Source organism: Juglans microcarpa x Juglans regia, chromosome 3D (genome assembly GCF_004785595.1).
Source record: "Juglans microcarpa x Juglans regia isolate MS1-56 chromosome 3D, Jm3101_v1.0, whole genome shotgun sequence".
In the NCBI taxonomy this organism is placed as follows: domain Eukaryota; kingdom Viridiplantae; phylum Streptophyta; class Magnoliopsida; order Fagales; family Juglandaceae; genus Juglans; species Juglans microcarpa x Juglans regia.
The window spans coordinates 12,989,413-13,061,132 of NC_054598.1; the positions used below are offsets into that span (position 1 = coordinate 12,989,413).

At 36.1% G+C, this 71,720-nt stretch overlaps 5 protein-coding genes and 1 long non-coding RNA gene across 8 annotated transcripts; 4 read left to right on the forward strand and 2 right to left on the reverse strand.

Moving 5' to 3' along the window:
* Positions 1-7,852: 7,852 nt before the first annotated feature.
* Positions 7,853-26,087, forward strand: LOC121254759 (probable AMP deaminase). Its single transcript, XM_041154907.1, has 19 exons — positions 7,853-8,555; positions 10,033-10,235; positions 10,706-10,859; positions 11,821-12,002; positions 12,145-12,196; positions 12,332-12,459; positions 12,548-12,727; positions 12,896-12,963; positions 13,134-13,276; positions 13,837-13,898; positions 20,386-20,499; positions 21,586-21,726; positions 23,400-23,552; positions 23,713-23,766; positions 23,845-23,955; positions 24,178-24,351; positions 24,416-24,496; positions 25,480-25,578; positions 25,673-26,087. Exons 1-19 carry the CDS (start codon positions 8,036-8,038, stop codon positions 25,736-25,738), a joined length of 2,685 nt encoding a protein of 894 aa, XP_041010841.1. The 5' UTR covers positions 7,853-8,035; the 3' UTR covers positions 25,739-26,087.
* Positions 26,088-28,303: 2,216 nt separating this feature from the next.
* Positions 28,304-34,836, forward strand: LOC121254760. The gene is made up of 4 exons (XM_041154908.1): positions 28,304-29,177; positions 29,293-29,474; positions 34,081-34,155; positions 34,239-34,836. The coding sequence occupies exons 1-4, from the start codon at positions 28,490-28,492 to the stop codon at positions 34,635-34,637; spliced, it is 1,344 nt and encodes a 447-aa protein (XP_041010842.1). The 5' UTR covers positions 28,304-28,489; the 3' UTR covers positions 34,638-34,836.
* Positions 34,837-36,867: 2,031 nt separating this feature from the next.
* On the forward strand, positions 36,868-45,257 carry LOC121254762 (thioredoxin H2-like). 2 transcript variants are annotated; one of them, XR_005938710.1, is made up of 4 exons: positions 36,868-37,088; positions 37,186-37,308; positions 37,405-37,607; positions 45,229-45,257. XR_005938710.1 is itself a non-coding variant. In XM_041154911.1 (3 exons), exons 1-3 carry the CDS (start codon positions 36,966-36,968, stop codon positions 37,534-37,536), a joined length of 378 nt encoding a protein of 125 aa, XP_041010845.1. In that variant the 5' UTR covers positions 36,868-36,965; the 3' UTR covers positions 37,537-37,754. The 2 variants fall into 2 exon arrangements, 1 of the variants encoding a protein (XP_041010845.1); XM_041154911.1 differs by lacking the exon at positions 45,229-45,257 and having other exon boundaries at positions 37,405-37,754.
* LOC121254761 (dnaJ homolog subfamily B member 1-like) lies at positions 38,889-42,567 on the reverse strand. Of its 2 annotated transcripts, none has more exons than XM_041154910.1 (2): positions 41,783-42,567; positions 38,889-39,687 (listed from the first exon to the last, which is right to left on the reverse strand). In XM_041154910.1, the coding sequence occupies exons 1-2, from the start codon at positions 42,298-42,300 to the stop codon at positions 39,243-39,245; spliced, it is 963 nt and encodes a 320-aa protein (XP_041010844.1). In that variant the 5' UTR covers positions 42,301-42,567; the 3' UTR covers positions 38,889-39,242. The 2 variants fall into 2 exon arrangements, with proteins under 2 accessions (XP_041010844.1, XP_041010843.1); XM_041154909.1 differs by having other exon boundaries at positions 38,889-39,690; positions 41,783-42,564.
* A 13,476-nt stretch (positions 45,258-58,733) lies between the features above and the next one.
* On the reverse strand, positions 58,734-62,394 carry LOC121254763 (uncharacterized protein At4g15970-like). Its single transcript, XM_041154912.1, has 4 exons — positions 61,803-62,394; positions 61,252-61,617; positions 59,326-59,807; positions 58,734-59,197 (listed from the first exon to the last, which is right to left on the reverse strand). Exons 1-4 carry the CDS (start codon positions 62,091-62,093, stop codon positions 59,134-59,136), a joined length of 1,203 nt encoding a protein of 400 aa, XP_041010846.1. The 5' UTR covers positions 62,094-62,394; the 3' UTR covers positions 58,734-59,133.
* Positions 62,395-64,361: 1,967 nt separating this feature from the next.
* On the forward strand, positions 64,362-66,307 carry LOC121254764. Its single transcript, XR_005938711.1, has 2 exons — positions 64,362-64,588; positions 65,977-66,307. It is a non-coding gene; the product is annotated as an uncharacterized LOC121254764 (long non-coding RNA).
* The last annotated feature ends 5,413 nt before the right edge of the window (positions 66,308-71,720 follow it).

The following is a 71,720-nucleotide window of genomic DNA, read 5'->3' on the forward strand; positions in this document are numbered from 1 at the left end:
TACAATAGCCAAATTTATTTTTGTACAAACAAAGATAAAAAAATTACATTTCTTTGCAAGCCACTTCTTATATTGGAAACAATTCTTCTTCAAATGACCATCCGTTTTGCAAAAGTAACAGGCAGAAACCTTATCTTGTTCTTGTTGCACAATTGGCTGTGAAGTTCCAGCATTCGCAGTTACCTTATTTTTTTATTCATCTTTCTTTTCTTGGTGCCTTGATTTCCATGAGGGAAAACTTCCATGTGAGCACTTTCTATCCTTTCTTATTTCAATCTCTCTTCCTCTTGCACACAATGAGCAATGAGCTCATGAAGAGTCCATTTCTCCATTTGAATATTATAATTAATTTTGAAATGACCAAATTGTGCAGGAAGAGAAATCAGAATGAGATGCACAAGAATTTCATCAGAAAATTCTAACTTTAGTGTTTTCAATTTAGTAACAAGATTGGACATTTCCATAATATACTCCCTTATGTTCCCTTTGCCATTATACCGCATTGAGACAAGTTTGCTAAGAAGCATACTTGTCTCTACCATTTCCTATGCAACAAATCGGTCTGCTATTTGGCTCAGGTACCTTTTGACATTTTCCTCTTTAGGCATTGCACCTCGAATAGAATCAAGAATAAAATGTTTCATTATTATAAAACTCATGTGATTAGAGCGCTCCCACTTTTCATAAGTTGTCATTTGATCAGCAAAACTCTGATCAGTGGGTTTGAGAGGCTCATCAACCCGTAGCACATAGTCTAAATCAATACACCCAAAAACAATAGTAACATGCTCTTTCCATTTTGTAAAATTTGATCTAGTAAGAACTGGAATGTTGTTCAAATTGGCATATATCAATGATACATTCACTATAAAAAAACAAAAGAAACTCACAATAAATAAACATCCCATTAATCACAAAATAAAAAGAAAAACAAACATAATTTTTTGTCATGCAAACTTTAATCCAATTGAACAATAAAATCAATTAAATAATATGACAAAATTAAATAAAAAAAATGGTTTATAATAGTGGGCCCGTATGAGAGACCTAGTGCATAATTGCAATCAAGTCTTTAGACAATAATTACAACATGCAAGTGGTCCTCTCCTAATAAGGTTGGTTATTGTGAATAATGCAAAATTGGTCTGTCCAAACAATAGCCTTCATTTAGGCCGACTATTGAATGCGTAGGTTAATCCCAAAAATAAATATTTATACAACCTGGCCAAACAACAGTCTTCATTTGGGCCAACCATCTTCATTTAGGCTTATTTTAAAAGAAAAATATGCAATTCACAAATAATCACCTTATACCATCTAAGATCCGACCAAATAACAACCTTCATTTGAGCCAATTGTCATTCGTATGGATATAGATGTAACTTGATGCAACTCATTAAACTGTTATATGACTAAGGAAAAAACTTTTATGACAATGATCACTTAGGTGACATATCACTTTAATTTCTCCAAGTCACATGTATGAATTGCCATTAAATATGTCTACAATGAATGTAGAGATACTTCAGTTTTTTTTTAATAATAAAAAAATATTATTATAATCTGTCAGATCCAGGTTAGGATCCGGATCCGGGTCAAACCGGGTTGGTCAACCAATTGAATGGGTTGGTCAATCAGTCAACTGTGTGGGTCAACAAGGTTAGTGGTTTGGTCTTATACGCATGGGCTTTTTCATTGAGCCCATAGATTTTTCTCAATGACAATTGTCTTACACATGGGTCCAATACTTGGGCCATATAAAACCCAATTCACTTCATTTTCTTTGGACCCACGAATTAGACGAAACAAACCAAGCCTAAGACTTGTTTTAAAAAAGAAAACATATCCAATTCACACCAAAATCCTATCCGATTTCCTTAACCTAATGACACCTAATGACCTGAGTTCTTGTAGCAGAAAGAGACTCCGACGTCACCATTGTTCCAGCGACCATTTCGGCCATCGGTCCGGTCAAAAAAAGAATATTTTCCGGTAGATCTAAATGAGGGGACGCCGATGAGGACATTTCTGGCGTCCTCCCATGTCTCCGGCAATCCTTTTTAGTAAAAAATCGAGAATACAAAATAAAAATAAACACTTTTAGCCACCAATTGTGGCAGTTTTTGACAGTTCCGGTGAGTTACACATCGACAACGACCACATAAACTCATAAACTGAACAAAAACAATTGTTCACCAAGAACTCCAAAACCGAAAGTGTATGAACAGGAGTGGTGAAAAATTACAAAATACGAAAAAATGTATATCACAAATCAAACCTTATTTCCGCATAGATCTGACAAGTTGCTCCGATACCACTTGTTGGATTTTGAATAAAATCCGAGAACACCAATATCTCTTGTCAAATCCATGTAGAAAACATAGTAAAAGTGTGTACCTGTAGCCATTGGATGAAAGAACGCAACGGTATGATCTTCCACGTCTAATATTCACTCTCTGGTAAAAACTCACAATGATGGAATATGTAAAGTAAAAAGTGAATCTGGAGTGGGGACCATAACCTTATGCATATAACACCCAGAATTTCAGTTTTGCCCATCTTAAAAGAATGGAATTACATAGGTCCTTAATAGGTCTCTACACATGCATTGGGCCCGCACCACTTTATACTCATGAATTGACCAAAATCATGGGTTTTAAGAGATGTGTTGGCCCAGTTATGTCGCTTTATTGATAACATTTATTTGGTCTTACAAACATTATCCAAACTTTATATTAGGCAATTATACAATGTAAAATTCCTAATCTATGTAGATCCATTAATTTAAATAATGCTAACACTGACAACTCGAGCTTGACCAGAACTAGAAAAGGTTAACATGTATTTTCCAAGAAATAAGTTTAGTATGTAGCTTCAGATTTATAGTTGATAAGTCACGAGTGACAATGCATTCTATCAAAACGAAATCACTCTAAACAATTAATAGTATACTAAAAATGGCAACTATACCTAATACCAGTATCAAGGAAACTACATTTTTAATAGCAACTTACACATCTCAGAAGGGGAAGGGTGGGGGTGGGGGTGGGAGGTCAGTTAGAATAACACGAGAGCTCGTGAGAAAGGATGACTCCCATAGAAAGGTTTGTGACAAAAATTAACCCAAGACAATCCTCTCCTCGTAAACTTTTGACATGACACTGCCCTCATCACCATCACCACAACCAAGAAACCGCCTCGTTTGAACTGTGTGACTGTTATTAAACAAACTCTGCAGGGAAACTTGGAAACCATCGGTAGAATGACAGACTGAAGGGGTCTCGATACCAACGATGCTATGAAAGCATTGCCTCTGATCAAATTTATGCAACTGCCGAGTGTTCTTAACGGACCTAATAAAAATTTCGAGACTGTTTTTTGAGGTCGACATGAATGAGGGCACCATTAATTTTGACCAGTTTGATAACCCAAAACTTATGAAGAGGAAGCACATGTCCAGATTACCATAGGTGAAAAGCCAAATCAGATTAAATTTAAATCATTGGAGAATGGATTTTCTTTTTCAGCAAGGAATGAACATCGAATCATTGAGAACAGACCACAATGGAGTGGAGGAATTCTTGATTTCTGGAGTGGAGTGGAGGAATTCTCTCAAGTGTATCTATCACTATTCTATAGCTTTTATGTGTTTGGGTGGAACATGGAGAGACTTGGACTGGTTCTTCGAAACTGGTTGGAGGGGGAAGACGAAATGGGAAGAAAAAAAAAAGGAAGCAAAAATGACACAAAAAAAAGGAAGACGAAATGCAGTGGGTTAGAGGGGGAATACGAAATGGGTAGGAAAAAAAAGGGGAAATGGAAAGTGTAAAAATTGTATCTTTATATATACACGCTAGCAGTGGGACTACGTGCTAGGCATGTTTGCCCTGTATATATTTGAGCAAATATATTATATGTACACCCCATTTGACATGGTTATTAAGAAGTAGATGAACATATTTGAGCAAATATATTATAGAAGTAATTGGTTTAGTCTGATTTATACTCCACTTGCCAACACAATGACCCTACTTAAGCTAACCATGCCAACCCAACACACGCATATCGGAAATACCTTGCTCTCTATCTCAAACTTTTGAAATTCATTCACATGTTTACCTCGAGTCAAAAAAAAAAGTCACCCACCATCACTTGCACAAACAACAACTGATATAGATGTAATTAATTATAAAATCTTTAGAAATATTGTGGCATGTATCGGGAGGAAGCAAGAAAACTCCATTTAGAACAAGATATCTTTGAGATTTCAATACTATAATCTTACAACTACAGATTTATCTGGAAATTTCTCTAAGATTCATTCACATGCTTGAGAAAAATATTTGCACCATCTGGTTTATATTCCACATGAAAATGACACAAATTTAAAAAGAAAAACCAACTCCAACCTGGTTGTAATTTTTGCTCAAGAAAGGACCACCACAAAACCAACACCACAACCACCACAAATAGCAAGAACAAAAACATAGGAAAATACACAAACCATGCTCTTCTCAGTAAAATCTAAAGCATACAAAGAAGAAAATCAAAAGCCAGAAACGTGGGAGATCCAATCCAAGCAGCAAGACCAACCCTTTTGAGAGAAAAAACGAAAGCTCAATAGCTAGGAAAAAAATCAAATGTTCAACACAGACTTAGCGATGCTATAAATGATTTGCACCGAAATATTTAAACCCAAAATTTTCTTCCTAGTCACAACACCAAAAGCTATTAGCAGTTAAGCTCACTGAAGCCTTCTGATAGCCACAGTTTTAAAAAAGAAAAAGATTGTTCTAGACTCTATCCTAGAATTCTTAGTGGGCAGAGATTTCTAAAGCTATCTAGAAATTCTAAAAATACGTTTCCTCTAGACTTTTTTTTTTATAAGTAAAATAAATACGTTTCCTCTAGACTTTCATCCCTAGAATTCCTTAGAAGCTAGAGACTTTCAAAAGCCATCTAGAAAATTCCATTTGACATGGTTATTAAGAAGTACATGAACATATTTGAGCAAATATATTATAGAAGTAATTGGTTTACTCTTATTTATAATCCACTTGCCAATACAATGACCCCACTTATGCTAAACATACTAACCCAACACAGGCATCTTGAAAATACCTTGCCCTCCACCTTAAATTTTTGAAATTCATTCACATGTTATCTCAAGTCAAAAAATTAAGTCAACAACCGTTACTTACACAAATAGTAGCTGAAATAGATGTAGTTAATTATGAAATCTTTGAAAACATGGCATGTATCGAGAGGAAGCAGGAAAACTCCATTTAAAAAAATATTTCCAAGATTTCAACACTACAAACCCGAGAGAAATCTTTGCATCATCCTGCTTATGTTCAACAAAAAAATGATACTGATTTTAAAAAAATAAAGAACTCTAACCTGTTTGCAACTTTTGCTTAAGAAAAGACCACCACAAAATCAACACCACAATCACGACAAACAACAATAGCATAAACACAAGAACAATATAAAAACCATGCAGATCAGAGTAAAACCTAAAGCATACCATGATGTAAATCAGAGGCCAAAAACGTGGGAGACCCAATCCAAGGAACCCACTGATTAAAAAAAAAAAAAAAAAAAGAACTCAACAACCAGGAAAGAAAATACAAACTCTTGGATGCAAATGCAACCACAAAGGAGAAAGGAACCAATAGTGACCCTCAAATTCACGCCCCACAGAAAGAAGAGAATGGAGATCGTGAAGCACCGTGAAATAAAATCGCTTGCCCGGTTGAAAGAAAAACAAGTTTTTGTTTGATATAAACATGGCCTGTAGAACAAAAACAAAAAAAGAATGATAAGTTAAATATGCATAATAATTTCATTCCATTTATAAAGTAATAAGCCAAACAATAATAAGTTTAAACAGACCATAAATTGAAGCAAGTTTGGGAAACATTGGAATTAAATGAAGATTAAATTCAAGATTTTTCCAGATTCAAACTGACTTATTGGAAAGTATAATATACCCACCACTAGATATGAACAAGATTTTGCTACCTTATTGGCTATTGGAAAGACACGATATTTACGACTTATTGGAAATTAGGGTAGCAAAGTCTTGCTCATATTTTGTGCTCTGGTATAGTCTAACTTGAATAAGTCAGTTTGCTGCAATCAACTCAATCACAATGAGACAAATGGAAAATAAAAAAAATATAATAATCGAAAATGTAGGTGAGCAAAGCCTTAAGTTGCCCCATAATGATGGTAATAAAAGGTCCAACTCACCAGATTTGAGCTAGCTATTACTTCTATGTATAGCCCCCAAAACATTGATTTCAATAAGGAAAGTATTTTGTATATGACAAAAGTATTCAAACTAAACCCACCACCCCACGACTTTTCAACCTCCACTACATCCATATTTACCAAGTCCAAAACTATCCAATGACCAAAAGCCCCCTAATCATTTCTTAAATTTGCACACGCTTGCCCTTTAAGCCTGGCTTTCCATTTCCAGGCTGCCATCGCCATCATTGATAACTATAATCATCTTCCATTTCCAACAACAACAACAAAAAAGTGAAAACAGAAGTACTAAATAAAAATAAAAATAAAAATAAATAAGATCATTAGAGATTGAAGGAGAACATGATCAATCGAAGAGAATTTGATCTTCCACAACAATCTCTCTGTCTCTCTATTTGCCCAATCCTAACATACCGAGACCAGATTATTTGCCCAATCCTAACATACTGATTCTTAAAAACAATAAACAACTCTAATTTTTTGTAATTTCTACTAAACAAATGACCATTACAAAATTAACGAAACCACCACTAACAACAACAGAAGTAGAGGAACACAATACAAATCATTTATTTCACACTAACATCTAAAACATACTAGGAAGAGAGGCCATAAATATGGGAGACCCAATCCAACCCAGTCATAAAAATACTCCGAGCCAGAGAAATGTTTTCTTCGTATACGCTAGTGTAGGTCCTCGGTGAGAGGAAGTTTTCTTCGTGAAATACGCTGTGAGAGGAAGTTTTCTAACTAGATGTAAATAACCGAACTAAGAAAAACCAAACTCAATGCTCTAAAAACCAAAGAAACGAAAGGCTCACCAAGAAGACAAGAAATAAATAGAACTCTGACTCAGTCAGAGGAGGGGACGAGATCACACTGTAGTGACCAAACATAGAACACAACTCTCAGGGACACATCCGTAATAACAATCGGTTCACACATCATTCTAATAGAAAGTGTAAAACAAAATGAACTATTCATTCATGTTTATAAGAGAAGCCTTTTTTAAATATAAGGATATATATATATATACATAGATATATTTAAAAAAATCCGTGATGATTGTTGGGCCGTTTTAATATTTTATAGAGTTAGAGTATTAGCAATGACTTAGTGACTAAGTCTAAATTTTGATTAGAATTTGAGATTTTGGTTATTATCAAATTTTTTAGAGAGATTAATTCACATTAAATTAGTTATTCTAAAATCAAAATAATAATACAATATTATATATTGTAATAATATTTAATTTTTTTAATATTTTGTAAATACATTTATATTTAATAATTTGTATTAATATTAAAATTTAATATTAAAAGAGAGGTAGTTGAATGAAAAAATTATAAAATATTAATTTAATCCTTGTACAGGATCTCTCCAAATATAGTTAAGGATACTAAATTATTGTAGCTCAAATATCTACAAATGTCCGCTAGTTTAATTCAAGAATTTTAACTAAAAAAAAATTTTTAAATTTAGACTTTACTGGCAATCGCCAATTCGCCATTGCCAATGATATTAGAAAGGGAAGAGACGTTTTATGGGTCCCAAAAGACAAAGCGGCTTGTTCGTACTTCCAGTTCCCACTCCTTAAAGTGGGCTTAAACCCTTGGCTCCAAAGATCGGTATAAAGTGCCCATAGCCTCGTATGCTGTCAATTTTTTCTTCTACTTTGTTTAAATTTTCAGCATCGGTGTCAGCAAATTCAATTCGATCCTGTTCAGGGAACATAGTGTGAATACCTCTTTTTTCGCCCATGGATTCGTCTTCATCTTATACGTCGTCTCTGCACCTAGCCATGGCGGCATTAGTTGGGGCCTCACTGATGGCCATCTCGGCTTTCTACTGCCACAAGCGCAGCGTCGACCAAGTCCTCCAGCGTATCATCGAGATCCGCCGCAAGCCCCCTCGCAGTGCTGGTGACCACTGTGTAGAAGACTATAACTCGGCAGAAGAAGAAGAGGAAAAGGAGGAGGAAGCAGAAGCAGAAGAAGCGCGAGACGATGACGGCGGTTACGGTTCGGACGGAGAGATGGAGGTTGATCGGAAATTTTGGCCCCGGAGTCTGTCGAGGTCACTGGACGAGAACATTCTTCGCTGTTATAGAATTTCGTCTTCCATGCCCAATGTGGCTTCAAGAAATGATTGGCTGCATGAGGACTCCAAGTTTGATCAGCCACTTCCAGGACTTAGGGCTCGAGGTATTGCTTCCTCGCTGGACAAACTCGATTTGATTTCGACGGGGCTTCCACCTCTTCGAATGGTTCAAGGAGACGGTATGCGTTCGATATTCTAATATAGTGATATTATTCTAGGTAGGGTCAGAATGCTTTGAATCAGTACGTTTCGTTGTTCGTGGGAAATGATGTGAGAAAATCACGTGGGTAAGAAGAAAATAATATAATTCTAACAGTTTGTTGTATTTTTGAAACTTTGGAGGTTGGTTGTCAAATACCCAACCATTGATACAAAATTTCTTTGGATATTAATTTCATTAAGCCTCAGTATCTATCAGCATTCAATAGGCTAGTATTCGATGTCAAAAAAAAAAAAAAAGAAAAAAAAAAAAGGCTAGTATTCAATGATTTAACATTATGTCTATTTGTAGTATTAAGGTATTTTAATCCAGCCAATATATCGCCCCTCCGTGACTACTTTAACTTGTAACGTGATCACTACTTTGATATCAATTGTTAAAGACACAAGCATTAATCTAAAAATTTGAAGACCGTTGAATACTAATTTGGTTAACCTTTTAACCCTCCTCATCGCAATGTGGATTTTGGATCGCAAAATGATTTACGCAACATTTTTTACAACACTTTAAATAACTATATTTTAAATGAGGGGTATTTTTGTAAAACATCTTATAAAAGTAACATCATTTTACAAAAATACCCTCATCTTATAACATTGTTGTGAAATGTGTTGTGAAAATGTGTTGTGTGTATATCATTGCTCTATTTTTAATCTCACGTACCTAGTAAACATATGCCACTGAGGGGGAAAAACCGACAAGACACAGACACGTTAAACAACATAGTTGTGCAAACATTTTTTTTTTTTTTTCTGTCTCTTTCTCTTTCTTTACATTTAGAAATTGGCCACAATGAATATCTCAGTAGTTAAAGGCTATATCACCAAATTCTTAGGGTCTCTGTGTGTATATATATAAAAGATATTTTTGAGCTTGTGAACGGTAATAGGCTAATATTAATAAATCTTTCAATAAGTTGAACTGTCTCGAATATCTTAGTAACTAAAGCTTATATCACCAATTTTTTTTTTACTGGCATCGGGTGTTCAGGAACAGTGCCCCGACTAATCTCGGGGGTGATCACCAAAATTTTAGGTTCTGTTGATGAATTTAGCCAGGCATCGCGATAAAAAGCCTAGGCCTCGGGGTCTCATTTTCCCATCTGTAACTAGATGAATATTTGAAACAAGGGGTTTGATTTACTGCATTTTTTTTACTGCTTGAGTTGTTTTTGGAAAGATGTCTGTATGTGTAATACGCATTAGAAGGTAGAATTTCATTAATGACTAAACAGCTGCTGGGCCAACAGGCTTGTATCTTTTGCCATATCTTCCTGAATTTGACTATTGTTTTCTATGAAATTCTAATGAGAAAAATAAACAAAGAAGCTGAATCCTAATTTCCATGATAAATATGGTTGTAATATTGCCAGCATACGCACATAACTGCTTTATGGTGATGTGTAAATGATATCCAAATCATTTTCCTTTGGATAGGAGAGGATCGGTTTGTTAAACATTCTGGTATTGATACAAGGATAGCATCTGTTGGTAGGCGAGTAACTCCAAGATCCCCTGGTGGAAATGCTTATGATAATTTTGAAGATTCTGATGAGGAAGGAACCGAGCTTGCATATGAAGACGACATGCTTTGCAACTCTGGATATATTGATTCTGGAACTGAACTCACAAATGCACAAGTATGCGTAGTTATAGCTACTTATTTCATATTCTAGAATAGGTAAGCTCGAGTAGTAAAAATATGGTATTTGGTTTTAGAAGTTATCCATCAGCTAACAAAAAATAGGTAAAGACGATTTTGAGTTTACCAAAGGTAGCTTTGGGTACTTTGAAAAGTAAACTCCAATCTCATCCTATAATTTGTTTTTTATTGGATGAGTCATGTCAACGTCAAGAAAGTATCTTTGTGTAAGTATACGTTCATTGTTTCTGGTTCTATGTTAGCAAATGAGAAAATCTTTTATGGTTAAGTGAAGAAGAGTGTTCACAGACCAAGGGAAATGAGTGGCAGTCCTCTAGCCAAAAAACTCAGCACGTTGTACTAATACAAGTTTCTTACTTTTTTGTGGTTATACTCATTGTTCATGTACAAGTTGTGAGAAAAAGATTATCCATAATATATCTGTTTTGCTTGTTGATGGGTTTGCAGGATGCAAATTCAAACAACCCAAACTTGGGCACTGTTCCAATGATGGGTGAGGGTGAGAACTGTCTGCAAGATAGGATGTGCAGGGTAACTGTAAGTGAAACAAAAGCTAGTGTAGATCTGCATGGCCATGGAAAGGTGGATACAGCAGTCCATGGTATTTTTGACTTCCCCTAAAGAGTTTAGTGGAGATTCGTTTCTTGTTTCCATCTCTTCTAGACACCTGTATTTATTGGTCATATGGATGTTGAATTACCCATTGGTGGTATTTCATTTCTCTACTTGACTTTATTTAATTGCAATTCCTTGGGAAGGAAAAGTTACCAAATTTGTAAAAGGTTGATATAGATACTCTAATATATAGACAAACACACACACACACACACACGCACACAAGTGAATATGCCAACTCGCCAAGGTTTTTTGGACTAGATGGCTTAAGGTGTGGTCTCCAAATGGGAGAATTAGGTTTGAACCCCCCACCCCCTGTATCAAATATATATATATATATATATATAAATGAATACATTTTCCATTTTATGTCATATGGCTAGCCTAATATCTTCATATCTATCTACTTACTTTTACTTATCAAAAAAATAAAAAATATCTATCTACTTATAAAAAAAATATCTTCATATCTAACCATTAGCGATGGTTGTATTTTCCTCTAACATAGACGCTTTATGTGACATTGGAGCACGGTGTTAGAGAACTTATAGGGACATAAGAGGGAATTGACTAATGATTGCTTGTAGATGAGCATTTATCTTGATAAAGAAAATAATTTTTAAATGCTTTTATGAATGGGATGGGGGTAGGCCGTAATAAATGCTATGCAAATATATCTTACAGCACGGTGATCATGATATGCATTTTCAATTATTTTCTTGTATTTGGATGTCTGTATATGTTTTTGTGTGAGAAAAACTCATGTTGAATATCTATATTTTTATTGTTAAATTTAATTTGCAATTCTTTGGAAGGAAATAACGTTATCAAAATCTATTATTTACAGAAAAAGGTTTTGTAAACCTTTACAAGTGCACAGTTGTATTATTTGAAGGAAATACTAACTGCTCGATGAATATTTCTCTTGTTTGAACATATGGATTCAGAGTCAAAAAACAAAGTAGAAGAGGAAGAAGTATGGACAACAATACGTGAATGTTTAGATTTGCGTAAAAGTTATGTATATCTTGAAATAGTTGAACCATGGAAAAAGGAAGCTGCAGTGGAATCTAGTGCATCAGTGATGAACAGGGATCCGTTTCACTTTGAACCTGCTGAAGCAACAGCTGTGAGTTATTTCATCCTTGTTCATGGAGTGAGATTTCCTTAAGATTTTTTTGCTACGTATTAAAGCTAGCTGTATATTACATTAAAATACAAATTCATATATTTGTTAACCTTTTGTCTGATACTTGCTTTGTGGCAAGCAGCACCATTTCAAAATGGAAGACGGAGTTTTGCATGTTTACGCAAATGAAAATGGTAAGCATTATAAAGCAATTCATAGTGCAGTAAAAGCAACAGTTTTTTATTGGATAAGTGATGAGTGTTCTTTTTTGTTATTTTATAGTTTCTTGATGCTAAGTAAATTTAAGCCTTCTCTGATTTCTAACTCAGATACTGTGGAACTTTTCCCCGTTGCTAGTTCAACTCAATTTTTCACTGATATGCATCACATCCTGAAAGTTATGTCTCTTGGAAATGTTAGATCTGTATGCCATCATAGACTACGATTTCTTGAGGAGGTACCTTTCTGCAACCTTTGTTTTGTACTTCTGTTTTGTATTCTTCACTTTAGCCCATGTTTGTGACATATGTCTGGACATCATACAGAAATTCCGGCTTCATCTGTTAGTAAATGCAGATAGGGAGTTTCTGGCTCAAAAGAGTGCACCACACCGTGACTTTTACAATATCAGAAAAGTTGATACACATGTGCATCATTCTGCATGCATGAACCAGAAGCATCTCCTTCGCTTCATCAAGTCAAAACTTAAAGAGGAACCTGATGAGGTAGAAAATGTTCCTTTTTTTCTTCTTCTTCTAAGTTTTTGTTTCATGAGTTAGGTGTTTCAACCTACATTGGACGAGTCAAAATTAAGCAATCCTGTATCACTATTTTACAAAGATTCTCTCCCTTTTCAATTTCGCTTTGTTGATGCTTGAGTTACACCATGGCAGGTTGTCATATTCAGAGATGGAAAATATATGACCCTTAAAGAAGTTTTTGAGAGTTTGGACTTGACAGGGTACGCACAATTATTCTCTTTGTTTCTATTTGCATAAGAATGCTCCCCCCCCCCCCCCCCCCCCCCCCCCCCCCCCCAACACACACACACACACTCTCTCTCTCTCTCTCTCTCAATATGTTTTCACATATGTATCCTTGTTTGTCTAAACTGAAGGCAATGCAATGCAGGCATGATCTTAATGTTGATTTGTTGGATGTCCATGCTGATAAAAGTACCTTCCATCGATTTGACAAATTCAATCTTAAGTATAATCCTTGCGGACAGAGCAGACTCAGAGAGATATTCTTAAAACAGGAAAACCTTATCCAAGGTTGGTTCACGATAACAGTTTCTGTATGTTGCCTGCATAATCCTCGATGATTGCAAACTGGAAAGAGAATTTGTTGCATTTGGAGAAACTTTTGGAAATGACGCCAACTGTTTTTGATTGGTTTGGTCTTTCCATTCTTATGTAATTGCTTTGTATTCTTTATCCTAGGTTCAAAAGTTTGTGTAAAACATCAATCACACATTATCTATAATCTAGTTTTTCTTCTGCCAAAACCTGACATACCGCATGGATAGCTTGAACTGAATTGTTGTATCTCTTCGTGTGTGCCTAATATGAGTGTTTCTGTATTTACTAGCTTAGTTTCTTCATTTGTGATGTTTCTTGAAACTGAAAATGTGGTCCATAAGGAAATGGTGAACATGAAATTAATGTATTTGACTACTTGGGCTGGCTACATGAATATTTTCTTGCCATTTTATCTAAAGCCATATGAACTCTTATTCTTATTTTATTGTCGTACTTGTTCTATACTTTAAATTGCTCGTATTGTTATTATTAATGTAATTTAGTGAAGCTGAATATTTGAGTTAATATTACAGGTCGGTTTTTGGCAGAAGTAACGAAGGAAGTTTTAGCAGATCTTGAAGCAAGCAAATACCAGGTTTTATCATATATAATATATACTGTCAGAAAGTATGTAATGCCAAATGGACTTATGCATTGTTCTCTTTATTCTTTTTCTATGGATCCTCTGTATCCTTTGATTTATACTATTCTCATATCTGTATATTATGGAATTTTTGGTGACCCTTCTTATCAGTTTTACTGGAAGATCTTGCAGTTGTATACATCTCAGCTTATCTAGTAATCAGTTTTATGGTTTAATGCTTAGATAATATGTAATAGTTAGGGCATCTGCTCAATTTTTGCACCACTTAAATTTAAGCCCTCATTGTACACAGAGTTTGATTTGCACTTAGTTTTGCAAAACTTGTGATTAATTTGACCGGAAGGGAGGGAGGGAGAGAGAGAGAGATCAGTATGCTTTAGCACATTGTAATATTTTAAATCCGAGATAGGAGAGCGTTTTGGTGTTAAAAAAACCCATACATAAATTTTTTTTTGATAATGAAGAAGAATTTTATTATCATGAATAGGCATAGCTCAAGTACACAAATACAAAGGAAATACCTACTATACTCTAGAAAACAGGAAAACTAAAACAGAAACAGATTCCGTACATTCTCATCATTCCTTTCAAAGACCTTAGCCCACAAACTCAAAGTAGAAGAGAAAAAGTTTCGAAGATCTTCAAAAGAGCGCTCCTTGTCTTCAAAACATCTCCCATTTCTTTCCATCCAAAGACACCACATTAAAGACAAGGGAATCATTCCTCATCTGGCAGCAACCTCTTTCCTCACCTCACAACCCTGCCAACATGCAAGAAGCTCCACAACTTTCTTAGGCATCACCCAAAATAAACCTGTCCGACCAATTACCTCATACCGCAAAGAGTTTGCCACCTCACAATGTAGTAAAAACAGATGATTTACAGATTCTCCATCATTCTTGCACATGACACACCAATTGGCTATACACATACCCCGTTTTCTATGATTATCCGTAGTCAATACTTTCCTTAGAGCAACCACTCAACTAAAGAATGCCACCTTTGTGGTTGCCTTCACCTGCCAAATGCTTTTCCATGGAAATACACAACCAGCATGACAATTAAGCACCTTATAATAAGAACTGACTGAAAACCTAAAGTTTCTAGCATCGTCCCGCAATAGCCTATCCTCTCTTCCCTGTATCACTTTTGAATTATAAATCCTTCCCAAAAAATCTGAGACAACATTAACTTCCCAATCATTTGGATTTCCAATAAAGTCAACATTCCATAAACTATTATTATCCGTACATTGAAGATAATCTACCACAACAACATTTTGATCCCTTGCCAGCCTGTAGAGAGATGGAAAATCTGATTTAAGAACTGATTCCCCACACCAAATGTCATGCCAAAAGAAAATCCTCTTCCCTTCCCCCACCTTAAATTTAATATGTTTAGAAAATTCTCCACAACCTTTCCTAATAAACTTCCACAAACTCGCCCCTTGCACTCCTCTAACTTTTTTAGAACACCAATTCTCCCACCCATTCCCATATTTTACTGCGACAACATTCTTCCATAAAGCATCTCTCTCTTCATGATATCTCCAAAGCCATTTCCCAATGAGTGCTTTATTGAACGCCTCAAATTTCTAACTCCCAATCCTCTACAAAAAACTGGCCGACAAAACTTGTTTCAACTAACCAAATGAAACTTCTTTTCCTCTCCTTTTCCTCCCCATAAGAAATTACGATAAATATTCTCAATTCTCCTAGCAACCCCAGCCGGTAAAGGAAAAAGTGAAAGAAAATAAGTGAGAAGATTAGACAATGTACTCTTTATCAAAGTACTTCTTCGCCCTTTAGACACATATATCTTTTTCCATTCAGCTATCCTTTTCTCGATCTTCTTAATCACCCCATCCCATATCAAAATAGATTTGTGAGAAGCACCCAATGGAAGACCAAGGTACTTCATTGGCAATGAAGCAATCTTACATTCCAAAATATTAGCCAAATCTGAAATATTGCCCACAACACCCACATGAACAATTTCAGACTTGTTTAAGTTAATCCTTAGGCCCGAGACAGCTTCAAAACATAACGACAATGCTCTCAAAGTTTGAATATGTTCTTGGTTGGGCTTGCTGAAAATCAATGTGTCATCGGCAAAAAGAAGATGAGATAATTTAATGCTATTCCTTTCCTCTTTTCCCACCTCAAAACCCGACAAGTGCCTTCCTTTGACTACCGCTTCCAACATTCTACTCAACGCATCCATGACAAGGACAAAAAGAAAAGGAGATAGCGGATTTCCTTGTCTCAAACCATGCGAACTATTAAAGAACCCATCTGGAGTGCCATTCACCAAAATGGAAAATCTCGACGTTGACATACACCATTTGATCCACATATACAATTTCTCCCCAAAGCCATATCTCCCAAGCAAATACAAGAGAAAATCCCAACTAACATGGTCATATACTTTTTCCATGTCCAATTTAATCAAAATACTAGATTCGTTATATTAATTCTGCTGTCCACATATTCGTTAGCATCTAAAACTGAGTCGAGGATTTGTCTCCTTCTTACAAAGGCATTTTGCGATTTCGAAATAATTTTTCCCAACACCACACTCATACGATTAGCTAACACCTTAGAGATTATCTTGTAAACCCCATTCACCAAACTTATAGGCCGAAAATCCCACATCTCCACATCCCCTACCTTTTTAGGAATAAGTGCTATAAAAGTAGCATTTAAACTTTTCTCAAATTTCATAAATGTATGAAATTCTAGAAAAACCTTCATAATATCGTCCCGCACTATATCCCAACAAGATTGAATGAAAGCCATAGAAAAACCATCCGGACCTGGAGCCTTATCCCTTGCCATTCCTCTAACTACATCAAAGAACTTCATCCTCATCAAAAGCTCTCTCCAACCAATCTGTACTTGCTTGATCAATGGAGTCAAAAAACAGTCCATCAAGCTTTGGCCTCCAAGCATATTCTTCACTGAACAGCTTCTCATAAAACTTGACAATGTGATCCTTAATAACCTCTTGATCTGAAATGATGTTATCGTTATCGTGAAGAACCTCGATAGCATTATTTCTTCGATGGATATTCGCCATACGGTGAAAAAATCTCATGCACTTGTCACCTTCTTTTAGCCAAAGAACCAGGGATTTCTGTCTCCAAGAAATTTCCTCCCTTAAATATATTTTCTCTAATTCATCCACCACCACTTTTTTTCTATCCAATTCCTCACGGGAAACATCCCCTAGCAGCTCCCTTTCCTCCAAACTCTGCAACTGCTGCATCAAGGGTTTCCTTTTATTTTCCGTGTTCCCAAACTCCTCCACATTCCACTTCTTCTAATCTAATTTTAATGCTTTAAGTTTACCAGCCAGTACAAAGCTTGGAGTACCAGAAAATGAGTATGAAGACCACCATGACCTCACCCTATCCACAAAACCCTCAGCCTCCAACCATATATTTTCAAATTTAAAATACCGTAGCACACTAAAAGTGCTCCCACTCTCCAGCATAATAGGATAATGGTCAGAGCACATTCTGGATAACCGTTTCAGCCTCAAATCAGGAAAGCTAACCTCCCAAGAAGCTGAAACCAGAAATCTGTCCAGCCTAGACCAAGCCCTTCCATTGGACCACGTAAAATCCCCACCAACCATCGGTAAATCAATCAAGCCAAACTCAAAAATCAGATCAGAAAATTCATTCATAGCATGAGAGAAATAATTGTCCACCACTTGCTCACTAGGGAACCGTATAATGTAGAAATCCCCTCCAAAACACCAAGGAACATCCCAACAACAGCGAACACCCACCATTTCATCCCATAAAAAGCTCCTACTATTATCCACGTTTGGACCATAAATCCCCACAAAAGCCCATTCAAATCCGTCATCCACACTTTTGAAACGGCAAGCAACCATAAACTCCCCCACATAATGATCTACTATCTCCACTAACCTCCTATCCCACATAACTATAATACCACCCGAAGCCCCGTTCGAAACTAATTCAATCCATCCCACACTTTGACAATTCCATAAGCTGTTCACAATTGATTGATTAACCAGCTTCAACTTGGTTTCTTGGAAACAAATAACTTCAGCTCTCCACTTTCGGGTCATATTCTTAACCCGAAGACGTTTTCTATAGTCGTTCAGCCCCCTTACATTCCAAGAGATGATTGTTGGTTTCATGGATGACTATAAACAACCCTCTCCTTGCCTTTATCTCTAAAGGCACTTCCTCTCTTTGTATTATAATTATTAGAGCACGATAACCTTTTCAATCCCCTCTCCTTCTTTTGAGCGGATCTAGCTATTAAGAGTGCTCTAAATTGTTCCTCATATCCGATACAAGAGATTCCCACACAATCCTTGATTTCATCCACTTTCCTCGTCACCCGATGATGAATTGGGCTAATCAATTCCTAGAAGGATAGAACACAATGGATCAGGGTCCATTTCATCTTCAGACTCCCTCTGCTCACCTAACTCAGTTGCCTCTACCTTCACCTCCCCTCCAAGAACCATTAACATCTCAGAATTGGACCTCTGGGTGCAAGGGACCCCAGAAAAAAAATCCTCGATGGACCCTGTGACATAACCGTTTGATTCCATATCTCCTTCCACCACAACAACCCCCTCTGAAACCCTCTCAATGCCTCTAGAACATATCTCAATAGGAGTCAATAACAGTTGAGAAAAGAACCTCCCAACCCAGAGATGAGAATCTCCCTTCTGAACATCAGGCTCAGAGGAAGGCAACAAATTCCCCTTCGCCAGAGTTGATCTCGCCACATGTGTATCCTCAAAGAGATCAACTACGACTGTCGTCACTTTCTGTGAAGGAATCGCATCTTTCTAAGCCTTCGAGGGTTTATTATGAGAATCCTCGAAGTTCCAAATCTCAGATCTGAGCAAGAGAACAGTCGCCGTAGGATTAGCCCCTGTCGGAGAGCCTCTCGAAGACTCAACTACCGCCGTCAAGCCTGCCTGTGATGAAAAAGTGACCATCGGAGCCACTGAGCCCTTGGGATTCTTTGCCTGCGATGAAACAACCCTCTCCTTCAACGTGTCCTCCCTCTTCTCCGTCGCCAATGGATCCTCTGCCTGCGATGAGACCTCCGACACCGTTGAAGGGTACCCACCTATCGATGGGCTTGCAAGAGTTGCGTCTCGTCTCGTCCAGACTAGGCTAGCCTGTTTCCGGGTGTTTAACAAGCTCACGGGCTGCGACCCATATCCTGGACCCAAGCCTAGGATTGCCTTTCTTTTGTCTCCTGTAACCAAACCCGTTTCCTGCACCATTTGGCCCTTTGAAAGCTGCCTTTCTCTAATTAGGCCAGATTCCTCCACATTGAAGCCCATATCGACGCCCCTTTCCTCCAAGCCCACTCCAGTAGCTCTTCGTTCCTCTTCACACCGTATCAAAAAGTCCACTCTGTCTTGAAGCATACATAATTGCTCCTTCACGTCTAGCAGCGTGTTGTATACGTTCCCCTCTGCCAAGCCGACAGTAGGCCTGCCACCGCCACCCTCCCGCTGCACAGTGCCTATCCCTATGGTACGATGATCTTTGGCATACCCCTGTCCATTACCCAGACCTGCAGAGGCTCCTCTTGGGACTTCTCTAACACCGCTACCTCCACCCCTGTCACTGGGTTGCACCGACTTCAAAGTTACCTCCAGAGCCTCCCTATAGGAACGATGTTTCAGCTGAGGCACCACCACCATAGGTACTCTACCCTTGTTACGGTTTAGTCCTCTTCCTTCGTTTACAAAATCCCACAATGCCTCCATCATCCTTCTCGATCCCTTCCCCTCCATCTCCTCTAGTACGAAGATGAAACTGCGCCTACTACCACCACCCTATTCCACTATAGCCATGTATTGACCGCGAATATTAGAGCACCTCTATTCTATGAAGCTGCGATTCCTGTCCCGTACCGTGGTGTAGAAATCCTTTGTTGCACCCTTCAAACAATCCTCCAGTGCTTTGGCAAGCCACTGCATGGTGGACAACCCCATTCTCACCTTATTCATCACCTTCCAACTTCTCTCAGTAATGAGCAAGGAACCTCCTTCCCTTGAAAAAGAAAAAACCTTTGATTCTATCAGTAAGTGTTTAGTAGACCCCATTCTATTCACCCCTACAATTCCAGGCTTGCTAAAATCTCGCCATCACAGGCTGTAGGACATCATCGGAGATAAAATTTATAAGATATTTTGAATCATAAACCCATACATAATACTCTATTCTATATCAGTTATGGCATATTTCTGTTGCTTGAATTGATTCCCTTGTATGCAAAAATTTCTGTTGTCATTTGTTTACGTTGGTTTTGGTTTTGCCACACCTCTCTTAGTTACTACCTCCACTTATCAGTTATCCTGAGCATAAGTCAATAGTTACTCCAATTAGACTCTCTTCTCCTCTTTCATGTCTCAAAACGTTGATCACTTGAATGCTAAAGAGATGTTTGTTTTTCATTTTCAGATGGCAGAGTACAGGATTTCCATTTATGGACGGAAACAAAGTGAATGGGATCAGCTGGCCAGTTGGTTTGTTAACAATGAAATTTATAGTGAGAATGCAGTATGGTTAATCCAGGTATTTTACTTTTTCATCTTCTTACTCTGTTAGCTGCTGTAGTATGTGGTTAATTATTTTATGGGATGTTTATATATTCAGTTTTATATTAAAAAAAAAGAGGAATCCAGATCTAGATGTGGTAATTGATAAACATCATTCTGCATGGCGAAAAGATCATACTTAAAAGTGACATTGTATCATTTGACCTTACTTTAAACTTTAGGCAGAAATTAGGTGATGTTTGGATGTAAGATGAGATTATGATAGTGGATTTGTGAATGGTGGTAAAATCTTTTTGAGATGAGGTTTTGATAGGCTGGATAAATAGTGAAAACATTATTTGAATAATATGATAAATAATTAAAATTTTATAGAAAGAAAAGAAAAGAAAAAAAGAAATGCAGCATCCACCCCGTGGTGGCAGCCACCAAGGGGTGGCTGCTGCAATTTCTTTTGTTATGACTGAAAAATATGTTTTGACTTTGAGGTGAGATTTGATTACCCAAACATCACGCAAATGTTTGCATATCTAAACAATTTGGAGATGAATGGTGGTACATTTTTTTTTAACTTATGGCAGATGAACCAGACAGCAAAGATTTAGAGACAGAAATATAGCCTCCACTCTGGCAAAAAGATATTGTTGAAAAGTTACGTTGCACTTCCATATTGCTTGGGACATTATATATTATACTCATCAGAAAAGAAGATTGTTTGGGACATTATACTGTGAGCAGTAATGCAAAATATGCTTGTCCTGCACCCAAATGATCTTGAGACTCATGGTAATTATTTAGAGGTTCTGTAAGAGATCGTTTTGATTACGTATTGGAACCAGTAAATGAAATAACAATATTGCATCAGTGAATTAAAACAATGTGGAGCATGACATTTCTTTAGAACCTTTATTGTCTTACTGGGAATTTTATTTACTTGTTTCTTATTTGTTGGCATTGGTATCATAATTATTTAATTGGTCTTGCATGTTATCTTTTCCAATGCATTGTCAATTGCAACTTTCTTCTTCAATTTTCAATGAGTTGTATAGTTCTATGCTGTTTTCACTAATTTCTTTTCAATCTTTCTATAAACTTTGATATGCAGCTACCACGGCTCTATAACGTGTACAAGAAAATGGGAATTGTTACCTCTTTTCAGAATATTTTAGATAACGTGTTTATTCCATTATTTGAAGTCACGGTGGACCCAAGTTCTCATACTCAATTACATTTGTTCCTGATGCAGGTGGGTGAAATATGTCATTTTTGTATATCCCCTCTTTGATTGACAGTTCTATAATCGATTTACATGGAATTACAATATTCCTCATTCTCTAATATGTTTTTACATATCTGTTCTTGTTTTTTCATTTTTGTTTTAATCTGTGATTTATGCCTACTCAACTCTACTCTAGTAGTCACTAGACTTGATATAGTAGTCCGTCCGGCTGCTCTTGCTGAAATCATTACTCTTCATTCTCCCGTGCTCTAGCAATTGCACTCCCTAGACTGCTACCATGTAGTTAGGTAGGGACAATCAATCTGTAGTGACGGGAATCTAGGAATGAATGGGGATTCCTATCAATAAAAAAATTAAGAATATATAATTAGAGTTTTCTTCCTCTCTCACTCAATAGATGTATCTGGTCTGATAGTACTGGTCAGTACGAGTTGATGGAGTGCAGTGGGATGGATGGTAGAGGGCTGCCTGTTCCTAAAGCGATGATTCACTTGTCCCCTTGTCCTAACATTTTATGTATATTGGCTTATGGCATATTGCCATTATCCAATGTAATTACTTTATGTCTAATGCAAGATGAGACAACTACCAGTTTGTCTTAATATTTGCCTGAAGCTGCTGCTTACTCCTCCATTTGGAGAACAATATGGCTATAATCATGGGACTGATTTCAGAAGTGCCTGTTCCATGTCAGTTGGGAAGGTGTAGTCAGCCAGACAAGTCTAACACTATAATTATTTTGAGTTACTTTTGGCAAATGCCTTTTTTTTTTTTTTTTGGTAATTATCAGATTGGGATAAACCAATGTGAGGTGCTGCAATATATGCTAAAGAACTGTTGAGTTTCCTTATTCGGGCATTCCAAAATGGTAGACATATTTTTATACAATCGCATCTGTGCACGTCGGCATATTTAAATTTGAGTGAGGACACCATAACTGCTGAACATAGCCTTAGTTCTGCTACTTGGGGTCAAGCACAAAATCCTGTCACCACTCACCCCTCTTGATACTTGGCAATCATGCCTTTTCTCATTGTTCACCATCCAATTTTCTCCATTTCTGCTGTCCCTTGGGCCCTCCAAGTTTGAAACACCTTGTTTATATACTGATTACTGATAGGTCCTTGTTACTAATGGTCAAACGATCTTATCTGATTTTTCCATATCTTTTCTATCTTAATGCCATCTCAGGCCTAAGAGGGCATTCATTTATCCTTCTTATACATGGACTTGTATTTGGTGGGAAAGGAATGACCGAAATTTGAGGATTGAGAGCGCTCCTTGGAAGAGTTTAAGAGTTTTTTCTGGAAGACTTAATTTATGTGGGCCATTGTTATAGACTTTAATGGTCTCAACTTTCATGATTTCCTTGTATCCGTTTCTAGTTCCTAACTAGGTGTAATCTCATGTATACTTCCTGTGTACTTGGGCTATGCCTATTTCAATATCAATAAAATATCTTCTTACTTATAAAAAATATATATGGGGTTGTATTTTACCAATTCATTTAACCTCTTCATATTTTATGGAGTTACTGCCTACTGGTTTTGAGACCTTGAATGAAATGAGCGTGGCTTGTGAGGGAACTTCCTCTTACACCATCAAATGTTGCTTCACTTGATCCTTTTTTGTTTGCTTTACTCGAGGTGCTTAATAAGGTTAGTTGTTTTCCTTTTCAGGTGGTGGGCTTTGATATTGTGGATGATGAAAGTAAACCAGAAAGGCGTCCGACTAAGCACATGCCAACACCAGCTGAATGGACCAATGAGTTCAATCCTGCATATTCGTATTATGCTTATTATTGCTATGCAAACTTGTATATTCTCAACAAGGTCATACTTCTTAACTTCAACTTGTTCTGTTATTTTCTAGAATGCTTTAACTTTTTTGTTTATAATTTTGCATTTTTACAAAAAAAAAAAAAAAAAACTTACCTTTCTAAAAAAATAAATATGTAGTTTAAACTGATAAAACTCTATATTTTCTTTTCAGCTTCGTGAATCAAAAGGAATGCCAACAATAAAATTTCGGCCCCACTGTGGAGAGGTTTTGGTCTACTGTTTTTGTTTCGGCTCCTATTCTTTATGGTTATTGAAGTGCTTCTGATTTTTGCAATGTTTGCAGGCGGGTGATATCGACCATTTGGCTGCCACATTTCTTCTGTGCCATAATATTTCTCATGGGATTCATCTACGGAAATCTCCAGTTTTACAGTATTTGTATTACCTTGCACAGGTTCTGCCCACCTTTTTTGCTCCTTCTCTCTCTGCCTCTCTCTTCCGCCCCCCCTTCTTCCATGGCACTAGTGTGATATCCTCCGGATCTCATGTCTGTCATAGTCTGCAGCCCTAAAGTTCATGGCACTATGGAGTTTCTTTTTTCTCTTTTTTCTGAATCCCTGTCTCAATTGTGCTAATGTTACATTAAAATAAATAGTAATTTCCATTGTCTTTTCAGATTGGACTGGCTATGTCACCTTTGAGCAATAACTCCCTTTTCTTGGACTATCATCGCAACCCTTTGCCCATGTTCTTCCAGCGTGGCCTAAATGTCTCACTCTCAACTGATGACCCTTTGCAAATCCATTTAACAAAAGAACCACTTGTGGAAGAATATAGTGTTGCTGCGAAGGTTTGTTGCATATTATTTTCTGTTGTTGCTCATGTTCATTATCTTAACGAATGATATTTTGCAGGTCTGGAAGCTCAGTGCTTGTGACCTCTGTGAGATAGCTAGAAATTCTGTCTATCAATCTGGGTTTTCACATGTCACAAAGGTGAGAACTTGAGAAAAAACAATCTTTGATGTTGGCCATTACATACCTGAATTTGGAAAAACCCATTCTACTGTAAATAAATTTGTGAATCTGAAACTCTTTAAAAGAAAGTTTCTCTAACCCCTAGGGGTTGACTCAAGTGGTAAAGTAAAGGCCTTTGGCTTGGGGTATGCTCCCCCCAGGTCCAAGGTTCAAATCTCCTTGGGTGCAAACAATCTCTAGGGGCCACACCCCCTAGTGAAAAGTCAGTGATTTAACCAGTTCCGTGTAGGGAAACTTCCGAGGGTGCGGTGCACGGAACCGAGGTTTACTCTACAGAGGTGGGTCCGAAGGGCCCTGCCTTGGAGAGGTTCCCCGACATAAAAAAAAAAAAAAAGTCTCTATATTCTACTTTTTTCCTATCGGAAACTATTAAAATTTGTGAAGAGCATGGAAAAAATTTTCAAGGCTTACTAAGAAAAACCACGAGTCTCGTACATGGTCATGCTACTGCACAAGCAAAAGAAAGGATAGAGCTATATTAGCTAGTCTCCAGAATAAGTCTTTTAATTGACGTTTAATATAGGGGCCATTGTTTGGTTGAATGGTCACGTCTCGGGCTGTGTAGCACTACTGCATGGGTTTGAATCTTACAAATTATCACTTCATATCCAAACTAGGAGCCACCTAGATGGGACCATCAGTGGGTAGCTGATCCTATTTCTGTCTCCGACCTGACATTGTGCTGCCTTCATTTAAATACAACTGATAGGAATTGCTTCCATGAGAGGGACCACAAATTGCACAGCCATATTTGGGGCAGAAGGAGATGAAAGTTCTTGCTGTGAATTAGTGGATTTTTTAGTTGCCAACCATCCCCTTTTTATTCTCATTTGGGTGTGCATTTGGCATGGAGCAGCAGAATAATTGCCAGTTGATGGTGGTTTACATATGGTATTAATGTAATGACAAATATTTCTATTATTATTTTGGTCCTTTTGCAGTTGCACTGGCTTGGTGATAGATATCTCATGAGAGGCCCCGAAGGAAATGATATTCATAAAACAAACGTACCCAACTTAAGGATTGCATTTCGTCACAAGGCAAGTTTTACCATTTCTCACAAGTCACAAGAACCATAAAATGCAAGCAGTTTGATGTCTATTGTTTCCAGCTAATTAGGTAGATGTTTTGCAGACATGGAAGGAAGAGATGCAGTGTGTCTATTCAGGAAAAGCCAGGTTTCCTGAAGAAATCGAGTGATGAAGCAATCGACGCAGAATATGAAACGCTGTATTAAGTTCGGTTTGATGTCAATTTTATGCATGGCTTATGTCTACCAAGTACGTACTATTGTCACATTACCCGGGGCGCCATCTTCTAGTCCTCTGCTTCATTCAATGTAAGAGTTTGTAAAGAGTGGCAGTTTCAAGAGGAAGTATTGTTTCAGCTTTGAGGGAGGACCCTTTTTTTTTTTTTTAAAAAAAAGAAAATATTATAGTGGTCTCGCCCTGCAAAAACGTGCTTGGCCAATTTTGTTCAGGTCAAGTGGGTGTTATGATTTGAAAGGGGCGATTCTGATTTGAATTGCAAGCCTTGTTACTTTGTTCTAGTAGGGCATGATCTTCAGAAACTGAATTCCTTTTGGAATATCTACAGTTTTGGATCTGTTGCATCTGCCGTATGATCTGGGCTGGATTCTTGCCTTAAATCTTTGCTGACTTAAAAGTGGAGAATGACACTTGAAAAGGCGTTCCCTCCTCTAGACCGAACCCCTGGGGCACGTGAAGCGCCTTTTGCATATGGAGTGCTCCAAGGGCACTTTTTTATATATTATTTTGTCGTTGAAAGAGCCCCAACAGAAATGCTAGTGTCAAGTTGGGTCCCGACAAATATATATTTTTTTTTCCTTAGTGATTAAGTCTTTTTTTTTTTTTTTTTTCAAACTTAAGTGATTAAAGAAATATTTTTTAATGATGTAATGATTTTTTTTTAAAAAAAATATTTAAAAGTATAAAAAAAAAGAATGAAGAAAATAAAAAAATCTTTCTGCTCTTGTCGGGAGCCGTCTCGTGCTACGGCTCTTGCATAAATGCCCTGTACCTAGTGAGATTCACTAATGCTGACTTGGATATTTCGAATATTTTATTATATTATAGTAATGAAACAATTAAAATATTTTTTTAAATTTTGAAAAAGAAGTCTGCTATGGCTACCGAAAAGGTAGCCCGAATCACTTCACCGAATAATGTGTTTTATTTTTTTATTTTTGTTTTATTTTTATGTATTTTTTTAATCATCAAAAATATTTTTTAAAAAAATAAAAAATTCACAATATTATTAAAAAATACTTTCTTAATCATGAAGTAAAAAAAAAAAAAAAATCTCATTCCAGACACATTTTGGATCTAAAGTATTTCTGTTTGAAAAAAAGAAAGAAAATAGAAAATAAAAATATTATAAAGTTAAAAAAAAAATCTTGAATATAATTTTTATTTTAAAATTTATAAAAGTAATATTGTTTTTGTTTTTTATTTGAGAGTTGAAAAAAATTGTAATGATTAGATAATAATTAGATAAAAAATTTAAAATTTAAAATTGTTTTGTAATTCAATGCCATTCAAACAATAAGATTTCAGTTGGGCAATTAATTTCCGTGTTTACCACCCTTGAAGAAAGGTATATTAATTAACTTACCACTTAAGCAAATGCTTCAGACCAAAGATTGCTTTTTCCAAAGTAGCTAAAACTAGTGCCACGTGTAATTATAATTTTATCCGTAAGATTTATTTTATAAATTTTTTTAATTAAAATATTAAATATTATAATTTTTAATATATTAATATTTAACATGTCAACACATATTATTATATAAATAAAATTTGTAAATATAAATAATATTTTCCTTTAACAAAAGCTGCGTCTACTGTTTAATTCTTGGAAATATAATCCAATAAAAAAAAAAAATTAAAGACAATCTAAAATAATATTCGGATAAGTCGCATAGTTACATCCGATCATAGTCTATAGATTCCCCAAAAAGTTTCATCAATATTTTTCGGAATGATTGTACGCTAGATTCTTCAGAAAATGTTTACTATTTAAACACAATTTTTAAGGGTGCCTCTTTTTAATTATTCTTTTTATGTGATGTCACATAATTAAAAAAAAAATTATGTTTTATTTTTTATTTATCTAACAATCATTTGATTTTTTTTTAAATTATAAAATATCATGTCAAAAAATAATACATTAATAATTAAAAAAATAAAAAATAATATTTTTTCTTTAAATAACATTAAATACAATGTTAAAATGTATAATTGTAAAAAATATAATAAAATACACCCCAAAACTATACAAATCTCTCTTTTATTTTTTGAAAAATTATTTTATTAGTCACTATTCATCATTGAGCAGTGCTACGGCTACCGAAGAAGTAGCCCGAGTAGGATCCCGAATAGTATATTTTTTTTTGTTTTTTTTATGTATTTTTTTAATCATCATAAATATTTAAAGAAAAAAATTCACATCATTAAAAAATATTTTTTTAATCACTAAATAAAAAAATAATAATAATAAAATAAAAAATGTCATTCGGGACACAAATTTGAGTATTTTTTTTCATCATTTTACACTTCACACCTTACAAAAAATATTCACTTTTCCTATAAAAATAGACATCACACTTAAAAGATTTTAAATATAAAATGAGAATAAATAGTAATTAATACATAGTAAATCTCTTATTTTCTATTGTCGCTGCCCTAACTAAAACCCTTATCCAGCACCTGTGATCCGTCCTACTCTCAATTAAATTTAAAAGCCTCCTCCCTATCATTTGCACTCTCTCGCTCTTACCTAAGGCTAAAACTAAAAGCCCTTCCCAAGAGCTGCTTTCGCTGCCTTCCCTCCCCCTACGCCAAAACCCTTACCTTTTCCACCACCAAACCCCGGTGGTGCTCTCCTCTTCTCCTCCTTTTTAGCCAAAAACCCTTCCTCCGATCGAATCCAATGGCGGATTGCGCGGCCTCTGACGTGTCGGAAGGCCCAGTCCTCAGCCTTCTTAACAAGCGCCTCCGAGCCCTGCGCAAGAAACAAAACCGTATCCTCCAGATGGAGGAAGCCATCTCCCAAGGCAAGCCCATCAACAAGGAGCAAGAGGAAGTCCTCCGCTCCAAACCCGCCGTCTCCAGCCTCATCGACGAACTCGAGAAGCTCCGACAGCCCCTCTCTCAAGCCGTCTCCGAGGAGCTCAGCCTTGCCGCCCAGCGCCAACAACTCTCCTCCGATTCCGCCCCCGCCTCCACCGTCGATCCCGAAAACTCCAACGACGACGACGACCACCACCACCAGCGCAAAAATGACGAGCCCGGCCTCAGAATCGTTGAGGATCTCCTCCATCTGCTTTACTTCGGGTCCCTGTTCGACGTGAAGTCGCAGAGCGATTTCACTGCGACTATTCTGACGCGGACGCACGAGCGAGGGTGTTGCTTGACCTATGATTACGTCACCGACGATGCTACCGATCTGCTGGGCGAGAGGGACTTGAATTCTTTATCGGCGTTGGGCGGCTTGTTGATATCGCGCCCGGTCGATTCGGGCTTGTCGCACAAGAATGCCTTGCAGCGCTGCATCGAGCACGCAAAGCTCTGGCTCGCCAACTCCGACCAGCCCATCGAGCCCAATTCCAATCTTACTTGTAAATATTTTAGTGTAGTCCGCCTTCTTTATTATTAGTGAATGATTTTTATATAATTGTTCGATTACTTTGTAAAAAAACTGATTTTTTTTTTTTTTTTTTTTTCATTTTGTAGATTCGGATTTGAGAGAGAGGCTGAACAAGATTATGGCTTCGGACTATTTCACCACCACGCCAGAGATGAAAGATCCGGTGGAAGTTGCTGCGGCAGCTGCTGCTGGAAATTATGCTTCTTTCCAGGTACCGATCTCAGCGCCCACCCAAGTGGAAGGCTCAGTCGCAGAATTCCAGCATTCGGTATAGCTTTTATACTCCTTGTAAATTTGGTTTTTATAATGTATGTTTGTTTTGTGCTATATATGACACACTATATTTGCAATTTCATTTTTATGTTTTTTTTGTTTCTAATCGTTGCTTCATTGTGTACGTTCTTGATTTCAAGTAGGTATGAGCTTTTATTAATGCCATGGCTGAGGCGTTTTGCACATCGTGGTATCAGTTGGCTTGCATTTCAATCATAATTTATTCAACTCTGTTAAGGATTTAGAGGAATCCTCAGCAATAGTAGATTGCCTTTCTCTGTGGAAATACTGGAAATCAACTGCATCTAGAAGTGGAAGTCAATTTAATTTGATAACATTTTTTAGCATTACACATTCCGAGTGAAGATAAGGATGACAACTCTTATCTTGGTATTTGTTTCCTGTGAATGTTGATTAGTTGGAACTCCGTCTGTTCCAAACTAGAGATGTGAGAAGCTAAAGTTTGAATGCTAAAGTTTGTGTGGTGTCCTGTAATTTGTAAAAGTGGTGCATTATTTATTGATTTATTGTTATTATTATTATTATTATTATTATTATATGCCAGTATAGAACGAGTTCATCAACTTTTGGCATGTAATACAAAAGCACTGGAATAACTATATCGGTCTCTATAAAGTCTACACAGCTTGATATACAAAAGCAATGAAGCATATCAAGACGTTACTATACAGCTTGATATGCTTCGTTTTGTGAAGCTATTACATTTAAGTTATTAATTTAACTAATTTTAAAGTGCATATATGTGCAAAAGGGAACATAAAAAAGCAGGGCAACGATGAAAAGTTCAATTATCTTCTGAGAATTAGACAAAAAATGCTTAAAAAACAATGACTTACAATTTCTCAAAAGAAGAATTGCACTTCTATGGAATTTTTTTTATCGGTACCCTTCTGGGGAATTTCCAATTATGATGACAACACCTTAAGAACCTGCCTCTTATTTCTTCTATAAGCGTGGGTGTTGAGTATTTGTTGACAGAATTTTGTAATCCTAAATTTTTTTGATAAGTATAATCCTCATATTAAATATCCCTAGTGTCCATGATTGACTGGTTTTCACACTTGAGCTTGTGACCAACTGTCAATATGGGTGCTCCAGCTATACTGCTCTATCAATATATGTTATGTTTATAGTGCATTTTTCTGGTTCATCCATTGGTTCAATGGTGTTTTCATTCTAGAATAGTAAATTTAAAGTCAAGTTAGAACTTTTAGAAAATATGGATCACTGAAGAGATGAATGTTCCTTTTTTTTTATTGGCACTGGGTGTCCGGGAACAGTGCCAAAGAGATGAATGTTCTTGACTTATGACAAAACAAATTGTTGAATTTGAAAGAAGACCAAATTCTGTAAAAGAAATAAAATTTCCTAATGAGAAACACTACTTTGCCTACCTATTTGTACCGCTCCATTTGACCGCTTGGCAAATTTTATTTTATTTTTTATTTTTTATTTTTTTTAAGGAAGTGATTTTAAATGTATTGGTATTTTTTTTATTTTTTAAAATATTTAAATGTATTAAAAAAATGTGAAAATGAAAAAGAAAAAAAAAAAAAAAAAAAAAATTTACACTGGGCAGTACGCCCAGCGGTCAACATGGGGCGGCATAGTAGCCGCACCCTTTCCTAATATATGATAAAAGGTATTTATCCCTGTAACTCATAATATTTAACTCAATAATGTTTAAATTATGATAATTGTTTGCACAACACAAAGTCATACTTGTAATTGGTATATCTCTTTTATGATTAAAAAAATGAATAGGAAACTTCTTGGTAGCTTTTACTTTTGGCTTTTCTTTGCTCCTTGCTCTTGATGGTTTGGATGTAAGCTATGCTCCTTTGTAATGTCATTAATCTCTGCTTATATGTGGACCCGGGTGATTTTAGATGTTCTTCAATTCATTCTCATTAAAAGTTTCTTGTTTATTTAATCTAAGACAAATAAACTAGTGTTTATCATGGGCCAACATTTTCCTTCAGAAATCATTTGAACTGAACACAATAAATAGCCTGAGCTCATTGGAAAACACTCATTTAAAACTTTCCCTTGCTATTTCAACCTGTCTTCATACCACTCTGACCCTCGATGACTGAGTTGTGCCATCCAACCTATGGGATCGAGTTCTACTACATCCCTTATCGAAGGAGTATCATTCTTTATAATTGATTCTCTTATGAACCGCAACATCATTCTCTCGTCATGGTGGTGTGCTAGGAGACAACTTTCTCATTGTGTGATAACTCGTATAAGGGTAGGTAGTGTATGAGATCCCACATTGCTTGGAAATGAGAAGTTTTTGCTCTTTATAGTGATTCCAAATAGGGCTCCAATTGTATCATTGACTAGTCCTTTTGAGTACAGGCCTAGATGTGGCTTGGGGCGTTACAAATGATATTAGAGTCTATCCCAACTAAAAAATGTGGGACTTGAGCAGTGCCACTTGGGACGGACTGATTCGATGAGGACGTTGGGAATTTTAGAAGGGGGGGGGGGGGAGGGAGATTGTGACACCCCATATAAGTGACAAGGGTAGGGAAGGAGAAGTTCTTGCTATTTATAATGGTTCCAATGAGGTTCCAATTATATTATTGACTATTTCTTTTGGAGTATAGGTTCAGATGTGGCTTGTGCCTCCCTTGTGGTGTTACACATTGATTATGCAACCTTTGTTGTAGGTACACTAAAAAATCATTCATTTCATATGTTCTAGTACTGTGAACTTCCATATTTCTTTCATACACTAACACGTACATAGTATTTAATAGGTATTCATATCCATAACATATAGCATGTGCAATACTTCATAAGATCATAATAATTGTTATTCAAATTTCCCTGAACGTGTAAAGCATTTTGTAGAACATATACAAATCATTCATGAAGTTGTATAAATAAAAGAGTTTTATTCTAACATATTATCATACTTTCATACTTAAACTTAACAAAAGAAAGCTCGATGTATACTTTTTCGTGTAATAATTTCACAGCATTTTATTATAATCAAATAATGCCAATACATTGAAGCAACATGAATAAATGTTTCAAATAAAGATTTCTTAAAAAATATTAAGCATTTTGCATTCGCCAAATCTGCTTACCCAGGTGGTCCTCTTGCATTCACTTGGCTTCCTTAACCAAAACATTTTGCATTCGCCAAATCTGCTTACCCAGGTGGTCCTCTTGCATTCACTTGGCTTCCTTAACCAAAACATTTTGCATTCGCCAAATCTGCTTACCCAGGTGGTCCTCTTGCATTCACTTGGCTTCCTTAACCAAAACAGATAGATTTCGTTAATTTTCTTAGTGAGAAGGGACTATAATCAAAAGTGAATTTGAGCAGTAAACATAATGTAGTTCCAGGTTGTTATTTATGAAGGATTATTATTGCATGCTAATCCTAAGGCCAAACTAAGGACTTGAGAACATTGTTTACATGTATTTACTCCTAACATCTAATACTAAAACATACCCTAAAATCATAGCACTCTGTTGCTGGTCACTGACCATTTGCAGTCAGTTACCCCAAATTTATAAATTATAATATCCTATCATGCAAACTGCAAAAACTATGAAATTGTACAAAAATAAAACCATCATATCTTATGTTTTAATCCACCAAATTGTGCTTAGACTTTTCCTACAAACAATTTGATAAATTGTGCTTATATCAGTGCTCACCTCGTCTCCTAGCAGTACCCGTGATAACTTCTTTGATTTTCCTTTCTCCCTTCTTCTTCTATGTGTCTTATATGTGATTGAGCTAATTCAGCTTTATCACATACTTGTTGTGTACTTCTGCTTGCTTGCATCTGTGGGAGAAGTCAATAAGTTAGAATTTATGAAAATAAAGGATACATTGGATGGTGGTTATAAGCATTTATCTTGAAAGCATTCAGACATGTTTCAAGTGAACATACTAAAACCATATCAAACAGTATTCTAAGCGTTAGTCCTGAGAAGCTCGGGCCTTCCTGTAATGATCATCACTTCACATAATAGTCATGCTTGTTTTGCAATTTTAGTGGAAGGATCCGTATCAGGTGATCATAATTTTAACGAGTCTTCTCAATATGTTGTAGACAAAATCAGCTTTCACCACAAAAGAAAAGCTGAACCTTACTGTTGTTTAAATATAATGGGTACTCTCTTCCATCATTTTACTTAAAGATCCCACAAGTTCATTTCTTCTTAACAAAACGAAACCCTCTGCCTTAGTTCCACCAAGAAGAGTGAAAGAAAAGGAAGCCTAGGATTTTCTTTGTGGCAGCATCCAGCATTATGGCTATGGATACAAATTGTCAAGCTTCTCCTAGGCATTACATTCAGAGAAGATTTCTTTCCCCCATTTTACAATAGAATAGTTGGTTCCAATGTTAACTTATGGGGGCATTTAAGAAAGATTTATTTAAAGAAAAAAATTTGAAATGCATGCCATATTTAAACTTTTATCTGTCATGGGAGAGGATGGAGTATGTATTGCTACTTATGATAATTAGTCCTTTTTGTTCTAACGTAAAATTTTAAATTTCTCCCCCCTGGTTATGCATTTTCTTTTAACTTTCTTGTATCTTCTGAAGGACCAAAACTCGGAAAATTTTCAAGGACATGAGACTGGCGATGATGAATCTAGTCCTGTGGATGAACTACAAAAGGTGCTGTAAATTAACTTGATACAGTCCTTTTTACTGCAACTTTCTATGCCTTTGATTGAAAGGGTGTGGTTTCTGCTTGGCAGGATGAAGAGAGAGAAAATGCAGCAGAGATTGTCTCGGTTCAACAAGAACAAACCGAATCACTGGCAGAACTGGAGCATAGTGAGATAGATCCACAATCAAAGGCGCAACAATACATTCCCAGAAGAATGTATCAGAATCAAAGAGGTGGTCGTGGTGGTAGTAGTGGGGGTGGCCGCCGGGGTTATTCCAACGGCCGTGGAGGTCGAGGCAGTGGCAGGGGAAGTGGTACCTATGTGAATGGTCGCAACCAATATTATGAGCAGCCTGGTAATTATTATCCTAGGAATATTTATAACAATAGGGGAAGGGGTGGAAGGGGTGGTGGGCAGTATTATAACAACCATGGCTCAGCAGTTCCGGGTGGGCATTCCCCAGCTGATGTTGGGGTGCGTTCATGACATTACTCACCAGGTGTTCGTATGGTGTTTGGTACTGTCTTGATGGGTGGGTGGCGATTTTTTTTTTTTTTTTTTTTTTTTTTGCTTTGTACAAAACATATTTTGAATGTTGGTTGCAGTTGATGAATTTACCATCCCGGACCACCCTTCTGTATTTCGGTTAATGAAAACTTCTCATCAGAAACCTTTTGGGAGAAAAGGTAGCTTTTTTATTTTTTATTCTTTTCTTTGCAATATTATTTATTAAAAAAATTAATCTCTAGCCTTCTTCTACTAATACCCAGATTGTTATCGTTTCCATCTTCAAGAGTGAGCAGTGCTTCAGCTCATGAACTCAAGTATTGAGAGAATCTAGCTAGAGCTTGATAAATCTGTTTGTTGCAGTTTCTGATCTGATTTGATTGAACATTTTAACTAGATTTCAGGATAGCAGAAGAGTTTAGGTTTCAGTTTCATTCAATTCAGAAGTTGAAGGTGCAGGATATTTATTTTGAAGAATTTAACCCAAATAGTTCGGAAGAATTGAATTCGTTACCATCTCTACGCTCTCTATGTAAACGAGCTAGAGAATGCATAATGGGAATGAAGAAAGACTTTGTGTATTATTATTTGATGAGGAGGAAGCCCAAGGTACCCTCCCCTCTAGAGGTCATGCAAAGACATCATATCATGTCTTTATCCAATTAAAGATCACATCTATATTGCATATACATATAGAAATGGAATTAGATTGATGATCAAAACTGACTTAAAATCTGCACCACTTTTCCAAAGTAGAGAGAACAATGAGAGAAGTTAGACATGACAACACTAATTAAAGCAAGCAACAAGTGATGCTCCATTAACATTTCTCTCTAATACATGATGAGAATGTCGGAACAAAACTTGGAATCAGAGCTCAACTCAACGGTTAGGGTAATGAAGAAATGGAGATTATAAAGTGTGGCGCTGCTGTATATATGTCCTAGTAAGCAAGTTGCATGATCATAAAATGTTTGAGAGAATGGTTGTGGATGTTCATGTTTGCTTCTACTTTGTGGGGCCATTCAGAATATTCTCTCCCGACATAGACCCCTACATCAAATGTGTTCTCACGGTGACCGCCAAAATAAATAATGCTTGCCATTGCCTCTCTTCATTCCTTGCCATTTTTCTCATTTTATAAATAAATAAATAAATCAATAAAATAGAATTAAAATTGCTCACAGAATATAACTTGCAAAAAAGGGGATGTAAATGGCCAAATTCTAATTGGGACCATTTCCTAAAAGGTATGCTCTCCGAAACTCTTATAGCCGCAACTGAGATGCTTGCTCTCAGACATGCAAGGCACGTGGACATAATTTATTATTTTATTTTTGGAGAGTTGTGCATAGTTTTTTCATTAAGATTTCATTTTTTTTTTATGGATCAAAAGAAATGAGTTGAGATAAAAATTAAAAATTAAATAATATATTATTAGAATATATTATTTTAATATTATTTTTATTTTAAAATTTAAAAAAATTAAATTATCTATTTTATTTTATATAAAAATTTAAAAAAATTATAATAATTATATCATATAAGACGAGATTAGAGGAACGTTCTATAAAAACAAATGCGGCCTAAGATTGACCTTAATTCTATTAAATGCATGCAGATTTTAATGAGCTATGACTTCTCATCGATCAAATCACATAGAAATAAGCTCCTTGCATTGATTGAGCAATCAACCCCTTATTGTTATCACCTCCATATTTATAATCTCTAGGACAAGTTTTTTTTTTTTTTTTTAGCAATCTTACTTACTCCATTTTATTATCCCCAATTATATTTGTTGATATGACACATTTTAAGTTGCAATTACTTAAATAAGATTTTTTTTACACATCACACATTTAAGTACTCTACATACAATAGTTTGGATATCCATCATTAAATTTAAATACAATTACATATAAAAAGAAAGAATTATATATTCTTATAGTGTATTTTTAAAATTATTTCAATCTCAATTTAGTGGTGACTTTTTATGGAGGAAGTAAAATAATACCAAATTTAAAAAATATAAATCTATTTTTATTTTGGGGTGCTTATGCCTTAACTATTTTTTAAATTAGAGCCAACGGTCCATACAATAGATTGAGTCACATCATGAAGCAGAAACGAATCCAATACTGATATTTGAGATTACAGTCGTGAACGGTATGTCTTTCCTTATCAAACTCCATCCTATATAAAGCCCTCCCGACCCCCCCATTTAGAGCTCAAGCCAAAGCTTTCGAGATTCCAGAGTTCGTAGCTACAAGATATAGAAATCTGCATTAAGAAAGAAGCAAGGAAAAAATGGGAGGCAATGTTTACGAATTGCAGAAGCTTAATGGATCAATGGCATCTCGTGTCACAGCCTTCCATTCAAAAGAGCAATGGAAATCCCACGTCCAGGCCTCTAAGGACACCAACAAGCTGGTAATTACTTCAATATTGTTCTTAATTATCTAAAGATTCATATTCTGTTATTTTTTTTGGTACTGATATTGGATTTGGTTTCTGCATGGTGCTGAAGTCGGTGGTTTATTTCACTGCTACATGGTGTGGAGCTTGTAGATTCATCGAGCCAGCCTTCAAGGAGTTTTCTGCAGAATATAAAGATGCAGAGTTCATCAAGATTGATGTGGACGAGTTGGAGGTAACATGGCTAGCTCTTTTCCTTTTTTAACTAGAAATATTTGATTTTGAGACTCTTTTTGAAGCATGATTGCTAACATTTTAATGGTGAAAACAGTCTGTGGCATGGGGACTCGAGGTGGGGACATTGCCAACATTTTTGCTGGTGAAGAAAGGAAAGGTGGTAGAGAGGGTGGTGGGGGTTAGGAAGGACGAACTGCAGAAGATGATTGTGAAACACGGGGCATGAGGACCACCAATCATGCGTGGAGCATCAATCCTGCTAGCTGGGCACTGCTATAACCATATATATATATATATATGTATTCCAACTACAACTACTTGGAAAAGGGAGAGGAGGGAAAAAGAGAGCTCAAAATAACACACCCATTTACATATATAGGCTAAATAAGACGGTGTCTTTTCTCTTCGTTGTTAATGTAATATGGTGAGCTTTTCTCACTTTAATTTCGTTCAATTTTTCTCTCTCTCTCTCTCTCTCTCTCTCTCTCTCTCTCTCATGTCATCGAGCACAATAAATCCAGAAAACATAAAAGCAAGCGTTCGAAAAGTAAGAAACTAGTACTCATGTTAGCAAATTAAAATTAATAATTTCATTAGATATTTTATTTATATTTTATAAGTTTATAAATTTATGACATATATTATTTTATTAATTAATTTATTAGTAACATAAACGATGAGTATCACAACAAAGTTTCATGTTCTGAAAATTATATAGTTTATATGGATATAGAAGGTATACAGATGCTTGAAGAGAATGTCCTACAAATACTCATTTGTTTTCACAATCATTTTCATCTCATCTCATCTAATCATTACAAATTTTCTAAATTCTTACATAAAATAAAATAAATAATTCAATATCAAATCCTAAAATAAAAATTATATTAAAAAATTATATTCTAAAAATATTTTATTTAATTTTCAACTTTTATTTTAACTCATCTCATCTTATTTGCGAAAATAGACGAGACTAAATGTGTATTTTTTTTATTTTTTTAATAGTTAATTCTCACATCATTCTCTCAAGTGGTATCAAATAGTCAGAAAACTATTTATCATTTTTTACTTATCTTGAGGATAATAATTAAGAGGATAACAAATAGCATTCTTCAATGCCCAAATCTTCCATGATTAAGCAATTAGATTTCGTCAATGTTTTCAAGCAGCTGAATTCTAAACACTTCAACTTGGATGACTGAATAAGATTATCATCTCTCTAGAATCCTACAAGATATCGGTAGAAGCTCTCGGGTATGCCCATCAAATTATTCATTGGAACCGGTAACTCTGAAATTAAACTGAACCAATTCCATATTATTAATACAGGGTTTTTTTATTTATTTGTAGATAATCGTGAGTGTCCGGACCAGCTTGTGCGCACCTCGACTAATCCCATAAGACCTTGAAGTTAACGACTAGGAAACCTCCAGTGGCCTTAAGGAGACTCGAACTGGTGACCATTGAAAAACAAACCCAAGACCGGATCAGCTGAGCTACTACCCCTCAGGATTTTATTAATACAGGTTGGGAAAGGATTGTCGAATAGACAAAACAAAATGAACAAATACAGTAACGAACGTCTAAAAAGAAGGGCAGATGTTAGCATATTGAACCACATAACTTCCAAATACACCATTTAAAATGTTTTCCTCGCAACGGCACATTAAAACCACAATCTTTACATTCCTAACACAAATTTTAAATTAGATAACCCAAAGTCATCATCTAGTAACAGGCATGCAGTAGCTGAGGATGCTCTGCTTTTTCCTATGCTACTTTGTGCTACCAACAAAAAATGGCATCCCTTCAAACCTCCTTCCTACTATACACAATCCTTCTTTATTATTGAAGCCCGTATATTTACATTTAACTGACCTTGCAATATCAATCAGAGTTTGTGGATAGTTATAACCCTAGCCTTCAACAGAACTAGTTACCAGCTCCGCCAAGAGCTCTCCTCAAGTCAGATTTCTGTTCTTCTGTGAGCCTCGACGGGAACTTGATGTCAAACTTAATTACAATGTTTCCTTTCTTGCTTGGTTCCTTTGAGTTGGGCATTCCTTCATTTGGGATCACCATCTCATGGCCGGGTTTTACAATATCAGTCACTGAGATTGCAAGATTCCGTCCATCCAAGGTTGTCAGATTAAGAGTTACCCCAGCAAGAGCCTCCATTAGCGATATTTTCTGAGTGACCACCAGATCATTTCCATTTCTCTTGAAAATAGCATGAGGTTTCTCGTCCACCACAAAAATTAGATCAGCTGGAGTAACGCCAGGTTCTTGGTTTCCTTTCTCAGGAAAAGTAATTTTCGTGCCCTTCTTCCAACCAGGTTTGATATCTATTTTTAGGATTTCTTCAACAGTCTTAGGTCTACTGCAAAACGATTGCTTGTATTAGTGAAACCATGAAGGGAAAAATTGGTAAGTAAAGCCATGAAAAAAAAAATCATACTACCTAAATTCAGTGGCTTTAAGAGTATACAAACCAATTAAGACATTTTTATTACAAGTAAGAATAAACAAACTAATTAAGACATTGCAAAGATCCACCCCCCCTTCTTTCTGATTGTGTCAATTAGAGCCCAGGATGGATCTAGGGACGCAACAAGGTTACAGCTAATTTAGGTCAGCCACAGCCAAAAACCTAACCAACACAACGTTGCTTTTGAAATTCACGAAACCCCGATAGAACAAAGATTTTATTTCCATTAATCTAATATTAGGTAGGAGAAACCCCCCGGGGGGGGGGGGGGGGGGGGTGGGAACAAATGCTGTCAGTTTCAGACAAATTCAAAACCTAAAATAGCTTGCAACAGCAATTAACTCAAATCTGTAAACTTGCATTTCTATCATCAAGACAAAGCTAACAAAATCAACCAGGCTAAATAAACCTTGCATAGTCTATTCAGCTATACACAGAACTGTGTTCCTTAATCCTTAGTGCCTACAAATGACAACTTCTCTATATGAATAACAGACGGCACAAACCAATCGAGATCTCTTTGATTGAGGTAGATGAGAATGATTGAAGCCTTGTCTGTAGTTAATGGATGGCCAAGAGAAGTCACGTCATGTCAAGGTAGATGGATACTATGTATCCTTTATCATATGAATAGAGTAGACATCCCCTTAGACGTCCATGTATCCTTTATCATCTCCTGAGTTGAGAGAGACAGAGAGAGAACAGATGGATACTATCCCCTATATTTAGCAATAAACCCTATCTATTGATAGAAAGATCTCCCTTAAATACTCAACGTTTCGTTTTTTTTTTTTTACAGGAGTTCCTCATATCCAAGGCAGCTTACCACTTGTCTTCACACCCCCCCTCCCCCCCAAACCAAAAAATACACCACCATTTGACTAGTGTTGGGTGGGGGCTAGCCTGTTTACCTTTTAAATCAAACGTAGTAAGGGCTGCATAGCTACTTACATGATAAAGGAAACTGAAGAACTAACCATTAGTCAATAGGAGTCCATTTCCCTCTCTGCAAATACCTTGGGTCCTTGTGCAGTCCTCTGGTTTCAACCCCACCACCTTCTGATAGTTCACATGAATGCATGAGGGACTATTCGCTCTCTCACTTGCACGTGTATTTTACTCTCAAGACAACAGTCTTTCCCTTCTATAAAGCAAAGCAAAGCTAAGCGCATGGTGCTGAAGTGAAGAAGCTCAAAAAAACACACTTAAACACAATGTAGCGCATTTCATAAAACATATGCTTTTCACTATGAGTAGATTGATTGAACATAATAAACAGAAATCAGAGATTTTCCCTCTTTGGCTATCTGTGTCGTTAGGAGTAAGAGCATGAGAAGCCAAAAATGATCATCATATTTTTTTTGAACCATAAGGCGAGAGAACACATGTTGACTAACCAACAGGTTCCACAGAATAGCCTGAAAGTTTCCCGGTGAATTCATACAGCCCTTATATACTTCTATCGGACATTGAGTCACATGGTGAAGATGGTGAGACTTGTCAAAAAAATCTCATGATACTAATAGCAAGAAAGTCACATGATATAGGAACCTTAACCGTGGCATCCAAAACGTACACATCGTGTTTAATTCCGACAAACAGTTGAATAAATTTCAAGGTCAAGTATTCTACTTTCATCCCTGCAAATTATAGAAACAAACGAGGATAAGAGAAGCTCAATTCTTCGCCGTAATCACCAACTAAAAGGGAATTTGGTTAAAAAGTACATACTTTCCCATAAGAACACAACATCATAAAGGGCAAAAAAACCCAGGCTGGCCTATCTTTTTGACATCTCCACATCAACCAATTGGTTAGTCAACCAAAATTAAATCTTTGAAAATTTGAAACACTATAGTGAATTAGTAGCGTCTCTCACAAAGTTATAAGCAGATCGTAGACGTTGGAATTCAAATGAGTGCAGCATTTTATTACTACATTTTGGGGAAAAAAAATCACTGAGAATAGAAGAAAGTGAATGTACCCAAACTCATCAGGAACAGAGCGCGAAATTCTCATCTTCTTACGACAACCCTTGTAAAGCTCCTCCAAGGTACACACCAACTTGCTCTCGATCGCAGCCGCTTTCGGATTCGCCTTCTTCTTCACCTGGCTCCTCCTTACTTCCTCCCCATTGCCACTCCTGAACCTATCCCCGCCGGATCCGCTAAAAAATTCCGCGAAAATGTCATCGGCATCGCGGGGATTGTACCGGAAGCCCGAGTTACCAGCAGTGAAGGGCCCACCGGTGGAGTTAGGGCTGGCAAACTCGGCAGCTTGAAGGCCCTCTTCGCCGTAGAGGTCGTAGATCTGGCGCTTCTGAGGGTCACTGAGGACGTCGTAGGCCTCAGAGATCTGCTTGAACTTGGCCTCACTCTCATTCTTGTTGGCCGGGTTCTTGTCCGGGTGCCACTTCATCGCCAACCTTTTATACGCCTTCTTCAGGTCCTCCTCGCTCGCGTTCCGGCTCACCTTCAGCATGTTGTAGTAGTCCACCCCCATATCTCTCTCTCTTCTATGAAACTCTTTGGATTTTGAGGGGAATGCGAGGGAATTCTTCAATTATTTAATTAATACAGGTTTTGGAATGCGAGGTTCGTGAAGAATCACGAAGCTTCTTCCGCTGTGTTTATAGGAATGTGAATGAAGCTTTACTTGATTCGAAATTCAAGCAGAGAAATGGGCGAGTCGGCCGTTGTCAACACTCAACAAGGCTTCAAAGCTTACGCGCTCCACTAAGTTAAGGAGTAGTGGCCACGGTTTTGTTACGTCTCTGACGATATTTTCTCTTTCCTTTAATGTGGAAATGCTTGTGTAACAGCAGCGGTATTGCAAATTCATGAATGTCCCTTTATTATTATTATTATTATTTTATAATATTTTTGTTCCTCTAATTTCTCAAGCTCTTTGTAAACACTCGTCATTCGTGTAGTTATTAATTAGTTTTTTTTTTTAAAAAAAAACAAAAACTAAAGTGATATCACTTATAGTTTTTCGAAATATTTTTTTTTTACTTTGTGATTAAGTAAGTAATTTTTAATCATATTGTAAATTTTTTTATTTTTTAAAAATATTTAAAAATGTTAAAAATTATATTAAAAAAAACATAAAATACATTAACAGAAGCTCCCAGTGTGAACTCTTAGCTGTTACTGTAGAGTCACTCTTTATGATTTTAAAGTTCAAACATTTATCATCATAAATATTTATCTTATCTTATTTTGTACGTTGAATTCGAAATTTGAAAGGGATACGTATAATTTTGATCATAAAATAGTATTGAATTTGGAAATAATAATTTTTATTTAGTAAAATCCATCGTGATAATTCTAGAGAATTTATAAAGGGTAAGGGTTATGTCCTCGTTTGGGTAAGATATTAGTTTTTTTTTCAAATGTCAACTTGATTGATGTGGATATATTTTTTTTCAAGTTTTTGATAAGAACGACGCTAGGGTTACATCTTAAATATGCACACCATTGCATTTTGTTTTTTAATGTTAAAAAAATACATACACATAAATTCACTAATAATAAATTTTTAAATATATAAAAATAAAAAAAATTCTGGTGTGCATATTTTTTGAAGAGAAATTGTCATTATTTATTTATCAGAAAAATTTACATCCATGATTAGATACATTTTGGAAAGTCTTCATATCAAACATGACATCATAAATTAAAATAATGTATTTGAAGTTCTACCAGTACATTATTTTCTTTTATAACTAGTCTAGTCTTCACTATTGCTGATACTCTTTATAGACAAACTTTCAAGAGGTAACAATCTATACCTAAATAGATACTCAACTCACTGTTCATAAAAAAAGATGACTCAACCTTTACAGACAAACATCTGAAACACAAACTTTTTTTTATCTTCTTATAATTAACAATAAGGAAACAAAAAATAAAAGCAGTGGGTGGTGTGCATATTTGATTTGCACCCAAGCATTTTCCTAATTTTAAATATTAACAACATTTTAAGAAAATTGACAACTATATCGTAGATTCCTTTTTATCATTATGTTTATTTTGAAAATAAATCAGAATTTAACATATAGTGGGACTCATAGTTAGTTGTATTTAGTATTACATACAATGCATTATTTTTAAAGGAAACTCTCATTTAATGTGTGAAAGTCAAATATTCTGAAATAAGACATTATATATTTAAAATTAGATACAGACTAAAGTTTTAGAATTATATTTGTATAAAAACGCCACAATTTTAGTAGATTTTTATATAATATTTGTATGATACTGCTTCATTTGATTTCTTTTAAGTGCTTTTTACTGTTGGGCGTGCTCTTAGTGTAATTTTACTTTTTATTTTTTTAATATTTTTTAAAAAATACACAAATTCATTAGTAGTCATTTTCTTAAACATTAAAAAAAAAGAAAAAAAATAAAATGTATGGGCGGTCAAACCTAGTGGACAAATGAAGGGGGCAAACTAGTATTTTCTATATTATATAGAAAAAATAGTACTAAATATTATACGATTAATTTACTAATTTACTTGAAACCAATATAAAACTGAAGGTATATAGTCAATAAATTTAATTACTTAATTAATTGGTATGCAAAATAGTAATAATTAATTTGTTTTTATATAATTAATACCAAAGAGTTTTGGATACAGTAAACTTCATATTGATATTTATTGTTGTATCTTTCTCTCGTTGAATTAGGCCATCAAATTAATGAATCTTTAAATATAAAAAAGTAGTGAGCTTTTAAAAAAAAAAAAAAAAATCAGAACATCCTTCTTTGTTAGAAATAAAATCATCCATCACATTATTTCTCTAAATGAATGCAATTCTTAATTAGATCCGGACCCTTTCCAACCAAACTAACTCCTCTTCACAAGATAGAGCTAGCTTGGCCATTTGATATGCAACATGATTGCCTTCTCTAGGTGCATACCGGACACTCCACATATCTCTACCTTGGAATTAAGCCTTAATATCTTTTATCATTTGACCATACCAAGATCAGCTCTCCTCATATTTCTGTACATCATTGATTAATGCAAGAGCATCTCCTTCAAAAATGACCTGTTCTAACCCAATTTCCAGATATAACTCCATAGCCCTCTCTAGAGCAAAAATCTCAACCATAAGTTCACAACAGCATGATTAACAAATATTTTTGGCATGCACAAAGAAGCAATTAATTCACCCTCCCAATTCCTGATCACAACTCTAGCTCCCTCCCCCCATCTTTGAAATGGTCACATATCTAGTGCCGCGTCCCAGATTACTTTATAGAAGTTTATACTTGACTTTTTCCACCTGATAGCCCTATTTACTGGAACCTCTACTGGTATTGGATCTCTGAGCATCACTTGTGCCTGCTGAAAGCTCTCCACCTCTTCTTTTGCTCCTTGTAAAATTGATATGGGACTTTCAAACTTTCTTTCAAAAACATATATATATATATATATATATATATATTTCTCCTTAACAAAATCGTTCTAAGAACACATGCAGCTTCCTCCAATTCATTCCTTGGTAATCTTGTTGCCATCTATTCCCATATATTATAAAAATCAACCTCTACACATTTCCATTTTTGTAAACTGCTCAAAGCATCTGCCCAGACATCTGAAGCAGCACCACAACTCCATAGAGGGTGACAGCTTGTCTCCTCACATAGTTCACATATAGGACAAAGATTATTATCTGTAGCTTTCCTCCTAAAAAGGTTCCTCGTTGTAGGGATTACTTCACTAACAGCTTTTTATACAAAAACTTCAACTGGATTTGGAACTTTCAACTCCCAAATTTTCTTCCATCCAACTGAACCATTATTGCTAATTGACTGTTAACCTCCCATCACTCTATGTATGAACTGCCAAATAATATGCAGTCTTCACAGAGAACATACCAGATTTTTTAGGACCGATTTTATCTACTGAACCTCTCTTTTGCTTACAGGTAACCTATTGATTACTGCTGCCTCTTCTTCATCATCCCTTCATGAATCAAGTTTGTGTTCCAACAACCCTTATTATCAATCAACTCCTTAACAGTAGCTTTGCATGTGATTGAACCATATGAGTGGCAAGAGTTGGCTACCACTTGTCACCCCATATTTTAATCTTTGATCATTCCCCAACCTCCATCTCATACCCTCTTTAATTAGATTCTTAGATCCCATTTACTAATCCAAATCTGTGAAGGACCATAACTAAGCTTAGCATCCAAAATACTACCTTGTTTAAAATATTTCTCTTTCATAATCTTGACAACTAATGACTTAGGATTTGTTAGCAACCTCCAGAACTGCTTTGCCAACATAGCTTGATTGAAGCTCTCAATATCTCTGAAACCCAACCCTCCTTCTCCCTTGGAAACTCCCACTTTACTCCATTTTTTCCACTGAATTTCCTTGTCTTGATTCATAGGACCCCACCAAAACCGAGCCATCATAGTTGAGATTTTCTTACACAACTAATTAGGAAGTTTGAAAACACTCATTACTTAAGTAGGGATTGGTTGTATTATTGCTTTTATAAGAATTGCTTTGCTTGAGATAAAAAATGGTTCTTCCAACTGTTAATCCTATCCCATACTCTCTCTTTAATCCCTCTAAAAGCCTTATATTTAGACTTCGCAACCATTATGAGTAATCCCATGTATTTCTTAGCATCCCCACAGACCGTTACCCTAATATCTTATACTAATTCATCTCTAACAGCTAGACTTGTATTAGTATTAAAATAAATAGAAGTTTTCTGCATATTCAACTTTTGCCCAAAAGCATGTTCATCAAACCTGTCTAGAATTTGTTTGACAGATCTCCACTGCTACATATTTGATTTACAAAAAAGTATACAATCATTTGCAAAGATTAGATGATTGATACTAATTCCACCCTTACATAAACCCCTTTTATAGCCCCTGCCTTTCATAATTGTGAACCATAGCACTTTTAACCATTTTGCACATAATAGGAATAGGTAAGGAGACAAAGAGTCTCTTTGCCTAAGACTACTGGTAGGTATTATCATATTTCTTGGATGTCCATTAACTAGTATTGAATATTGTCAGATTTTGGTTGAATACCTCTTTGAGGTGCTTTCTTCTCATTATAAAAAAAATAGTTCTAGAAATAATTACAAAGATAAGATTGAGAATTCAATTTGAATCTCAACAAACTACATCTTTATCTTGTCTAAATTAACCTGACTTTATCCTATCTAAATATGTACAAGTTTAATTTAAATACAAGATAAGATTAGTAAATAAATCCCAATCTATTTGAAATTCAATTATGTTGTATTCAGTAAAATAGGAGATTAGTTGCCATGTAACCCTAGCCACAACCCAGTAAAATAGGAGATTAGCTGCCTAGCTGCCATATCTTAAAGAAAACCCTAGTTTTCTTTTGATACCCTCCCTCAAATTGATGCTAGTGAGTCGACTAGCAGCAATTTGCTAACTAGGTATCGATGCCGCTGTCGAGTCAAAACTTTGGTGAAGATATCAGCTACTTGGTGTTCAATGGACACATGAGGGAGAATGATAGCTTTAGGCTCATAGGCATCTCGGATATAGTGACAATCAACCTCGATGTGCTTCCTATGTTCATGAAAAACTGGGTTGGCTACAATTTGAATGGCACTTGTATTATCACCATGAAGAGGCGTGAGATGTGCCTGTGCAAAGCCGAGTTCTGAAAGAATACCACGCAACCATATAATTTTTGAATATGCAGCAGATATTGCCCAATATTCAGCCTCTGTAGATGACTTAGATACACAATTTTGCCTCTTACACTTTCAAGAGACAAGAGAATCCCCAAGGAAGACACACCATCCAGTAGTAGAACGTCGAGAGCCTAGACATCCAGCCCAATCTGCATCACTATAGGCAACTAATTCAAAAGAAGAACCCTTAGGAAAAAACAGTCCACGATTAGGAGTCCCAAGTAGATAGCGAATAATTCGACGAATAGCTACAAAATGAAGATGTCTAGGAGAATCCATGAACTTACTAACAGTGTGGACAATATAGGAAATATCAGGGCGTGTGATGGTGAGATAAATCAAGCTGCCAACCAACTTGCGGTATAATGTAGGATCCGAGAGACGTTCTCATTCGTCTTTCCTATACTTAACATTCACCTCTTGAGGAGTATCAACTGGAGTAGTATCTTCCAATCTCCCTAACTGAATTAGGTCTTGAATATACTTGTGTTGATTGAGAAATAAACCATGTGGCTGAGACCTAACTTCCAACCCTAGAAAGTAGGTAAGATCCCCAATGTCCTTCATGTGAAACACATTATGAAGATGTTGCTGAAGTTGTTTGAATCAAAAGTCCATCCGAACCAGAGATGATAATATCATCTACATATATCAATAAAAATACTACTCCAGCATCGCCCTTGTGCAAAAATAAGGAAGCATCGTACTTACTTTGCTTAAAAGAAAACCCTAGCAAAGTATCGCGAAATTTCTCAAACCAAACTCGAGGAGCTTGTTTAAGACCATACAAAGACCTCTTCAATTTACAAACAACCGTAGGGAGGAAATAGACATACCAGATGGAAGTTTCATGTAGATATCTTCTTTTAGATCGCCATGCAAGAAAGCATTCTTGACATCCATTTGACTTAATTGCCAAGATTTAGAAGCCACAAGAGCAAGTAACAAGCGAACAGTAGTCATCTTGGCAACCGGAACAAAAGCCTCATCATAATCTATGCCACACTCTTGGTAATTCCCCAAAGCAACCAATCTAGCTTTGTATCGTTCTAGTGAGTCATCGGAACGAAACTTTATGGAGTTTACCCATTTACTACCAATTGGTTTGATAAAGGATGAGATTGTACCACATCCAGGCCTGATTAGCCGCAAGTGCTTCAAGTTTTGTCTGCATTGCTTGCTGCCAGTACTCATGTTCCATAGCCTGTTTGTAACAAGAAGGGATAACAATGGAAGATAATATAGCAGTCATAGAAGTGGGGAAGAAAAACCATACCAATCTAATGGGTGAGAGACACGGGTAGATTTTCGAAGAACAGAAGCAGCAGGAACTATAGTGGATGTTGGATTAGGTGTTGGAGTAGGAGAATTTTGAGAAGCTATAGGAGACTCGGCTAAAGGGGTGTTATGATGTCGAGTGTAGACAAAACTAGGTTTGAACCGAGCCACTGGAGCATAAGCGGTATCAGGAATGGGCATAGGGAAGGGCTCGGACTCATCATGAAGAATTGAAAAACTAGGTGAGATATGATCGACATGAGAGAAAAAATTGCTAATTTTAAAAAAATAACACATTCCTGAAAATTCTAATTCTTCGTGCATTAGGATCATAACAAAGAAATTCTTTTTGAGTGGAACTATATCCAAGAAAAGCACACTTAACAGATTGAGTAGTCAATTTATGTCTTTCATGTGGTGGAAGATGAACGAAACACGCACAATCAAAGATATGCAAATCAGAATAACTTGGAGTGTGACCAAACAGTATGGAATAGAGAGAAACATTATGTAAAACTGGTGTGGGCAATCTATTAATTAAATGGACAGCAGTAGCTAATACTTCACACCAAAAACGAGATGGAACAGATGAGTCAATAAGAAGAGCTTGAACCATATCAAGTAGATGACGATTCTTACACTCAGCTACACCATTTTGTTGTGGTGTATATGCGCAAGAATGTGAGAAAGAATACATTTTTCTTGAAGAAAATTCTGAAATTCATGAGACAGATATTCACCCCCAAAATCAGATCGTAAGACCTTGATTGAGGAAGCAAATTGTGTCTGAATGAGTGCAAGAAAGACCTTGAAAACAAAAAATACTTCACTTTTAGTATCAAGAAAATAGATCCAAGTGAATCTACTACAATCGTCAATAAAAATAACAAAATACTTGTAGTGAGCATGTGATATAATAGGAGATATACCCCAACCGTCGCTATGAATTATATTAAACACTCAAGAGGCATGAGAACCAGATTGTGGAAATGGTAGCACTTTGCTTTTGGCAAGTTCGCAAGAGGTACAATCAAAAGAAATTGTTTCCATTGTAACATAATTTTTATTGTCAATAACACCAGATTTAAACAAAATTTGGAGTACATTAGGATTGGGATGTCCTAAACATCGATGCCAATCATTAGTACTTATTTTGACAGCATTACAAGAAATAAAGGAACTGGACGCAATAGAAGCTGAACTAAGATTTATTGGAAATAGCCGACCCTCCTTAGGACCCCTCGCGATCATCCTCCCGGACACTCGATCCTGTACAACACAACCAAAAGATGAAAAAGAGACATTACAATTATTTTCAACAAGCTGTCCAACAAAAAGTAAACTTATGGAGAGAGTAGGAGAAACCAAAACATTTCGAATGACAGGGACATATCACCCACGACAGAAATTGGTAAAGGACTACCATTTGCCGTGTGGATTTTGAGAGGACCATCATAGGACTGAAGATTGTGCAATAATGTGGAATTATTAGTCATATGATTTGTGGCACTAGAATCTATTAGCCAAGAATTAGGGGAGGACTTTGGTTTACCTGAGATGCCTAAAGCAGAAAAGGCAGAAATTATCGTTTATTGTACCATATCGAGAGTAAGAGTAGTAGAACTAGAACCGGCAGGTACTGAAGCATGAGAGGTAGCAGCAGGAGTTGAAGAAGAGGATGCACCTAAGACTTCATGAAAGGTCGAATAGGCACTCTCTTACTTCCAAGGAGGTCGGATTGGGAAGTCCTTGATAATATGTCCAGATTTGTTGCAATAGTTACAAATTTTCTTTGAATAGTGGGTGGCAATGTGACCAAATCCCTTGCAACTATAGCATTGTGTAGTGCTATAGTCTCAGCCCTCGGATTTTCCTTGTGCAATAAATGTCACTTGAGCAGGAGATGCAAGCTGTTGTTCCATTGTACTACGAGTAAGTAACCTTTGCTCCTCCCAAAGCAAATCTCCCAAACAATCATCAAGAGAATGAACTGGATCTCTATTCATTAACAGAGAACGAACAGATTCAAAATTTGAATGTAATTTCATAAGAAACTGACCCCCTACTAGTTTCATGCACACTTTGCACATGAGGGAGACCATCGGCAGGGATAGAAGAATACACAATGTTAGTGTATTCAGCCCATACATTTGAAAAATTAGAATAGAAGTCCTCCACTGATAAGCCACCTTGAGAAAAATTAGTCATATCAAATTTCAACTGAAATCTTCGAGCGGAATTATTTTGAGTGTAGATTCTCTTCAAATACTCCCACATAGCTTTGGAGGTTTTGTAGAGTCATAGATTGAGGATGATGTGAGGCTCAATAGAACCTAGGATCCAAGACATGATCTTGGCATCCTTACTCTCCCATGTAGACAATTCATTTGCACCTTTAGGGGCTGGAATAGTCCCATCAACATGACCCCAGAGTTCTTTACCCTTGACAAGAAGCTGAAAGTGAAATGCTCAAGCAGAATAATTTTTTTCCATTGAACCGAATGCATAAGTAATCAGATTTTTCAGATGCCATGAAAAACAGACTAAGAGCAAGAAAAGAGAGTTGTTGCTGTAAAATAGAGGACTCCAGGAAAATCAAGAAACTAGAAGCCTTTGGAAAAAAAAGAAAACAGAAACCCTAAAGATTTTAGAGTTGGCAGAGGAAGTGCAAAAAAATAGGAAATCAGAGTAACTTTGATACCATGTCAGATTTTGGTTGAATACCTCTTTGAGGTGCTTCATTCTCATTATATAAAAAATAGTTCCAGAAATAATTACAAAGATAAGATTGAGAATTCAATTTGAATCTCAACAAACTACATCTTTATCTTATCTAAACTAACCCGACTTTATCCTATCTAAATATGTACAAGTTTAATTTAAATACAAGATAAGATTAGTAAATAAATCCTAATCTATTTGAAATCCAGTTCTGTTGTATCCCAGTAAAATAGGAGATTAGTTGCCATGTAACCCTAACCACAATCCAGTAAAATAGGAGATTAGATGCTTAGCTACCATACCTTAAAGAAAACCCTAGTTTTCCTTTGATACACATTTAATTATTAACTCAGTCCACTTATCACCAAAACCAATCTTCTTCATAACTGCCCTCATGTATGCCCATTCAACTCTGTCATATGTTTTGGATATATCTAATTTTAGTGTCATACTTTATTCTTTCCCTTTCTGCCTAGTTTTCATTGTATGAAGAGCTTCATAAGCTATCATAATATTGTTAGTAATAAGCCCACCCGGTATAAATGCACAAGAGATGATGTCTGGCAACACTTTCTTCAACCTATTAGCGAGGGTTTTAGCAATGATTTTATACAAAATATTGTATAAACTAATTGGTCTAAAGTCACCCCTTGAGATATCCAAAAAATCATTTTGACTGCTTTCCAATGAGTCATCCAGGATTAGATTGGAATCTACTGACCAAGCCAACTGCATAACATATATCTGGTCGAGTACACATCATAGCGTACATCAAGCTACCAATAGCACTAGCTTAGGGAATATGAGTCATCTTCTCTATCTCTCTTGGAGTTTTAGGACACAATTCTTGGCATAAGGTCTCGCATTTAGCAATGAGGTTGTCAATGGGTTTACAATTACTCATTTGGAAACGTTCAAAAACATTCTTTATGTAAGTCGGTTGAAATAAACACAAAAGTCTATTTGAACGATCTATATACATCTTAACTCCCAAAATATATTTTGCCTCACCCATGTCATTTATCTCAAAATTGAGGACAACCACTCCTCAGTGGCGACAATCATCCCCTTATAATTTCCAGCCATCAAAATGTCATCAACGTATAATGATAACAACACGAAACTCATTTTGGACCATTTTATATAAATACAATGGTCTTTTGCGATCATTGTAAACTCATTCGAGAGAATGGCTCGATGGAATCGGAGATACCATTATCTAGATGATTGTTTTAGGCCATATATAGATCGTTTGAGCTTGTACACTTTACGCTCTTGATCTCTGACCACAAATCCCATTGGTTGATCCATGATGAAACGCAGAAAAGAAAAAGGACCACAAGACGTTTGTGAAAGGTTCTTAGAGAACTGTCTTATAGAGTATCCTTTCTCATTTCAGAAATCATTCACTACTTTTTCCACACAATACATCATGCACGAGATCAACATATATAGACCTTTACATAATAAAATTGTAGCCTATGGCCATACATATTTTGACACCTAGCTAGCCTAGTCACCTTTTCGGTTATAAAGAGATTTTTCATAATTATTCTCCACACTTTTAGAAAGTTCCCTGGTGGCATGCAATTCTACTGCCTTAACATTCCCCCGCAATTCAAGCAACACTGAAGTGAGAGTGAGACTTGATCGAAGATACAAAAACCGATTAGTAGAGAGGGGTTTAGTGAGTATATCTGCAATCTAATCTCTACTGGGCACAAACAAGACTTGTAGTGATTTTGCTGCCACTCTTTCATGCACAAAATGGTAGTCCAACTCCATGTGTTTAGTTCAAGAATGCAAAACTAGGTTCATAGACAGATATGTGGCACCTAGATTGTCACACCATAATATAGGAGGAGTAGAGAAAAAAATGCCAAGTTCACCCAAGAGAGACTACAACTAAATAAGCTCACAAACAGTGTTAGCAACAGATTTATGCTCGGCTTCAATAGAAGACTGAGCAATTGTGGGTTGTTTCTTAGATCCCCAAAAAAATCAAATGGTTCCCAAAATACACACAAAAATCACCTATGGATCATCAATCATCAAGGCATCCAACCTAGTCAGAATCAGTAAATGCAGATAATTGATGAGAAGAATTAGGAGAAAAACAAAGACCAAGATATTGAATATTACTGAGATAACGCAGAATACGTTTGACAGTTGTCTAGTGGGGAAGCCGAGGACAATGTATGTATTGACAGACACGATTTATAGCAAATGAGATATCAGGTCTTGTAAAAGCAAAGTATTGTAAACTACCAACTACACTGTGATACAATTGAGGATCCTCAAAAGTAAAACCATTAAGAGCAGTAAGTTTTTCAGAAGTGGACATGGAAGTGGAAACACATTTAGAATAATGCATGTTGGTTCGGTGTAACAAATCAGTTATATATTTGAAATGAGATAAAAATAAACCAGAGGTTATTCTATGTACTTCAATACGTAAGAAATAATGTAGCAATCCAAAATCCTTAACAGGAAAAGAAGCATGCAGGGCATTGATAAAATATGATATTAGAGAAGAATGAGACCCAGTCACTAAGATATCATCGACATAGATGAGAATATACAAACAACCCAAATCAGTACGGAGGATAAATAAAGATGAATCAGGAGATGAACAATGAAAACCTAAAGATAACAGTCTATCACTAAGCTTAGCAAACCAGGCTTGAGGAGCCTGTTTTAAACCATATAAAGACTTTCTCAACTTGCAGATATGGTGCAGAAAGTCAAGACGCACAAACCCGAGAGGTTGTTTTATGTAAACGACTTCTTCAAGATCTTCGTGCAGGACTGCATTTTGTATGTCTAACTAATGGTGTGCCCAGTTAGAAGAAACCACTAGAGAGATAAGAAGACGAATAGTAGTAGGTTTTACAACAAGACTAAACGTCTCAGTATATAGATCTCTCCACCTAGTTCTCTATTGAGAAAAGTCGTCGTAACGTTCATCTAATAGAGTTCCAAATCCAAATGAGCTATAATGGCTAGAATCAGGTGAATTGAGGCAAACCTTACTACTAGAGAAAATGTTTCCTCTTAGTCTACACTCTCTTGTTGGGTATATTCTTTCGCCACAAGACAAGTTTTATACCTTTATATTGACCCATCCGCTTTACGTTTAACATTTAGAACCCATTTGTTCTTAATGGCCTTTCGCTCTGGCGATAGGTCTACCAGACCCTAGACTTGATTAGTCCTCATAGACTCCATCTCATCATTTAATACTTTCATCCACTCATCTTTAGTAGAAGATGAGAAAGCCTCTTGGATGGTTCTAGGCTCATCATCATCTTGTAGCCCCACAGTGAAAATTTTCTATTCAATTCCAAATAGACGACGAAGAATATTTCCACGTGAGCTCCTACATGGTTGAAGCTATTGTGAATAACCAACAAGTGGTATATTATTACTAGGAGCTAAATCACTCCACTGTTCCTAGGAGCTTGAGAAATATCATCATTCTCAACTAGGATGCTTGGAGTGACTTCCTCTTGATCCACAAGTTCTTGGAGTTTCAATCTCCTATCAACCTTGCCTCTCATTGAAAATTCATTCTCGATGAAATTCACATCTCGTGACTCAATTTCAGATACCGTCCCATCAGGTTGCTCACTGATTAATACATATCCTTTAGAGTGATCAGGGTATCTTATAAAGGTACACTTCTTCCCTCTAGGACCCAACTTTTCATATTTATGGAAAGAATCGTAAATAAAGCCCGTTGAATCCCATGATCGTAAGTTATTCAAATTGGGTTTCTCACTAGTTCAAAGTTCATACGGAGTAGATGACATTGATTTGGAGGGCACTCAATTAAGGATGTAGGTTACAGTCAAAAGCGCATCCCTCCAATATGATATTGGTAGATTTGCTTGCGCCATCATCAATCTAACAATCTCAAGTAGTGTCCGATTTCTCCTTTCCGTCATGCCATTTTGTTGTGGCGTTTATGGCATCGTCAACTATCGTTTAATTCATTTTTCATCACAAAGTATTTTAAATTGCTTAGAAAAATATTCACGTCCATGGTCAATTCTTAGAGCGTTTATACTCTTGTCTAATTGATTTTCTACCAAACTCATATATTGTCTAAAGCAATTCAATACTTCAAACTTATGGGAGATCAAATAAACATGACCATATCATAAAAAATTGTCTATGAATGTGATGAAATATAAAACTGTGTCTCGCCCTCACATTCACTGGGCCACAAATATCTGAGTGGATTAATTGCAATAGAGAAGATGCTCTTGGTGCTTTTCCAAACGATTTTCTTTTTTATTTTCCCATCAAACAATGTTCACATATAGGCAACGAGACTTTAGCGAGATTGCCTATTAGGTCTTCTCTTGCTAACCGTGTCATCCTCTCTTGCCCAATATGGCCAATTCTAGCGTGCCATTTATTCGGATCTAAATTATCACATTTAGTGAAAAAAATAGTAGATTCATCCAAATTCAAATAAATTATTTTTTTTTGATAAGTTAATCCAAATTCAAATAATCCAAATCCATTATCATAAAAACGTCTTAAAGAAAAGCATAACCATAAAAAACATGGCCCAAGAATAAAGAAATGCCATTATTTTCAAATAAAATGTGAAAACCAAGTCTTATTAAAGTAACTACGAAAAGTAAATTTTGTTGTATTCTGGGAACGTATAACACATGATAGAGTAATAGAATACGACTGCCTCACAAGACTAGCTTGTAGGTACCAACTTGCAGCACCTCCACACTAGCTTCATTCCTTAATTTGATATCACGACTCCCAACAGGAACTCGACAATACTCTACAAATCTGACTCTATCTCTTGCTATGTGCTCGATTGCTCGTGAACCAACAGTCCACAAAGGATAAGAGTGAGCAACCATCACATGACTAGTTACATAAACAGAAAGAGAATAGTCAAATTGTACCTTTTTCGGCTCTGTACAGTCACGAGCGAATTAGCCTTTCTTTCCACAGTTGAAGCAATCATATTTGGACTTATTCTTCCCGTGCTTGCATCTCTTTCTATGCTTAAAAGTTTCAGACTCCTTTTGCACATGTCTATTAGTTATTCCAAGCTTGTTATTCTTGTGCTTAGCCACATTGGATGAATGTTTAGGCTTAATAGCCTCTAGGCGTTCAACCTCAAATTCCAAATGACGTGACACATTATCAAAGGTTTTGATGTTCTCATTGTGCGTCAAATTCTAGCTCATTATTTTTCACGAATTGGGTAGTGAGCGTATAACTGCTTGGACTTATTTCTCATCAGTCAAATTGTTTCCAGCCACTCTAAGTTCACAAATCATTGATGACATCGTTCTAAGATGCTGCTTTATCGTGTGTTCAAAGCGCATTTTATAAGATTCAAACCTCATAGTCAATGCGCGCAACCTCATGGCAAAAGTTCTCTCGAACTTCACTTTCAGTGCTTGCCACATACTTTGAGCAGTGTTGTACTCTTTGAACTCACCGATAAGGTCATTGTGCATGTTGCTTAACATGGTAAAGAGCGCACATCTATCCTTCTTGAGCCAATTCTCAAAGGTCTCATAATCCTCATGGTGTTGTTCTGAGTTCCCATTTTCAGGCTCAGTTAGGGAGTGAGTTAAGGTCTTTAAGACCTCTTGCTCATTTAAGACATATTAGATCTTACGATGCCAAATGTCATAATTCTCCACATCAAGTTTTTCTCCTTTGTTCAAATCCGCAACAATACATTTCGATGTTATTTCACTACAAAAAATGCACAAATTAAATATTATACACATAAAAAAATGTTGTGTTAATCTAAGTTAAAGAGAAAAAATAATTTAGACATATCGCAAGATCGAAAATTCATTAGACTTCATAATCATCTCTTGTGTCACAATTCCTAATTATTAACTTTCAACTTAATTTTTGCACAATTTTAAATTATATGTGAGACTAAAAATTCAATTTAGTTTCAACCATATTCCCACTATTTATCACTTCTAAAAAAATATTTATAGGCCAAAACAAAAATAAATAACATTTACTTATCCAGTGATAATTTCATTAACCAATCATACATATATGAAGAAATAATTACGCCAATTTTTTTTTAAAAAAAAAGAATAAGAAAAATATAATTTTTTTTTTCCAGCGCAATTAGTTCATAAATAAAATAAGAACCACACATATCACCAAAGGAAGTAAAAACCCAGTGGTGTGCCTACCCGATGGTTCCCTCTAGGTCGTGGGTTCAAAACAAAAAACACTTTTTCTATTTTAACAAAATAAAACTCACAGGTTGGACCAGAAAATGGGTTATAAGTCCCAAAAGAAAATAAAAAACTTCCAAGTTTGTGCCTTGTTAAAAAAATTTCTTGGGCTGGGTTGAAAAATAAGCCCAAACCCAATCCTTTTTTTTTTTTTTTTTTTTTTAAATTGATTTGGAAAAGCCCAACATAATAAAACACGTTTTTGAAAAGAAAACCCAAATAAGTTTTTTTTTTTTTTTTAAAACATGTCTACAACCTTAATTTTGAACACTGTTCATGTGAACAGTACCACAAAAATACAGCAACCATTTGTTGCCTCTATAGTGAGCCGCCAGTTGACAGAGTCTCTGGGATGGAAAAGCACTCGCCGATGTGCTCTGTCCATCACTTCGAGTAGCAAACGTGGTGGGTTGCGCCCGTGGTGCATGCTGCACCTGCGATGCGCACAGCGACTATGGTGCGTGCAGCACCACACGATATGCGCTGCTGCACGCGGTGCTCTCAGCACTACACCGTGCAAGCAACACCCATGTGGTTGTGCAGCAACCGTGCGGTGCGCACCACCATGGTGCATGCGGCACCTGGTGAGCACCAACACCGTGCACAACGTCACGGTGCAGTGCATGATGAATACAACATATATTGTATTCTGAAAAAATACAATACAATATATATACAAATCAATAGATGAATGCATAAAAAAATTCATATTGTCAAATACATCCAGTAATGACGCTATGTTCATGTAAACGAAGATGAATAAAAACTTACGGAAAGAAATCATGGCATTTCTAACCGTCTCAAACATGATTTATAAACAGAGATTCATCACATTATATATACAATAATCAGATTCACAGATCGTAAAAATAAAAAAATCAGTATTTACATGAACAAGAAAAAAAAATAGACATGTGTATCACTGGGAACAACTAACGATTGTTCTGATACTAATGTTAGAATTTATGTAAATATACACAGCAGAAGAAATACCTCAAGGATAATCTATGTAGTTTTTACACAAGTCAATCCAGTGTTCAAACCTCTGATTTCGCCTTTGTCCAGTGTGTGAGTGTGCTACGTAGATAAATCTAGAGAGACACACTCAATATGCCCACAACCTAAATATTTTCACTCACAAAACAGAGAGACTCCCAAAATACCAAGATGATATCTGCCAGGAATGAAAAAAAATCAGTCCTCGCATAGTAACCATTGGTGCCATAACTCCAGGTATAACGCCTGGAGTAATGCCAAGCATTATACCAGGCATCCCAATAAGGCAAGTGGCAAGGGCACGTCCACTGAGGGCGCCCCTGCTTTAATACAAAGGCAAATCTATAATGCAACATGTATACAATTCAAGTCAATCCTGCCCTCCCTCTTCAATGTCCTTCGTCGGGAAATCATAATGATGGAGAGAACTGAGACTGAAATAAAAGAAGCACAAAATAAGAACCGCTACAGAAATAAAGATTCATTAACTGAATAAGAATAATGTGTTAAGCACTGATTTTACAATGAAATCACCACGGCAAGGAAGAAATGTTCATTGCACCTGCAATTCTGAGGAACCCTCCAGGACAAATTTGACAATCTCTTCAAACTTGGAGGCAAAGACATAAATTGCTTCCAATCCTGGAGCATAATCCTTAGATCATGGAGCTTGCTGTCTAGGCCATAACAACAATTTGCGTGCATTGTACAAACTTCATTCAAATCTTTGCTAGGTTCACAAAGCCCACCAAAATACGCAGTGTCCAAGAATTTCATCTTTAGTCCAATATCTAGGATGAAGGGATGAAACTTGATAATATTGAGGACATCCTGATCATGGTATCCAGGAAAAGTTTCATGCGAAGAGTACCAGAATTTGTAGAACTCTACTGATCGATTATTTGATTTTACATAGTTAAAGCCTCCGTTGGGTCTGTTATGTAAATCATCGGAGCTCCCTAAGAAAGAATCACAGGCTATTTGGAAATCCGCATCCAAATAAAACTGAGGAAATGGGTCTCTGAACCACATGACATCAGCATCCTGGAGGAAAAAGCGACCAAAAAGCCATTGAATATCAAGGAAAGTTCTTCACAAGACTGATTGCAATCAGATAAGAAACATGACAGTGATTACAGAGAATAAGTATCCTTCAGACTAAAGCTGATAAAAATGAAACGTTCTTAAGCAATAAACACTACAATACCACCTAACAGATTGCAATGTTTTCCTTAAATGGAATAGCTTAGGAGTTTGTGCATGCTATTATTGACTTGAAGCAGATACCAAAAAGAAAAGCTTTTAAAGTACTTGTAATCTGCAGTTCTTATCAGGTTGTCACCAACAGTCAAATCAGTTTTCTAATTTAAACATTATGCGAAAGAATGTGTTTCTACAATGCTTTCTGAGTTGTTTCAACTTCTGCCCCTGTTGCAGACCTCAAGCTTCGGTGAAAAGTTTGACAGATTCTGAACTTTAGTTATGAAGAGAACGAGTGAGAAAATGATATTTGTAGTCATAGTGCAAGCGCTGCACACTCCTATTGAAAAAAGTGAGTAAATATGAAATCTCCATGAACAAATTAATTTTTTTAACGATGGACTCCACTCTTCTTTAAAAGGAGTGTGCGGCGATTGCACATCCCATGACAGTATCAGCATTACACTTTTTTATAATTAAAATAGAAAAACTTTTCTGACCGTATTCTTTTCTTTTCTTTTATAGTTTTTGAGAATAGTTTATCCAAAGAAGAATGTGCTGAAGCCAATATGGGACCAAGCACTCAAGCCTAACTTTATAACTTACTCACTCTATAGACTATAAGAATTATTCCCTTTTCCAATGTTGGATTGGGGTGTTATGTTCAATTCAGAGATCAACTTTAAATTCTCAGAGACTTTTGCTATTCCAAAAATCCCTCACATAATCCCATCTGCTTTCCTATCAACCATTCAGGTGTTGCTTTACTCCACGGACTCTGCTTTATCAGTTGCAAGACTTGAAGCATACCCATTCCTCAAACACAGCCAGCTTTCTTCTTATTTGGCCCAAGAAATTCGGCAGTAAAAGTAGACACTACCATAATACATCTAATCCCATAAATCAGAACATTGATGTAGTGTACTCTCCAATGGTTGGCAATCTACATGCTCAACTCTCCAGCTATTCAATACCTAAAGCCAAAGGTTTTTTATATTAGGGGCTCCGTGTCCAGTTCATCTAAAATGTTTTTTTTTCCCTCTCCCTCTCTCTCTCTCTCTCTCTCTCTCCAAATGTCCATTGACTGTATATGTGAAAGTAATGAGGATGTACACTCAGTTTGCCTACAAGTGAATTACTTACAAGCCAGGAAAGCTAGTTTCATCAGAGGAAAACAATTAGAAGTGGAATAAAAGGTATAGACACAATGAAGTTTGGCAAATTCATGAAATAAGTTGTGGGCTTGAGGGGTGTACTTGTATGCAAAAGAAGAGGAATAGGAGATTACCGTGAAAACAAAATTGTAGCCCATCTCAAGAACAGAGCGCAGGAAATCAATCCTCTTCCACATCATCTTCAAGTAATCAGGGGTCATAAAGTAGGCCTCATGACGAAAATCGACTCCATCACTGACAAGAGAAAAGCAGTGCGTATGTATCACGAGACAACGCGCAAATGCCTTTTGATCCAAGGCAATAATCACCAAATGGTTCAAAAGTCTACGGGTATGATATCCAATTTTAAAGCTCTCTAGAAAGAGATCAATCACCGAATTTGGAGCTGCCCACGCTTCATTTATCGCTGTTATAATTACAGTCCTGTCTTCCATGGCAGCATCCTTCAAAACCTTTTCAAGCCTATATCCGTCACCAGCCTACCTCAGTTGCAAAATAAAGGGCAAACGACTCAATTAAGTCTTCTATTGAAAAATATAACGTGTGCAGCCTCAACGCCAAGCGTGCACTCAACAGTTCATCAATTAATTACTTACGGCAAACTGCTTACCTAACAATGCATCAATTAATTGCCTAATTAAAGATAACAGGAAACTAAACTAACCGGAGGGGAATCGTCGAAGGCAGAGGAGAAGTCGAATGGAAAAAAAGAGGAGGAACCGGAGGTGGAAGATTGGAAGCGAGGGAGGAAGCGGATGAAGTCAGAAGCTCGGAAGAGAATCACGCAGGAGAGGGAGACGGCGACCAAGAAAAGAAAGCGGCGGAGGACTAGGGTGGCTGGCTGTTCGGGCAGCATTTTAAGAGTGGGGGAGGAAGAGTCACCGGTTCTTGGGAATGGCGTCGTCGCCGGAGGTGAAGGCTTCCTGTGGTAACTCAAACGGTGTGGGGGTCTCATGGAGCGCCAAGGTTGTTGATCGGAGCATACTATAATAGGACATGTGCAGAGAAGTTTCTCTGTTGGTTTACCTAAAGAAAAATGCTATCAAGAAGCCTTCCATCTTAACCCATCCCGCACACCCTCCATGTCAGCTGTTGTAAATTGTCGACTTTATCCTTTAATTAAAACCCATCCTTTTTTTTCTCCACCAGCTCGGGAAAACTTCTGGGCAGAGGCAAAGGGAATTTCACCTAGGGCTCTTCACGTTGGACCCTTAGACGGAAATCACAAATCGCAAAATTACCTATGCGAGAGGAAAGGGCTCACCTGTGTGAGAGGAAATCGCGAAATCACCTAGGGCTCTTGTATTTGTTGCTGTTTTCCGTGGATAGCTGTTAAGGTTTCTTTTCGGCAAGGCATCTCTTCTCAACTGTCGACGGAAATCACAAATTGAAAATGGCTGACAATCTCCTTCTTACAAACACAGAGAGAGAGAGAGAGAGAGAGAGAGAGAGAGAGAGAGGTGATCACTGCTAGGGGTGAAGGTCCATCGTTGCCATTTTACCAAGTTTTAAGTTCCATCAAGCAATGAGAGAGTATTCTGTCTCCCTACAAAAGGCTAGCCTTGCAGGAATCCAATCGGGGTCAGTTGCTTGGGAGGCAATTGCTACAGATGCTTCTCAGAGTGTTCTTCTGTATTGTTATTGTACACCCTTATCTGCGTCGTTAATTACGTCTGGTCTTATCCACACTTGTGATTTACCGCTGCAGAATCTCGTGCGAGAGAGAGAGGGAAATGTGGTTGCCGAACTCGCGAAGAGAAGAACCTGTGCGAGAATTTTGTGAACTTTCTGTTTTCTTTTGAGAGAAGAACAGCGCAAGGACTTGTTGTGGGCTCCGTATGGTTATGTTTGTTGAGTAATTCTACTCTTCAATCGGTTTACTCTCCAACACCACACACTAACGATGTGACAAACCCGATTTCTTAAAAACGGCTCAAGTTCCCTCTATCTCTCCCCCTCCCTCTCATTTGCTCTTTCCCTTCCCGAATCCTCCTTCTTCCCCCTCCCTCACCTCCCTCTGCGAATCTCTCTCCCCCTCCCAAAACCACTACCCATTGGCTCTGCTCTCCCCCCTCACTCATTTCTTTGCTCTCCCCCCACTACCTATAGACCCAGAGAGAAGTACAATGTTTGAAGTTCTTATTCTTTTGGTGCCTGATTTCTCCTTTGTGCATTTTTTTTTTGTGGGTTCAAGCTGTAATTACTGGTGGGATTTTATATGGGTGGTTTTTGTAGTTTTGATCTTTTTTGACCTTTTTAAATCATGGGCAGTGAAGGGGCAAATCTCTCAAAATTAGAGACGACATCAACAAAATTCCTTCCATCAAAGCTGTACGAGAAAGATGAGTGTTTTTTCACCTAATAAATTAATAACAATTCATTAGCTCTTCTTTCTTTTATTTTTCAAGACATTCGGTTTCACAAATCTATATATTTGAAGCTAAGTTATTGACAAAAAAGTTAATGAATAGATTTAATAGAGATATTTGCACTTCCATTCTTCTCTACAGCTGATTGAAATGTAAGGGGTTTAGGGATCTCTCAACCTTGTTTGATAATCGCTCATATTTAGATTTTTCTTCGTTTTTCTTTTCAAATCAAAGCCTCTATTCGGTTTAACAGAAAAGGGGAGACATCTCTTTGTCTCCTGCGTTCAAAGAGGGGGGAGAGCAAAGAAGGAAGGGAGGGGGAGAGCAGAGAGAGAAATTAGAATGGAAGATTCAAGAAGTCCAACAAATCGTTTTAAAAAATAAAATAAAATGCCAGCTCAGCTGGTGTGCGGTGTTGGAGATTTAAGTGGCTTAAGAGTAGAATTACTCATGTTTCTTTGCCTCCTCCTATTTTGCTGCTCAAAGTGGACGCTTATTTTTTTTTTATTTAGCGGTTAAAAAAGTGATTTTAAACATATTAATATATATTTTTTTATTTTTTAAAAATATTTAAAAATATTAAAAAATATAAATAAAAATTAAAAAATTAAAAAAATATTATCAAATGAGCGGACTACTCTAAACGAGAGTAGGCCGACTCTTTTATTAATGAACCATTCTATACATCAGCCTATAGCCGCAGCACACCCACGTGATTTTTTTTTTTTAACTGCAGCACACGGTGTGCTGCGGCTATAGGCTGATGTTTATATTTTTACTTTATTAATATCACTCCTCCACGTCAGCCAGTGTGCGGAGTGTGTTTTGGTAAGGGGTTTTTTCGTAGCAGACCTCTCTTATCCTTGCCTTCGATTTCCCCTTTCCCTCTTCCTCCCTCCATTCCTCTCGAATCCCCTACCCTTCCTCATGAACTCGATTTTTCTCCCTCCTTTCCTCCTGATCTTCGAACGGTCCTACTGAGCCCTAAATCCATCCCCTTCATGCGATAGTCCTCTTCCATCTGAGCCCTAAACGACGGGTTTGTGCTTTTGCTTAGATAATGCCATGACTGAAATTTGAGGTAATTTTTTTTAAAGCCTTGATGTTGGGGATGTTCAGGAATCATTTTTGTAGTTTAATATATTAGAAATGATGCTTTATAATTAACCTGGTGAAGGTGTATTATTATTCTCTACTTTGGGCTTCTGAGTATGGGGGGGTTGGGGTTTAGTGAAATGCTTTTGAATGTTCTAGTGCACCACTAACGTCTATATTTTTGGTAAAACGTCTGAGCCCCATTACTAAGTGATCCCAGCACTAGTATTCGCACTAATTTGGGTTTGATTATGTGCGAGAGGTTTTCAAGTCGGGTAACTGAACTGGATTCCTTAAAAGCTATTTTTGGCTTTCTTGCCCCTTTCACCACATCCATGTTGATGTTGGATTTGGTTCCAAAATTCATCTCTAATTACCCTTGGTGCATTATTTCCAAACTTTTGAGCTGTTCTTCAATTATGGAAAATGATATTTTTAAAGTGTTTTTAAGTTTAAGGTTGATAGTAATTTGAATCATATTGCATAGACAAACAAATACAATATGTATGTGTGCGTGTGTGTACTCATATAAGTAAAGCATCACTCTGCATTTGACTATATGCTTGACATGCATTATTTAAAAGATGGATCATCATCACCAGTCTGATGCTTGACCTGCATTTATGATAATTACAAAAAGTATGATCATAGCTTTTGGCCAAACTAAGTTGCAATGTTGACCTTAATTTGATAACCCAATAAAAAATGTTTCTTCTATTCAGTTGTGTGTGAGTTGGTTCTATGACCAGATGGAAGAAAAAAAATTGATGTTTGGTTATCTCTTTGCCTCTCTCTAAAAAAAATTATTTTCTAAAACTTTATCTTAAATTCTTTTAGTTTCCATTAACTAGATACAACTCTATATGTCCATACTAGAATGAAACCATTACTTGACCCCCCATGGCTTCTTTGGTATCAAAGATTATATCCAATTCCCAAAATGCCTTTATCAATGGAAGACAATCTTCACTCAGTTGTTATTGCCAATTTGTGTCTTGCCAATGCATATCTACCATTCATTTTTCATTATTTACAAACAGTACCCCCATGGGCATTTTTAGTAGCACTTGAGGTCTACTATGCTGCACAAGGGTCTCCTCTCGGGCTTTATTGTGGGAACTAGGAATGGGTCTTCTTATAGGTCAAAGTTTTGTTCTGACTTACAAGCCATCTGCTCCCTATGTGGTACAGAACAAGAACCCTCTTAGGCTTTAGTTGTTTGGCTACATGTTGGTTTGCTCTGCCCTGCAGATGATTATAAAAATCATTTATACTGATACTTTGTAGCTTTAAGGATATATCTTTTGGTTCAGTTATTTTAAGACAGTTTTGATTTTGAGGGTATACTGATTTTTTACTATTACTTGTTTCAAGGGTGTTTGTTGAAGTCTAAATGAGAGAGAAAGAACTTCAGCATGCAAGGGAAGAGTTCCATAAAAGAGAGGAGTACATCCAAAAGAGAGTGTTGTTTGCTACGATCAAGATCAATGGAAGATTAAGTTTGTGTTAGCGACTTTTTGTATGTTGTTAAGTTTGTTAGTGTTTCGGTGTAGCGAGACTGGTGACTTGTAAACATTCTGCATTAATGTGCAGTCTTGTCAAAGTTGCAATATGCAGTTTATGTTTCCAATTGTACCAGACTTATGATCCCTTCAATATAAGGTATTTTCCAATAGATTTTCTGTTGTATTAGTAAGTTGGAATATGTGGCAGCTTCTCTTCTTTACATACCAGTACATTAGTAAAGTGGAAAATTGAAGTATATATCTAACACTTCCAGTGACCTAATAACCAAACTAAGCCCGGGTTTTTTTTTTTGAATTGCATTCTTCATTAAAAATCACAAAACAAGTACATTACTTGTATAGTCATACAATTAATCCATTTGTCTAAAAATAAATCGAGTGCAAAATACAAACAACGACAATAAATAGCGACTACAAAAATACCAAATACAAACAACGGCCACAAATAGCGACAACAAACAACTAGACTCCACTGAACAGAGGCTATAAGTAACCAACTTCAATAATGCGAACAGCGACCACAAACAACCAAGCTCCAAAGCTAAGCATGACCATATTGCCAACTTCCAATACACCGAATGAAACTAAATCGTCAGTTGTCAAGAGAGGTATGATGTTGAAAATCCACCTATAACCAAGTAAAAAAAAATAGACTTAAAAATCACAAATAAAAATTGTCGTACTTAAGCAAACAAATTCATATATACGAACTACTTTATACTTGTGTAAGGACACTTGGTTGTGTGCCAGGAAGTAAGATCTCATAGTCTAATCATATGATTGGGTTTCATATAACACATCTTTTTATTTTTGGTGAATAATTACCTTTGCATTCTTTCTGCAAGAAAACTTCAAGGGCTAGACAATATTCATGGGAGTTTTAAATGTTCCACATTCCTGGTATACTAACATCAAGAAACTCAGCACTAACTAATGTTTCTTCTGAAGGAGTTCAACAACTTACTGGCAGCCTTTCTAGTGTGCATTTTGCATCAAAGAATCTTCCACTTGTGTTGTCAATATTAAGTCATTTGATGTTGGAATAGAAATGGAAGTTCTCAAACGTATGTATATGTCAAGTGAGCGGTACCCACCCTTCATTTTTAATGAAATTTGGTAATCTAAACTTTTGATTATGTTCATTTTTTGTTTATTCCTCCATCGTTTCCTTCATTTATGATTCATATCAAACTCAAGAAATAACAGTACTATTTTTCTTGGTTGACATTTAAATCTAAGCATATTTTTCTTGGTCTGTCTGGATCTACAAAACGAGGAAAAGAGAGTGAAAGCAGAGCAACTACTTGGTTCGTGGCGACGTCGTGGTGGTGGAGATGATGTTGAGTGGCAGGCAAAGGTCTCTTATCAGGGGTGGCAGGTAGGTAGAGGTCTCAATTTTCCTTGTTTGGTTTGGGTTGACGTTACCGGTTGATGGTGGTGGAGGAGCTAAGCATGACGCCGATGGTGGAGGAGCTAAGCACGACGCTGGAACTCAAATTTGACAGAAAAATCTAGGTCGCATGGGGTTGGGTAGCGGCAAAATAATTTCTCTTTTGAATTCTGAATTCTGTTCGTGGAAGGCTGCAATTGATTTTGGTCATTTTGGAAGGAGGTTATTTTGGTCATTTGACCTAGCTGATATTGACAAATGACAAATAGTAGCGTACGCTGGGACTAGTTTCACGGACTGCACCTAGCAATTCTCAAGAGAAGAAGGGGCTCGTGATCTGCAGTCCCTCAGTGAGACGACGTCGTACAAATTTTCCTTAGTAAAACGATTCGTTTATGCCACATAGGGCGTGCCCATGCAGTCCTCTATTTGGGACTGCATTTAGAATTTTCCCTTACCTAAATGGTACGATAAGTTTGAATCAAAGCAGTTGAAGAAGTTTTAAAAGATAAATGGTATTTATAGTCGTAGAATATATAAGTGATGTATAATTTTATAAAAAAAAGTGAATAAGTAGGAGATTAAACAAATTAATTTTTTTAATAATAAATCTCACTATTTTTTAAAAAGATTATGCGATGTTTGTGCATTCTACAATTGTATATATCATTATTCAATGATAAATGATATTGGTATGGAAATATGAGATTTATATATAAAAATAATTTTATAATATTAAATTTTATGTTTTTTTTAAGTGCTTGTACAACTCAATACTATTACTCAAAGTTTTTTTTTTAACAAAAATTATTAAGTGATATTAGAGTATAAATAATATTATCCTTTTATCTGATGACAATATATCTTATAATTAAAATTATTTACATAAATATTCTATAAATAAGATAAAACTACTACATTATATATGTTCTTGAATAATTTTCTTCTTTTTGTCGTTGTTTTCAAATTTAATAAAAAAATATTTAGTCAAGTCAGTATTTATGATTTTAAAGTTCAAACATTTTGCATTACAAAATTAGAAAATACTATTTATACTTGTAATTATATGCATGTAACCAAACGTGATGACATTACAACTATTGAAATAGTGAAAATTTTGAAATGGTGTGTCAACGATTAAAATAGTAAAAAAATTTGTTAAAATAGGATGGATAGTCGATGTAGATAATATTGTGAGTAAAATTATAAGCAGATATAACACTACTATAAAATTTATTTTATTCAATATGTTGAGTTTGAAATTTGAAAGGGAAAAAGTTTATAATTCTAGATCTAGTTAAAGCATGTATGGTGTGGAGAGTTGGGAATGACAAATAAATTAAAACCTGGAAGGATAAGTGGTTGTTAATACCAACTTCCTATAGGGTTCAATCACATATTAGAATCCTAGACAATGACTCCAAAGTTAGTGAGCTAATATAAGAGGGATGTGGTCAATAGAAGGAGGACCTGATGAATGAAGTATTTTGCAAAGAAGAGGCTACTATGGTTAAAAGAATCCCAGTGGGTAGTTTGAATGCAGATGATAGATTAATTTGGGGACCAACAAACACAGGACTTTTTACAGTTAAAAGTATTTATCACCTATAACATTTTAGAATGAGATTAAGGAATGAGGAATCTTCTGACTCATCAAAAAAAGAAAGTGAATGGGAGTCAATCTGGAGGCTAAGAGTGCAGAATACAGTGAAGTAATTTTTATGGAAGACAGCAGATAGATATACTTCCAACCAGAGAAAATCATTTTAAGAAAAAGATAACAAGAACATATTTGTGCCCAGCTTGTGAGAGGAAAACAAAATCTATAATTCATGCATTATGGAGTTGCCCTGCATCAAATGATGTCTGGACTGAAACAAATAGTCTAATTTAAAAAATGGTCTACTATGGAGGTACATTTCTTGGAACTATGGAAGAGATGAAATGATAGATTACACAAAGAATATATTGAATTGGTGGCTGATACAATGAGGAGGATCTGATTTAGAAGAAATTCCATTTTGTTTGAAAACAAGTTTGAACACCAAGGCAGTTGTTCCAATCAGCAAAACAAAGTTTGGAAGAATTTTTTCTAGCACAAAGAAACAATAAGGAAGGAAACCACTTAGAAGGATCAGGGAGGCAATAGACCACTTAGAAGAAACCAACTAAGATGATGTAAAACAAAAATTGGGATGCTGCAATGGTCAACAGAAATAACAAAGGGGAAATTGGGGTTGTCATCAGAAATAACTAAGGTGAGCTCATGGTCTCTCTTTGTCAAAATATTAATCACTCATTGAAACATGTAATAGTTGAGGCATGTGTACTTAGAAGGGCAATAACTATGTGTCAAGAACTGGGACTGTCTAATGTTGTTTTAGAAGGTGGCTCAAAGGTGGTGGTAATAACTACAAATAGTCTAGAGGAAATCAATGCAGATTATGGTATTGTAATTGAGGATGTGAATAGTATACTTGTACAAAGACACAACTAGAGCAAATGTTTTACTTTTAGATAGGCAAACAATTTTGCTCATATGCTGGCAAAACTTGCTATTTCCATTTCGGGTGGACCTAAGCAAATTATTACTTTAGTTTTGGAGGAAAAGTAATGTTAATGTCGTGTTTCATACATTTTTGGGCATGGTTCCAGCAACTCAGATCTTCAGAATTGGACCTGCAAAAATAAAGAAGAAGGCAATTAGGAAAAGGTAGCCTTAGGGCCGAGGAGTCTTGGATGCCAAAGTTAGTATCGTGTTTTGAAAGTTTGTAAATAACTAAAAGAATCTAGGGATCAAAGAAAAATTTCTCGTACATGAGAGTTGTTATTTTTATCGAGAGTCTGGGAAGACAGATCGTGTCTACTCTCATGGAGTTCGTATAATTTTACTTCTCCTTTTGTCAAAGTTCTTTAATGCGGCGTGCCACTGTGATGGCTTCGTTAATGTGACATGTAGCTCGGATAGTGACGTCATTAATACGGTGTGTTTTTCAGATTTGTCTTACCCTGCTGGCATCCTTGGACCATATGTCTCCTTCTCAGAAGATCAAGGGTCCCCTTTATTTCCCGCCTATTTACGTAGATGAGTAATCAAGAGGTAGACGCTATTCGAGAGGTCTCCAAGTTGGCGAGTCTCATCCTCTTGTAGTACGCTCCCTCATGGAGGTTGCATATAGGGGTTTACCAGTGGGCCGGGCCGGAGAATCTATTTTTTTTTTTTTAGCAGGGCCTTCACTTCTTGTTCCCTTAGTTGCCCTTTTCAGGCCTGATAAGATAGAGGGGGGAAAAGCCGCTTACAAGTATTGTAACTAGGGGTGTAAATTTAAACCGGAAAACTTGTCCGGACCAAACCGATTGGACCGGTCTTGAACCGGTCCGGTCCAGAACTAGTTCTTGAATTATGAAAACCGGCCGGAACTGGTCCGGTTCCGGTTCTACGATTTTCGGGACTGAACCGGACAGGACCGGTTGGGGGGAAAAAATATAAAAATTAATATTTTATATATGTTTTATATATAATATATAATTATATGTGAAATTTTTATATATAATATATATAATTATATATCATATATGAAATAATTTCATATTATAATTTATAAATTATAACATAAAATGTTAATCTTAAATATGAATATTAGTAATTTGTTTGATCATATGTTATTAATATAATTATATATAAGACAATGTTATTATAATTTATAAAATAAAAGTTTAATCTTGAAGATAAAAATTTAATTGATCATATGCTTTAAACATAAAATATATATATTAAATTATATTATATATAGTCTAATATATTATATAGCTATAGTAATATATAAGTTTATGACTAATACTAATATATAATTATACTAATAGTATAATATTAATACTATTATACAGTCTAATATATTATATAGTTATTCTAATATATAAGTTTATAACTAATACTAACTTTTTACTAAAACAGATTTTTTTATTAGTGCAGATTTTGTAATAGGAACAGATTTTTAGAACAGATTTTTTTAAGCAGTTTTTTTTATTAACAGATTTTTATTTTTTAATGACAAACTTACATTTTAAAAAACCGGACCGGAAACCGGAAAAACTGGAGATACCAGTTTAGGAGAGTAACTGGTGCATAATCGGTTTTGAAAAATACAAAACCGGTACATACCGGTTTGGTCCTAAATTTTGTCCAAAACCAGACTGGACCG

Bases quoted from the DNA above. Each gene is read 5' to 3' on its own strand.
- LOC121254762 (XM_041154911.1), top strand. From the start codon at position 36,966: ATGGGAGGCAATGTTTACGAATTGCAGAAGCTTAATGGATCAATGGCA. The intron at 37,089-37,185 runs GTAATTACTTCA...ATGGTGCTGAAG, and splicing joins CTAAGGACACCAACAAGCTG to TCGGTGGTTTATTTCACTGC. The intron at 37,309-37,404 runs GTAACATGGCTA...TGGTGAAAACAG, and splicing joins TTGATGTGGACGAGTTGGAG to TCTGTGGCATGGGGACTCGA.
- LOC121254761 (XM_041154909.1), bottom strand. From the start codon at position 42,300: ATGGGGGTGGACTACTACAACATGCTGAAGGTGAGCCGGAACGCGAGC. The intron at 39,691-41,782 runs GTACATTCACTT...ATCGTTTTGCAG, and splicing joins TCTGTTCCTGATGAGTTTGG to TAGACCTAAGACTGTTGAAG.
- LOC121254760 (XM_041154908.1), top strand. From the start codon at position 28,490: ATGGCGGATTGCGCGGCCTCTGACGTGTCGGAAGGCCCAGTCCTCAGC. The intron at 29,178-29,292 runs GTAAATATTTTA...TTCATTTTGTAG, and splicing joins GCCCAATTCCAATCTTACTT to ATTCGGATTTGAGAGAGAGG. The intron at 29,475-34,080 runs GTATAGCTTTTA...TATCTTCTGAAG, and splicing joins TCGCAGAATTCCAGCATTCG to GACCAAAACTCGGAAAATTT.
- LOC121254763 (XM_041154912.1), bottom strand. From the start codon at position 62,093: ATGAGACCCCCACACCGTTTGAGTTACCACAGGAAGCCTTCACCTCCG. The intron at 61,618-61,802 runs GTTAGTTTAGTT...CAACTGAGGTAG, and splicing joins CCTTCGACGATTCCCCTCCG to GCTGGTGACGGATATAGGCT. The intron at 59,198-59,325 runs GTGCAATGAACA...CTTTTATTTCAG, and splicing joins AGGGTTCCTCAGAATTGCAG to TCTCAGTTCTCTCCATCATT.
- LOC121254759 (XM_041154907.1), top strand. From the start codon at position 8,036: ATGGATTCGTCTTCATCTTATACGTCGTCTCTGCACCTAGCCATGGCG. The intron at 12,728-12,895 runs GTAGAAAATGTT...ACACCATGGCAG, and splicing joins TTAAAGAGGAACCTGATGAG to GTTGTCATATTCAGAGATGG. The intron at 23,956-24,177 runs GTTCTGCCCACC...TTGTCTTTTCAG, and splicing joins ATTTGTATTACCTTGCACAG to ATTGGACTGGCTATGTCACC.